At 38.0% G+C, this 72,089-nt stretch overlaps 1 protein-coding gene and 1 long non-coding RNA gene across 2 annotated transcripts; one reads left to right on the top strand and one right to left on the bottom strand.

The window, feature by feature from the left end:
- The first annotated feature begins 14,678 nt into the window (after window positions 1-14,678).
- Window positions 14,679-36,311, top strand: LOC307002300 (uncharacterized protein). The gene is made up of 14 exons (XM_079619781.1): window positions 14,679-14,821; window positions 15,774-15,884; window positions 16,354-16,495; window positions 20,294-20,492; window positions 20,729-20,800; window positions 29,047-29,106; window positions 29,330-29,401; window positions 29,874-29,976; window positions 30,182-30,231; window positions 30,389-32,471; window positions 32,709-32,789; window positions 32,917-32,967; window positions 34,561-34,602; window positions 34,695-36,311. Exons 2-14 carry the CDS (start codon window positions 15,779-15,781, stop codon window positions 34,916-34,918), a joined length of 3,285 nt encoding a protein of 1,094 aa, XP_079475907.1. The 5' UTR covers window positions 14,679-14,821; window positions 15,774-15,778; the 3' UTR covers window positions 34,919-36,311.
- Window positions 36,312-40,735: 4,424 nt separating this feature from the next.
- Window positions 40,736-57,438, bottom strand: LOC307002306. The gene is made up of 2 exons (XR_013798461.1): window positions 57,302-57,438; window positions 40,736-40,939 (listed from the first exon to the last, which is right to left on the bottom strand). It is a non-coding gene; the product is annotated as an uncharacterized lncRNA (long non-coding RNA).
- Window positions 57,439-72,089: the final 14,651 nt, after the last annotated feature.

Raw genomic sequence — 72,089 nt, 5'->3', positions numbered from 1 at the left:
TTTGAGCTTCTGCAAGAACCAATGAGGTTCATTCTTGTGTTACGCATCACGTTTGAGCTTCTGCAAGAACCAATGAGGTTCATTCTCGTGTTACGCATCACGTTTGAGCTTCTGCAAGAACCAATGAGGTTCAGTCTCGTGTTACGCATCACGTTTGAGCTTCTGCAACAACCAATGAGGTTCATTCTCGTTGTTACGCATCACGTTTGAGCTTCTGCAAGAACCAATGAGGTTCATTCTCGTGTTACGCATCACGTTTGAGCTTCTGCAAGAACCAATGAGGTTCATTCTCGTGTTACGCATCACGTTTGAGCTTCTGCAACAACCAATGAGGTTCATTCTCGTTGTTACGCATCACGTTTGAGCTTCAGCAAGAACCAATGAGGTTCAGTCTCGTGATACGCATCACGTTTGAGCTTCTGCAAGAACCAATGAGGTTCATTCTCGTGTTACGCATCACGTTTGAGCTTCTGCAAGAACCAATGAGGTTCATTATTGTGTTACGCATCACGTTTGAGCTTCTGCAAGAACCAATGAGGTTCATTCTCGTGTTACGCATCACGTTTGAGCTTCTGCAAGAACCAATGAGGTTCAGTCTCGTGTTACGCATCACGTTTGAGCTTCTGCAACAACCAATGAGGTTCATTCTCGTTGTTACGCATCACGTTTGAGCTTCTGCAAGAACCAATGAGGTTCATTCTCGTGTTACGCATCACGTTTGAGCTTCTGCAAGAACCAATGAGGTTCAGTCTCGTGTTACGCATCACGTTTGAGCTTCTGCAACAACCAATGAGGTTCATTCTCGTTGTTACGCATCACGTTTGAGCTTCTGCAAGAACCAATGAGGTTCATTCTCGTGTTACGCATCACGTTTGAGCTTCTGCAAGAACCAATGAGGTTCAGTCTCGTGTTACGCATCACGTATGAGCTTCTGCAAGAACCAATGAGGTTCATTCTCGTGTTACGCATCACGTTTGAGCTTCTGCAAGAACCAATGAGGTTCATTCTTGTGTTACGCATCACGTTTGAGCTTCTGCAACAACCAATGAGGTTCATTCTCGTGTTACGCATCACGTTTGAGCTTCTGCAAGAACCAATGAGGTTCATTCTTGTGTTACGCATCACGTTTAAGCTTCTGCAAGAACCAATGAGGTTCATTCTCGTGTTACGCATCACGTTTGAGCTTCTGCAAGAACCAATGAGGTTCAGTCTCGTGTTACGCATCACTTTTGAGCTTCTGCAAGAACCAATGAGGTTCATTCTCGTGTTACGCATCACGTTTGAGCTTCTGCAAGAACCAATGAGGTTCATTCTCGTGTTACGCATCACGTTTGAGCTTCTGCAAGAACCAATGAGGTTCATTCTCGTGTTACGCATCACATTTGAGCTTCTGCAAGAACCAATGAGGTTCAGTCTCGTGTTATGCATCACGTTTAAGTTTCTGCAAGAACCAATGAGGTTCATTCTCGTTACGCATCACGTTCGAGCTTCAGCAAGAACCAATGAGGTTCATTCTCGTGTTACGCATCACGTTTGAGCTTCTGCAAGAACCAATGAGGTTCAGTCTCGTGTTACGCATCACGTTTGAGCTTCTGCAAGAACCAATGAGGTTCATTCTTGTGTTACGCATCACGTTTGAGATTCTGCAAGAACCAATGAGGTTCATTCTTGTGTTACGCATCACGTTTGAGATTCTGCAAGAACCAATGAGGTTCATTCTTGTGTTACGCATCACGTTTGAGATTCTGCAAGAACCAATGAGGTTCATTCTTGTGTTACGCATCACGTTTGAGATTCTGCAAGAACCAATGAGGTTCATTCTTGTGTTACGCATCACGTTTGAGCTTCTGCAAGAACCAATGAGGTTCATTCTCGTGTTACGCATCATATTTGAGCTTCAGCAAGAACCAATGAGGTTCATTCTCGTGTTACGCATCACGTTTGAGCTTCTGCAAGAACCAATGAGGTTCATTCTCGTGTTACGCATCACGTTTGAGCTTCAGCAAGAACCAATGAGGTTCATTCTCGTGTTACGCATCACGTTTGAGCTTCAGCAAGAACCAATGAGGTTCATTCTCGTGTTACGCAGCACGTTTGAGCTTCAGCAAGAACCAATGAGGTTCATTCTCGTGTTACGCAGCACGTTTGAGCTTTAGCAAGAGGTTTGTTCTCGCGTGTCAAGCAAGTTCGGGTGAGCTTCCGTTCATGTGTACTGATCAATGTTTATATGTGAATAAAAGCCTAAATTCAATCTGTTCATCTTACAAAGTGATCGAGTCTCTTCAGAAAATTTGGACTAAGCTGCAATCATATGGATTCGTTTTACAATCTCTTTATGACCTTTTTAAAGTGTCAAAGTGGCTGTAGCTGTCAACATTAAATATCTTCATTTGTGTTCTGAAGATCTTACGGTTGATTGATGACTTGTATTAAATTTTTCAAAGTAGAATCAACTTGGTTGTACAAGATATTTCAACTTAAATTATACTAAACTGACTTAAATCAAGTTGAATTTTGTATATTAATTTTTTTAAATTTTAGCTTATAAAAAAAGTTGAAATTGCTTAAATTATTTGATAAAAGAAAGTAAAATGTTGCTATTGACTTACTGATCATAATTATTTTATAGTGTAGGATATGAGAATACGGAGTCATTTTAGTCCATTACTCTGATCTCATATGCATCTTAAATTGAATTAACATGCAACTTATTTGAATCATTCAAAATTAATTTTGGTTTGCAAACACAAAAATATTATAAAATATGTTATATGAATAATGTAAGACAGCACACTTATGGAGTTCTGCATGCCGCTTAGTAGCATAGAATATCATCATCAGTTTCACAGTAATTAAACTTGGGAAGATAATTATTATTAATCAATCTGATTTGCTACTGTAGATCTATGTTATAAGCAAAAGAAGCTGTTTAGATTCTGCATTAGGTTAAAAGAGTGTAAAATAGAAAAGTTAACCTTTTGAACAACAACGAACTGCATGGCTGAATGATTCTTGCAAATAATAAATCATGTTTTTTATGTTTTATTTGTGCATATATGCCAGAAAGGGGAAACTGGTGTCTGTCCTGTGCAGTGTGGAGGTGTGTGGAGGTATATAGGAGTATAACGTCTCACACAAGAGAGAGCGAGTGGAATGGACGTGTTTTATTGAGCTCATCGGTTACGAGTGCAGGCAGAGAGTCTCTCAGCTGTGATGTGGAGGCACTCGCAAGCTTCATTAGTTTTTACCTCATTAATCTGTTCTCTCATAACCTGTAACACACAATTCACCTCAGTTCATTACACTACACGGCCCGCGCGAGAGCGCTTCATTCATATAAATATATAGTGTTTGATAAGGACTGTTGGAAAACAAACAAGTAAATGTTAAATTCATTTCATTTTTTAATACAGTTATTCAATTGTTACGAGTGTTTAATGAGATTTTGTAAACATAATAATTTAAAGCAATTAATCTATTAATGATATGAAGGCAACATTCTTACTTTTACTTCTTTCAAGTAAAACACACAAGCACAGTCTACTTTTATAAAAAATAAAATTATTTTCATATAGCCTACTTATACTTACTTGCAGTCATAGTTATCCTTGCCATTGGATGAGCCTCTGACAAAACAATGTGTGTATTTGATTAATTAATTACATTTATTTGCCAAACTAATTAATCCAAGCTAGTCACTTAAAGTTTTTAAAGAGTTGAGATTCAAGAGTCAAGATTATTTAAAAAAAGCCTTTTTAATAATCTTGTTGTATCAGTATAAGACATAAGAATAATACAGATATAATTTACAAATAAATATTTTTCCCTCCCAAATTCCACCATTTCATAAACTTTGTTCATTTTCTTTAGAAATATTTTTTATTCATTCATAGTGTTTTTACCAGTCCATTAAGATGATCTCATCATATACTGGTTTTCTCATTATATACTATGGTTTTATTTCCAACGACTCTCCATTTTCTGTTTTTTTTTTTTTTTTTTTTTAAAGTAATAGTTATTTTTCCTTTAATTTTTTCTTTGCTTTTTATTGGGTTGTTGTACAGTAACATATCTTGTACATGAGAATTAGAGATTCTGACAAGAATCGAGATTATTAGTACGAAAGTCTAAACATTTATTTTGCTTTCATTGAAAAACCAAGATCAAAAATCCATATCATAATTAATTTTCTGTTCATAAGGATTCCTGTACTTGTATCAGACAGAGCACTCTTGCGGCGGGATCTTGACACAGACATCAGGTTCTCCTCCGGTTTCATGGATCATTCGTTTAATACCAAACTAACTCCACAATATCAATGTGCCATTAAAAGTGTGTCTGTGTCCTCATGTGTGCCATGCGGTGACACTCAGAACAATGTTGTGCTGTATCTCTTTAGTTTCCCACAGCCGCTGTAACACAGATCTCCTGCATCACATCCATTGTCATGAAGTCGAACGATTCTGAATAATGTATAAAAGGTATTCTGTTCAATATGAATCACAATATTAATTGGTAAATATATTGTAAGTTGTCTTTTGAAGGTGTAATGCATACTAAAGATGTGTTTTTTCTTCTGTCCTTATCCTGCAAATGTAGCCTAATGAATCAAGACCATTAAATTTGACCTAACACTGATGCGGAGACAGTAACACAATTCATATTAAATCAAATGAAGGAATGAATGTTCTGCAATTAATCTAATGATTTCATTGTCCTTCAATATTCCCTGTTTGATTGAGTCTGAACTATTGAAGTGAAGCCGATGTGCTCATTATATCAGCTCAGAGTGTGGACACACATTCAGGCTTTCCTCATTCTAGACATTTGACTGAAATTGACAGAAGAGAAACTACTTGATTTGAGAAAATATTTAATCTACATTTCTGCGGTAACTATTATATTTCATATCTATATTTATATTTCATAACCATCTTATATTACATATCTATCTAGTACTCAAATGTTTTAAAGGGTTATTTAAAGGGTTTTGGGTTATTTCACCCAAAAGTAAAAATTATGTAATTTAACCACCTTCATGTTGTTCCTAACCCATAAGACTTTCGCTCATCTTCGAAATTTAAATGAAGAAATTTCAATGAAATCTGAGGGATTCCTGTCCCTCCGTTGACAGCTAGACACAATCACTTTATATGATGAACAGATTGAATTTAGGCTTTTATTCACATATAAACATTGATTAGAAACAGAAACTCAACCGAACCTGCTTGAAGCACGAGAATGAACCTCATTGGTTCTTGCAGAAGCTCAAACGTGATGCATAACACAAGAATGACCCTCATTGGTTCTTGCAGAAGCTCAAACGTGATGCGTAACACAAGAATGAACCTCATTGGTTCTTGCAGAAGCTCAAACGTGATGCGTAACACAAGAATGACCCTCATTGGTTCTTGCAGAAGCTCAAACGTGATGCGTAACACAAGAATGACCCTCGTCCTCATTGGTTCTTGCAGAAGCTCAAACGTGATGCGTAACACAAGAATGAACCTCATTGGTTCTTGCAGAAGCTCAAACGTGATGCGTAACACAAGAATGAACCTCATTGGTTCTTGCAGAAGCTCAAACGTGATGCGTAACACAAGAATGACCCTCATTGGTTCTTGCAGAAGCTCAAACGTGATGCGTAACACAAGAATGACCCTCATTGGTTCTTGCAGAAGCTCAAACGTGATGCGTAACACAAGAATGACCCTCGTCCTCATTGGTTCTTGCAGAAGCTCAAACGTGATGCGTAACACAAGAATGAACCTCATTGGTTCTTGCAGAAGCTCAAACGTGATGCGTAACACAAGAATGAACATCATTGGTTCTTGCTGAAGCTCAAACGTGATGCGTAACACAAGAATGACCCTCATTGGTTCTTGCAGAAGCTCAAACGTGATGCGTAACACGAGAATGAACCTCATTGGTTCTTGCAGAAGCTCAAACGTGATGCGTAACACGAGAATGAACCTCATTGGTTCTTGCAGAAGCTCAAACGTGATGCGTAACACAAGAATGAACCTCATTGGTTCTTGCAGAAGCTCAAACGTGATGCGTAACACGAGAATGACCCTCATTGGTTCTTGCAGAAGCTCAAACTCGCTGCGTAACACGAGAATGAACCTCATTGGTTCTTGCAGAAGCTCAAACGTGATGCGTAACACGAGAATGAACCTCATTGGTTCTTGCAGAAGCTCAAACTTGCTGCGTAACACAAGAATGAACCTCATTGGTTCTTGCAGAAGCTCAAACGTGATGCGTAACACAAGAATGAACATCATTGGTTCTTGCAAAAGCTCAAACGTGATGCGTAACACAAGAATGAACCTCATTGGTTCTTGCAGAAGCTCAAACGTGATGCGTAACACAAGAATGAACATCATTGGTTCTTGCAAAAGCTCAAACGTGATGCGTAACACGAGAATGAACCTCATTGGTTCTTGCTGAAGCTCTTCTGTTTAACACAACTGATGTGTGAGTTGATGAATGTTTATATGTGAATAACAGCCTAAATTAAATCTGTTCATCATATAAAGCGATCGAGTCTCTTCAGAAAATTTGGACTAAACCACTTGATTCATATGGATTAGGTTTACGATCTCTTTATTAACTTTTTGAAGCATCAAAGTGGTGGTAAGTATCAATGGAGGAGGGGCAGAAATCTCTCTGAAGATAATTTAAAAGATCTTCATTTGAGTTACAAAAACGAACAAAAGTCTTATAGGTTTGAAGGTGCGACATAACGCCATGAAGGCGATTAATTGATGACAGAATATACATCTTTGGTGGAACTATCCCTTCGATTGTTTTCAAAGTTTGATGAAATAAGTATGATTACAATAAAAACACATACAGTGCTATGCATAAGTTTAGACACCCATGCTAAAGTTGACTAAAAAGAGGAATAAAAAATCATCTTTTGGAAATTGAACTTAATGCCTTAATTTAAAAAAATAGGAAAAATCTAACCTTTAAGGACACCAATTTTCTTTGTGAATGAATAATGTATCGTAAATAAATAAATGTTCTTCCTTAAAATACAGGGTGCATAAGTTTGGACACCCCTATGTTAAATCCCCATAGAGGCAGGCAGATTTTTATTTTTAAAGGCCAGTTACTATATGGATCCAGGATACTCTGCATCCTGATAAAGTTCCCTTGGCCTTTGGAATTAAAATAGCCGCACATCATCACATAGCCTTCACCATACCTGGAGATTGGCATGGTTTTATTTCAGTTAGCCTAATAGCTGGTTTGATTTGCATTGAGAGATGATCTTATGGAAAGTGCACCATGCCAATCTCTAGGTACGGTGAAGGGTGTGCGATGATGTGGGGATATTTTCATTCCAAAGGCCAAGGGAACTTTATCAGGATGCAGAGTATCCTGGATCCATATAGTAACTGGCCTTTAAAAATAAAAATCTGCCTGCCTCTATGGGAATTTAACATAGGGGTGTCCAAACTTATGCACCCTGTATTTTAAGGAAGAACATTTATTTATTTACGATACATTATTCATTCACAAAGAAAATTGGTGTCCTTAAAGGTTAGATTTTTCCTATTTTTTTTAAATTAAGGCATTAAGTTCAATCTCCAAAAGATGATTTTTTATTCCTCTTTTTAGTCAACTTTAGCATGGGTGTCTAAACTTATGCATAGCACTGTATGTGGATTATAATTCAGCGTAACCAATGCTTCTGCTTTCAGAAAACAGAAAGTTAATTTCTACAAAACAGGGTGAATGTCTGAACTGCATTCTCCCGAAATCCCAGAAGTAATGCATTGTTTAAAAAATCCTAATATATCCCAGAGCTAAAATAATTTAAATAATACATTAAAAATTGTCACAGGAAAAAAATGTAATTGCAAAATATCAAATTACACCCTGGAGCTTGATTCTTTAACCAAACATGCTCTGGCTGGTTAGGTTCTGTCACAGAGGACCAGGCTGCCACGCACACATTAATTTCTCCTCTCTCAGAGGCAAGAAAACAATTAGGTGTCTGGAAACACATTTCACCATCAGCCACTTGACACAGTTTTGGACTTATCACAGGGGCAACTGTCTGCGGAAGGGCGAAAGACAAAGTCATTACAGTCAGACTTCTAGGAAAAGCTCTCGATTTAAAAACATTTCAATTAGGAGTGAAATGAGGATGCGAAATAATAGCCTAATTCAGTGATTTTTAACCGCCGGATTGTGACCCAGGTCTGTTTTGACAGCAGGGGGAAACATTGCGAATAACTAAATGCAATAAACCACACAATATTCCTAAAAATAAGTGAACTTGATTTTCGAAGGGAGGAGAAAATGCTTCCCATATATTTTACATTTGACATTTAAGGCCATGTGTCCAATCCAATCAATCTACATTTTGGCACAAATTCATGTGTCAATTGTTAGACGTTAGACAAATTAAAGAGGTGCCCTCATCTTTGAAAACCATTTAAAAAAAAACTATAAATAAAAATGTCAATAAAATATATAGTTAGTAATTAAATATGACCCAGACTAGATAAAAAATGGGTTTAGTCACAATGCCTGATATAAAGTCACACTGTGAGATCTAATGTTGCAATTATAAGGGGAAAAAACGTAATTGCAGGATATGAAATCACATTACATAATCAATATTTATTGTTACAATTACGAGAAAATTGAGAGGCTGATCACTGCAGAGCAGTTTGATGTCTAGCTCCTCCTCTCTGGATGTAATGGGTGGATCTTGACGTCCATCTCCTCTCTGGATGTAATGGATGGAGCTTGACAGCCAGCTCATCCTCTCTGGATGTAATTTGGTGGAGCTTGACATCCAGCTCCTCCTCTCTGGATGTAATTGGGTGGAGCTTGACAGCCAGCTCATCCTCTCTGGATGTAATTTGGTGGAGCTTGACATCCAGCTCCTCCTCTCTGGATGTAATTGGGTGGAGCTTGACAGCCAGCTCCTCCTCTCTGGATGTAATGGGTGGAGCTTGATGTCCAGCTCCTCCTATCTGGATGTAATTGGTGGGGCTTGATGTCCAGCTCCTCCTCTCTGGATGTAATGGGTGGAGCTTGGCGTCCAGCTCCTCCTCTCTGGATGTAATTAGTGGGGCTTGATGTCCAGCTCCTCCTCTCTGGATGTAATTTGGTGGCGCTTGGCGTCCAGCTCCTCCTCTCTGGATGTAATTGGTGGGGCTTGATGTCCAGCTCCTCCTCTCTGGATGTAATTTGGTGGAGCTTGGCGTCCAGCTCCTCATCTCTGGATGTAATTGGTGGGGCTTGATGTCCAGCTCCTCCTCTCTGGATGTAATTGGTGGAGCTTGACATCCAGCTCCTCCTCTCGCAAATTGCGAACAAGTTTCAAATGCGAGATATAAAGTCACATTGCAAGATGTGCAATTTTGAGATTTATTTATTATTTATGATTTTTTAAAAACTTTTTATTGGGAATATTTTCAATATTTTATGTTTTTACGACATTTTTAGTTACTTTATCATAAGAAGTTTTGGTGCTGTGTTGGGTCGTCACATGATGTCTGTGTACTGAAACAAAACCAGTTAAGAACCACTGGTCTAAGGGGGCGTTTACACAACGTTCATTTCCACGAGAACAGCGTTTTGGGGCCCTGAAAAAAACAAACTTTTGTAATTAGGTTTCAAAGTGCAACTTTTTGAAACCACCACCATAATTGTCTCTGTGTAAAAAAAAAAATTTTTGTGAAAACGGTGAGGTCATACGCAGGTGTATTACGTGTTCAGTCTATAGACGCATAGTGTTTCTTAACAAAGTGACATTGCCATCTACTGGCCTGCCATGAATAATACAGCGTTTTTAATCATTTCGCTGATATGCGTGAACGTGAATTATTTTGACAACGTTGTCGTCTGTGCGTGAAAAAAGCTAAGGAAAAACGTTTCCGTTTTTAGTACATGTTCCAATGTCAAGTGTGTGTGTGTGTGTGTGTGTCGGGGTCTGGAGTTCCCTCCTCCACCTGTGTCCTCATTCAGCTCTCGGCTCCTTTCAAAACAAGGTAAGGTTAGTAATGTTGCTGCGTTTCGATGATCAAACAGAGCGCTATCACGTGTGTGTGGTGACAAGGGCAGTGCGTACAGATATTCTTTAATTGTGGCAGGCCTTACTGCCCCTGCCTGTCAATCACAGCGCTTTGAATTGCACGAAATTTGCTCCATTCCTTCAGTTAAATGATGTATCCAATTAAAAGCGTTAGAATTCATGATCTTCACTCAAGGTTAAATGAAGGCACTCGCTGCTGTCACTGAGGGTGATTAAACGCTGCCTACATTAGCCACGGTCGCACAAAAAAAATTCAAATTTGGCTCTAAAGCTTGAATCTTTATTCATTATCAAACACACTCGCTGTATAAATGCGTCATACTTTTCCTCCTAATCACCAAGTTCATTCTGAAACTGCCCACTGCTTCCACACTGAAAAGGATGTGATCTTTGAATTGTGCTACTCTAGACACACACACACACACACACACTAGCGTTGATGTTCAAAGGCCTCTCGTGGGGAAGATAAGGCTGGTTTGTCACACCATCGCACTTTTAGTGCGTCTCAGATCAAACTCAGGCACATTTGAAAGGAAACTTTGAATTAGTCAAACAGGAAGAATGTGGAATGATCGTGAAGTATTGTGGTAAACATGACCCTGTGTAAGGCCTCGTTCTTCATTTTGGCAATTAAAATAAAACAATGTGATTGTTGCGAAAATAATAGTAAAAGATGGTGCTACAGCAATGCCAAGGTCGTGTGTTCAATTTCAAAGAATTTATGGACTGATAAACAATGTATACTTTGAATGCAAGGTAAGTCGCTTTGTAAAAAAAAGATTGGCAAATGGCTAAATGTAAATGTAAGTTAAAAAAATCAAGGCTGTTTTCACAAATAACAGATCCACTGTAGTTTCAGAGTAACTGTTGTATATGAAAATTGACCATATTTACTTATTTCAAGCACTCGATTGGAATTTATTTTAAATAGTTTTTTGACTTAGTTAATATTAGCCAGTTAGCTATTTGGCATTGTTTTAGCCTATACTGTTATAAGTAATGCAGCCTTGCTAAAAAGTTAACGCACTGATATAATGACAGCGGGCGTTAAAGTGATAAAGTGATAGTGAAAATAAAACCTGTATGAATTTCTTTCTTCTGCTGAATACAAAAGATATTTTGAAGAATGTCAATAACCAAACCGTTGATTGGACCCCATTGACTTTCATAGTATCCCCCCCCCCCCCCCCCCAATGGAAATCAATGGGGTCTGTAGATTTGAAAATCATGCTTTTCCCCATTATTGTTGAATCACGGAAGCTACACAAGATATTTTGCCAAGAGATCTCTATTTATTATTTTATACATGTATCAGACAGAGAGAAACCGGCATATACGAATAAGGCTACATGAGAGGAGGTCTTCATTCCAGATTTCTCTGTTCCCCATTTCTCCATCCCTCACCCCATCATGCCTCTATGTTTCTCTGAGTCAGTACAGTAAGGATTGAGCTTATATACACCACTGAGCGACTTTACAACTTCCTTGTAAGGTGGAAAAACATGTAGCTTATGTTTAAAAATGTAACATATACATCATGCGTACACATGGCCACTTTCCACATTGAGAAACTTCCCCTCGGTCTGTACACTTGCATCAGTTAAAAAACATTCCTTTCCTTGTAAAGAGCATGCCAACTGTACACAGTTGAAGTATCATCACCATTGGGACATCTCTGCTCAGAAAAATAATACTAAAACATAACATTAAACAGTACATTTTTAGTCTTCAGGGTCCATCAACAGTTTGGTTTCCAATATTCTTCACAATATCTTCTTTTGTGTTCAGCAGAAGAAAGAAAAACTACAGGTTTGGAACAACTTGAGTGCGAGTAAATCATTTTCGTGTGAACTCTCCCTTTAATTTAATAAAGTTAGTACAGCAATACAAGCAAATATGATATGAAACATAAATAGCATTTCCATTAGGATACGATGAGATGATGATTGGGACACAACAGCAAACACACAGAGACCAACATGTCTTATGTTATGCATTTGATACACTGTAAAAAAAAAATAATTGCTGCGATTATTTATCACAACTTAAAATCCAACATTGTTTCAACTTTAAAAAGCATGTGTTCATGCTTGACTTAAAATATTAAGTTTAGTTAACTTTAGTTTAGTTTAGTTAAGTTGGATATTTAAGTTATCTCAACAAATTGTAAGTTGTTATAACTAATCGCAGCCACATTTTTTACAGTGAAGATAAAATGATAGATAAAATCAAGACCTGCTTTACATTGAAATGATTCACTCATAAATGAAAAAGGGTCAACGCAGAATTATGTCTGTGATTAGGGATCTTTGTTGATGTTTAGTATGCACTGAAAGCCATGAAGAGCAGATGAGAACGACCCTGTCTTCACTCACTTTCTCCAGGAATAAAGGCATGATTAGCTTCATTTCAACAACCCACACAAACCCCGAGAGTCTGGCCCTCTAACGTGTGAATTACCTGTCAAAGACTCCAGGAGTTTCACAGAAGTACAAAACATTCAGCGGACTAGAAAACGACAAAAATGAGGCATAACGTGCTGCGACGTGCGTTAATATGCGGCGGTGAGATCGATTGTTGCGGGGGTGTTCGTATGCATGCGTATGTGTTGAGGAGTGATGAATGTGTCCGACTCCAGGAATACAGCAGTGAATTATGACCTCATGATAAAACACAAATCAGCCATGCGTTACACACCACTTTCCTGCTAACTTTACATGTTAGTACTTTTAATTAGCCCTTGAGGACTATATTTCTCTCACCTACAATAACCCATTCAACAGATACATCAGTGATCACAGCCGCGTTTCCATTACCGTTCAAATTGCGCAAATTGAAATTGCTAATTGAAAATATGCTCAATGGAAACACGTCAATTTCACAAAAACTCCCATTTATCGCAAAACAGTTTTTACACTCGCTTGAGGAGGGTTTCAGGTGATTCAAAAAATAAATATTTTGCAAAACTGCAATGGAAACAGTTTTTGCGCATTTACAGTCTCCTGGCGTAGATAACGCGGTGTGTTCGGACAGAATACGAGACAGAGTTGTTTATTAAATTCATAAAAGACAAAAGAATTACAGGAATACTGGATTATAAACCTCAAAGAAACGCCACAATCAAGACCTCGGAGCAGAAATGAGTGAGAAACTCCTCATATGTGCCGCTCACAGTATAACGGTCTTTCCTTGCCATTAATGCTTGATAACACACACACGTCTCCTTCCGTTAATAATAATAATGTCTAGTGCGGTGGCTATGATGTATAAACCTACCAACGTCCGTTGCCATGATTTTTTAAATGACTTATCGCGAGAGGAAAGCATTACGTTTTAGTCGCATAACATCGGTTATTGTATCGATACTTGGAAAGAAATCGCTAAAGTTTTGCGCAAATCTGTAATAGAAAACAAGACTAATAATAATTTACATTCCCTTGTGAAAAAGAAGTGTGCGTAATTGAGGAATATTGAATTAATTTAATATAGAAATTGAAGAGGATGTAAAACTTACTTTAAACTATATTTTAAATCATGTTTTGACAATCTTTTGTTGTGCTTTAAAGATTTTTATGTTGACTAACAACTTTAAAGCACATCTAAAGCACATCTTATTTGATATCACATTTAAAGTTAATTTTTTATTAAATTGCAACTTCATTATTGTGAATGTGTAATTACAACACTATTTAAATACATGAAATGCAAGTTCACTGTAAAAATTATATGATCAGCAAGTCACGGCAACTTATGATTTTACATAAAAAATACATTCAAATAATTTAAGCAATTTAAACTTTTTTTATAAGTTATACGAAATTCAACACGATTTTTAATATAATTTACTGTAAGTCGACATGACTTGTACCAAGTTAATTCTACTTAAACATTTAAGGAAGCAACTGAAGTTTTTAAGTTGAAAAAGTGGACATTTTTAACAGTGTAGGCAGCTTCTTAATTTCATTTTTTATTTTTTATTATAACTATTCACACACTCACATGTACTCTGTCTTGGTCTGGTAGATGCTAGTGGTGTCAGCAATAATCAGTCACACTAAATTGCTCACAACAGTAGAGATGACTCTAATTAGCAGGCTGTGTGTGTGTGTGTGTGTGTGTGTGTGTGTGTGTGTGTGCGTTGGTGCGACCGGATTACGAGGACAAAAACCATGGATACATACCGACTCTATGAGGACATACCGTAACTACGAGGACAGCACTAATGTCCTCATAAGTCGAGCAGTGTAGAAAGGCTTATCAGGCTGCGCCTAACCACCTCCCGCTTTTTCTCAATATGTCCTTATAAATCCGTTGTACCCGTTTTTCAGTGTGTGCCAGTGTATGCTCAGAGTGTATAATCTCCCTCTATGTGAAAGTCGACGCTACTGCAGTATCATACACATTTCATACACCCAGACCACGCCCAAGCGCGATTCATTGGTGGAACGCTGGAATCCTCGTCAGTGATTGTCTATGTGAAATTCGACGCTAATACACCCAGACCACGCCCAAGCGCGATTCATTGGTGGAACGCTGGAATCCTCGTCAGTGATTGGCTGCTGGAATCCTCGTCAGTGATTGGCTGCATTTCACATCCGTCAAAGTCAGCGCGCCTGCGCCTCTGCAGACGTGTGGTGTGACGGTGTGATTAATCAGAAGATTAATCATCTTCAGGAAAGATTAATTAGCAGAATTCGAGCGAAGTTGACGAGCTATAACGTTAGTGGCGTGGGAGATTTTCACTTTATCACGAGGAAGGTAAGTGCGTTTATTTATATATTCTACCTTTATGGAGTTAACGTTAAGTGTCATGAGTCAGACCGTTTTGAATAACGTTAGTTAACGTTACATTACTTTAAACGTGGCCATTAATCGGGCTAATATAAGTCCATAAGCAGTTAAAATGGCGTCTCCAAACAACTTGAACATGCTATTCACGTTTTTTGTTTTGTTTGGTACTTAAACGAAATTCTCTTGTTGTTCATAGACACATACAAGTATTAGTATTAGTTGATGAAAGATACTTCTCCATGGATGCTTGAGAGAATTAATTTACATTTTGAAATAAATCAAATCTATGTTGTTATGTCATCATGATGACTGGTAAAGTTGAGTGGATGAATTTACAGTTTAATACAGTAAGATACAGAAATCTATTAAATAAAGAGAAACGAAACTAATGTAAAAGTATACTTGCATTAATGTAATGTTACTGTCATTAGAATGACTTGAAAAAATATTTAGTTATTTTTAGGGCTGGATATTAGCAGACATTTTATGATTCCATTCAATTTTAATTCACATGCTTTCGATTCTATTTCCAATTCGATTTTACATTTATTATTTTAATGTAAATCAGGTGTAACATGTAACATTTTCTAAAACTTTCTCTCTATAGTTAATTTTTCTAAGTAACGAGTTTAGCTTCGTTTGATCTGAGGCGCCACATTAAAGAGTGATAAAATGGTATTAAAATGGACTGAATTTGAAATCGGAGATTTTGTGAGAAAAGTAACAAGTCTCAAAACCTCACTTATCAACTATTTATGTGTAAAATGTTGTATTTATTGATATAGACTACAGTCTGACAATAATGTACTGTATATAAAGCATATATATATATATATATATATATATATATATATATATATATATATATATATTTATATTTATAAATACATACTATTTATGTTGTCTGGAATGTTTTCAGTCAACATGTTAAGAAAGAAGAGAATAAAACCTGAGCAGGATGCAAAAGAACACATATTGTCGGGCAAAGACAAAGCCTTCCTTGAGGGACGACAAATCAACACATTCAAAGGTAAATTGTGCACCACAAGGCAATCTGACTATGTTCAGACTGCAGGCAAATCAAATCATAAAGTAGGCATGCACTTGTAAGAATGAAAAGTAGGCCTATTGCTGGCAGTCTGGACATGATCTTTCACATTCACACATTTTACCCTTGGGTAAGCCGCTCATTTTCATAAAGGTTAAGAGATGGAAAAAAAACTTTAAACTAATTTTTTTTATTTTTTTTTATAAATACTTAAAACTATGTATACAGAGAATAGTGTAACCAAATTCAACTAGTAGGCTATATCACAGTGAAAACCAATGCTTTATTTTTTTATTTATTTTTTTATTTCCTGCACCTCATATTACATTACACAGGATTTTTTTTACAGGATTTAACTCTTTAAAAGGATAGGTTGGTTAGCTGTGTAACATATAGGTGCACTTGGATTCATGTTTTATTTGTATTATTATATATTATTTTGCTCTTTTAGGGAGAGGTGTGTTTGCACTTGAGCACATTGAACCATCCACCTTTGTTGTTGAATACCGTGGGATTCTCTCTCAAAGTAAACATGTTAAAGATGTTCAAGGCAACTACTTGTTTGACTTCACATGGAATGGAACACGTTATTGGTAAGCTGGCTGTTTCTTTTTTGGTTTATTTATTTATTTTTGGTTCATATTCAGAGCAAACTAGTTGCATGTCATTCTAATAAAAACAGTTATGATTATGATGATTATTATTATTACAATATAGGGCTGCACGATTTGGGGAAAATGTCATATTGCGATTGAGGTCAATATTGCAATTGGAATATGCGATTGAGATATAATAAACAAATGGTTTCATGAGTCAACTTGCTTGGATCTAAAGCAAAATGCACACACAGATTAGTGATAATTCTGAAATGTGTATTTCTCAACTCAAACTAGCAACAACTAAATGATTGATAACATCTAAGTAGGGATGCAAATTATCGATTAATTCATTAATCATTAATTGATTGACCTTATCGATTGATTAACGATTAACTGATAAGCGGCTATTTTCCTGAGAATGTACATTTCTCACGGTATCAACAGTGTCTTTAACATAAAAAGCTAAATATTGGTTATATACTGAACAAAAATGCATGTAATATTGCTCAAATTATGTTTTTTTGTAACAGTTGTATAGAATGGCATTTATGTAGTTTAACAAAATAAATGATGCACAGAAAATTTAAATACATAAAAAATAATTGTGCACTGGCTCACCTGTTGCAAACATTAAGCAACATAAAATAGCCCAAATGTTAAATAAAAATCTATATGGGTAGGCTTAGCCTAAAATATTAGCCCAAGTCTACATATAATAATCTATCTGGTAAACTACTTGAAAAACTTGAAACATAGGAGCAGCACTTATTGATGCTTGGTCTGAGAAAGTTAACAGTAAGATTACTAGACCTGGAAACTTCAAATATAGAACTGAAGGGATGTCAATTTTCACAAATTCCCATGATCGATCGTAATTTAAATTAACGATCAATTATGCGTCTGCTGCAGTGCATATGGCCAACAGCATGACAGGGTTTGTTAAAAACGCTATGTTACTCACCAACTGAATGAGAATGGCTTTTAATCCAAATAAAGGGCTAGTAGGATTGTTAAATGTTTCGATGTGAATGATAATTAAATTAAATTAATTATTTAATAATCAAATATAACGACTAATAATTAGGGCTGAACGATACATCGAATTTTCATCGTCATCGCGATATGAACTCCCGCGATGAACACATCGCAACAGACAGCCTGACACGATGAATAATGCCTGGTTCAGATTAGCACTAATTTACACGTTTTTGACTCCTAAAATCTTGTCGTGGACAAGAAACATGTCAGACAACACGTTGCTTTCCGACCAGTCATCGCGTGCCGTCACACACACACATTCACTCGCAAACATTCACTCACTCGCACGCACAGACACACAAACACACACACTCACTGTCCCTCGCTCACTCACTCGCTCACTCACTCACGCACGCATGCACACACGCACATACACACACACACATACGCTCACACGCTCACTGGCGCGCGCACACACACACTCACTGTTGCACTCACTCACGTCTCGCCTCGCTCACAAATTCAACCCGTCGTGGAGGACCGTTAAAGAATTAAACATGCTAGTCTTTCTGTCGTGAAGCATCGCAGACGCGACATAGGTTGTCGCCCACTATGAAACGATCAAATCTTGCATCCTGACGCCCGTTGTCGTTATTACGATTCTCCACGACACCCATACGTCAAACGGATCGTGCCAAAATCGCGCTAAAATCGTGTATTCTGAACCAGGCAGGTAATAAACGTTTGACCTATCACGCAAAGAACCTATTAAAGCACTAAGACATGGGAACAGTATAGTTAACAATCACATTTATCGCAAGTCATATCGTCATCGCAATATTAAACAATGTTATCGCACATCGCAGCTTTTCCTCATATCGTGCAGCCCTACTAATAATACAACGTGTCACCAACGCCGCCTCAGATGCGTGCTTGCAGTGTGTTACGTTAGACGTGCACTGAAACGCACTGAAAACGGCAACTAAACCCAATGAATTCACAACGATTTAATAAAATAGTGTTCTGATGTTATGTAATATGACAGTCCCAAATTAATCATCGTTATTATTAGTCGTGTATTAATGCTGCTTGAGCGGCGCGCGCTGAATGAATAACCGTTGAGCACTTTGCTAGCGCGTTATTTAACTCAAAGAAGCGCAACCTATAGATTAGTCAGATATATACAAAATAAACATATTACAAATTATATCTGCACAAAATGACGTGAATGCACAAGTGAACTTGAGTTACGTGCCATTCAGAGTGACTCATGTTGTGGACGCGCTCTTCCTGGAACAACGCGACACGGTAACTAAACCCAAATACTTCACAATGTTTTATTACACTATTGTTCTCTTTATAATGTTATGTAATATGACAGTCCCAATAGACATTATTAGGCGTGCAGTGCCGTTTGAGCTGCGCGCGCTAAAGATCACGCTTCAACAATTCTTAACCAAATGCATCCAATATGAGATAAATCAGATATAGATAGGCGTACACATAATAAACTATTACAACTTACATTTGCACAAAACAAAAGGCTGCGAATGCACACGAATACTTATAGTCATGATGGTGTAAAATAGTCCCAAACATAACTCCGGCGCGATCGCTTGTGTTTCGCGGTTGAGCAGCGCACGCGCATGCGCATGAACCTGCTTAATCGATGATCGATAAGTTTGATCGATTAATGTATTATCGACAATTAATCGATCGTCGATTAATCGTTTGCATCCCTACATCTAAGCCATTGATGTCTGGATATAAATGAATCCACCCCCATTTAAAACATTAATTATAGCCATCCAACATTACAGTGATTCTATCATTACAATTGAAAGCTATAATAAAATAAAAAAACATTAATTAGACTTCAAAAAATATAACAGCTTTTAATTTAAGTGAACTTCAAATAATCCTCACATAAACCCATAATAAATGTCATATTTACCTGTGCCCTTCCTGTCTAACAGGTATACAGACATTTAATAAAGTTATCAAACATAATAAATAGACTAATCCTTATTAAAGCTACATAAGTTCTTTAGTCAAGAGCAGTGAGTCATTTTCTCTGTCCCCTTTGTTCTTTGATTAACTTTACTGACAGAAAGCTTTGGCTGCTGGCCCTTTAAGAGCAGCCGCTGCTGACAGAGACGCGGATCTCACATGCGCCTCATCCTCTTACAACTCTATACGTCCATCATAAGACTGCTCTTATGTTATGAAGATATTCGACAAACGACATTTTGGCATAATTGTGTGTGTTATTGTTCGTTCAAGCGCGAAAGAGAACTATTCTGGCGCGTGTCTTTCTGTGAGTCCCAGTCGGACATTCAGCGCGCTCTCTTTTGACTTGTCTCGCATGAATGGTTTTAAGCAATCGCATGAGAGCATTATCATGTAACACTAGCCAAAGGATGACAAAAAATAACAGATGCTGCGTTAATTGCGTACCAGCCCATTGTTTATTTTACATAAAATCGCAGCATTTTGCGTCATATAATCGCACAGGCTTGACATCGCGATTACGATTGCGATAAGATTAATCGTGCAGCACTATTACAATAGCAGATTTGCTAGGGTTCTCATAACATAAGGAACTTATTAGTTAGTGATAATCAATAACATGGTTATTTTTCAACTGGGGTATTATTTTTTTACCTTAAGTGGATCATCTGACCTATTAAATTCTTAGGAAGTCAAATAGGAAGTTAAATAGGCCAAGGTTAGCCTAACCCAAATGTTCAGTTAGAACCGTATGTTTCAGTGTGTGTCTGTTTTAAGTTTCTTACTGCACTATTTTTATCACAGCATCGATGCAACAAAAGAGGACGGTGGACATTCACTTGGACGACTGGTGAATGATGATGACAAAAATCCAAATTGCAAAGTCAAGACAATCATTGTTGACGGAAGGCCACACCTGTGTCTGTTTAGTATAAGAAATATCTTTCCAGATGAGGAGGTCACATACAACTATGGGGATTCCTCTTGGCCTTGGCGTTTAAGGGTGAGTCTCTTAAAGACTTTATCACTGAAAGTCAACCATGTTCTGTATTTCATGAATGTTAGTTTTTTATATGATGCAGATTATTTAAAAAAATTCTGCATGTCTGCTTTGTGCACGACGGAGCCATGAAAGGGACACTAGATATTTAGACTTTGGTTGATACTAGAATTAGTTGCGGTGACCAATTGGCAAACATCCTTGCCTCAGTGTTGTACCTGTCTTTCTCATAATTACAGGAATTGTGTGACGAGACATCAGTGGCTGTGACTGAATGCATTGTGAATCCTTCCTCATCAGTGAAACAGAAAGTAAGTGAGCGTATGTTCCTTCATTGTTTTCTTCTCTTTGACACAGGCAATGTTAAGTGTAGGATGGTTGGGCATCATACTAGACTGGTTGACGTGGACTGTCGTCTTAAAGACGCTGTTGTGACGTCTCAAATTCGAGTAAAATGTACCTTGCTCGGTTCATTCATTTTCATAACTCGTGCGTTGGGGGATGGGCATGACACTGACCTGAAATGTAAGGACAGTTCTCCACTACGAGGACAGTCATGTCAGGGATAGGGTTTGAGGAAAAGATGTTGCTTTGGGTATGTGTCGGCTGCTTCTTTTTTGTGGATAAGCTGTAGACTACGGGTGGGCGATATGGCAAAAATATCATATCACGATTTTTTTCAGGAAAATCACGATTCACGATTTTATCACGATTCCTTTTCATGTTGGTTTTACTATTTTGCAAGTGACTGAGCATCACAGCCAAACTAATGTCCCTATTTTAAAAACAAAGCCTTAGGTAACAAAATATAAAATAAAAAAGAATGGCAGACATTTAGGCCAAAGTGGCGAAGATAAAAAATCTTTGTCATTTTCTTTGTTATTAAAAATTAAGAACAAAGATGCACCCAACTTAATATACAAATTAAATAAACAGTGCTTTATTGTTTCAGCTGCAGGTGTATTTAACAGCATTGAAGAAAGTAATTAAATGAACAAATATGAAAATAAAACACAACATCGACTTCACTATATAAATTGTACATTGATTCTTATTAAAGCTACTATTAAAGTTCTCAGTCAAGAGTGAGTGAGATGTTCTTTGTATTTTGTTGTTTTATTAACAGGGATAGTTCTCCCAAAAATGTAAATTCTCTCAAGCCGTTTTAAACCCGACTAAGTCTCCCTCTTCTGTTGAAAATAAAAGTTATTTGGAGGAATGTGGGTAACCAAACAGTTGATGTACCCCAGAGACTTCCATAATAGTTTTTTCTTACTATGGTAGTCAATGGGGACCAGCAACCGCCCGGTTAGCCACACTCCTCAAAATATCTTCTTTTGTGTTCAGCACAAGAAAGAAATTAATACAGGTTTGGAACAACATTAGAGTGAGTGAGTAAATAATGACATCATTTTTATTTTTGGGTAACTGTCTCTTTAAGGACAAGCGGCAGCATGTTTACTATTAGTCTACTGTCACTTTAAGATCTGCGCGAAACGAGTCTACACGCATTTGACGAGCAGATTTTTTCTTAATTTTTTTCTATTGTTCTTTCACTTTAGACATAACCAACTTTGTTTATGTAAACATTGTGTGTATTTGACAGTATAGCGCAATAAGACTCGAAAGATAACTTAGCCCAGTAATCAGACGCTGTTAGACAGGCTTTTAGTGCATGTGCTTGCGCTCAGAAAAGCGCCCGTTAGAACAGCGCATCAGCAGCGAATGACATGTTTAACCGGCAAGGCTTTAAAGCTCATGCAAATAATTAATTTTTATGAACTACAGTGTCCCGTTCCTCTGCATTTCACATGGATATACGTCGCGCTGTACAGTATGTTGAGACGGAGGCGCCAGAAATGCAAACTGATAAAATGCACGATACTACGATATTTCTTCAAAAGCAGATCGTGGAGACATTTTAATCGTCCACGATCAAAAATCGTAATATCGCACACCCCTACTGTAGACCTAATATGCACACTTTTCAATCTGGATATGCTTTGTGACTTTCAGTCACAGAGACGTAAACAGTTAAGGCCCATTCACACTAACCATAACTGTGATAGGGTCCAACCAGCAGACGGTAACGTTCTGTTTATTATGATCGCATCTTTGACTGCCGCTTATATACTGAAGCATGTTATAGCAGAATTGATTCCGATTGGCTGTCAATTAAGCAATGTATCGCAATACAAAAATGCAACAATATATAGAGCCATATTTTAACGATCTGAAATGCAAGTGTCAAAGCGCAAAGCGCAAGTAACTTTGTGGACGGATCCCGGCGCTGTTGCTATTTTCCCGGCGGGATAAACGACTCTTGCGCCCGACGCAAATCTAAAAGGGGTTGGTCTGAAGTAGCTTCATTATTCATAGGTGTGGTTTGGGCGTAACGTGAAATAAACCAATCAGAGCGTCCTCTCACATTCCCTTTAAGAGCCGGCGCGCTTGTTCCATGGCGGATTGCTATTATAATGGCGGATTTGCCGGCGCACGCCAGGAGCATTTCACAGCCAGGAGACCGACGTTCTCGTCAGGGCCGTAAAACACAGAGAAGTGACATTGGGGATGATGGGAGAAACGCACCCAAATTAGCTTCGGTTAAACAGGCATATAATTTGGGTAAATGTGTAGCCTAATCTAGATTTTTTTATTTTATTTTATTTTTTAATTTTTTTTAAATCTAGATAGATCTTTTTCACATCTTCACGGATACAACAATGATTTCCCTCGTGTGTTAATATTTTTCCTTGTAATAATGTATGATTTGCAAAAATGAAAACTGCTGCGTCTGTTTATAATTATTAGAGAATCAAAGTGGACGTGCGTTAACACGCTACATTATGGCCAAGCATGCGCCCTTAAAATACCATATCACTAACGCGCAACGCGCCACTGTCTTTAGACTGTTTTTTTCCTGGTCAGTGGCGCAATTGCTTTCTAAAACTGGAAAATAACACCAGGGAACTTTTGCGCCGGAACACGCCTCCTCTTTTCGTTGAACCCCCCCCGCGAGCGCAAGTTCATTCCCTAATTTACCGACGTGCGTCTGTGGAGGGAAAAGTCCGCTGTGCGCGGGTGCAAAATAGGAATGATACATGCGTCAGTGTTCAAAGTCAATTGCGCTGGGTGCAAGATAGGGCCCATATTGTGTATAGTACACCCAAAATAAAAAATTACTGTGTGAGGGGGAACAATCAAGTTTACAGAGTTTTAGTGTCAATACCACATTAAACTACTATATATATAAAATGCAGTGGGGGAATATTTGTGGGTCCTGATAATGCCAAATGTATTTTTGTTACCAGTGAAAAGTGGCCTACATTAATTTAAATATATCTAGTTGGTGACAGAGTGCAAGCATATTTGTCTAAAACAAATCTTTAAGCCCAGGGAACTACACTAACCTTTTCCACTGGTGGCACTTGCGCTACTAACTTTTTCAGTTACTGGCGCAAAACATGATTTGGTCGCACAAATTATTTATAGTAATCCGCTCTGGATAATAATGAACAATAATGAAACTGTATTGCATAAAGATGTGCTTTTTATTTTACTTGCCATATTTTAAACCACATGCCTTCTTGTTTTCTTTAACATTGGTTGGGATAGATTTACTGCAATAGAAAATACAGTACACAATGTGCAAAATGAATTTCTTTTGGATTTCAACGTGCTATGATTGGCACAGATGGACAGACTCCTGAACTCCTGGGTTAGTTAGAATTTTTTGAAGCATCGAAAATACTTTTTGGTCCAAAAATAACACAAAATAAGACTTTATTCAGCATTGTATTCTCTCCCGGGTCTGTTGTGAATCTGCGTTCAGGACTCCGCAGTGACGCTGCTGACGTAAGACGCTGATGACGTGTTATCTGGTGCGCCCGAGCTTCGTTTACAGTCTGAGGGAGACGCACGCTATATTCAAGCTATTCTACATTGTTTGCGTGGATATCATTTTTTTAATGGTGCGTAAATGTGCATGTCGCGGATGAGACACTTTTACAGCGTGCGTTTCCCTCAGTCTATAAATGAAGCTCGGGCGCACCAGATAACACGTCATCAGCGTCTTACGCCAGCAGCGTCACTGTGAAGGATTGACAACAGACCCGGGAGAGAATACAATGCTGAATAAAGTCTTATTTTGTGTTATTTTTGGACCAAAAAGTATTTTCGATGCTTCAAAAACTTCTAACTAACCCACTGATGTCACATGGACTACTTTGATGATGTTTTTATTACCTTTCTGGACATGGACAGTATACCGTATATACAGCTTCAATGGAGGGACACAATGCTCTCGGACTAAATCTACAATATCTTAAACTGTGTTCCGAAGATGAACGGAGGTCTTACGGGCTTAGAACGACATGAGGGGGAGTCATTAATGACATTATTTTCATTTTTGGGTGAACTAACCCTTTAAGGAAAAATAAAATAAATATAATCCATAAAATAATATAATAGATTTTCAGCAGCACAGGTCTTTTGTTTGAGAGTGTCTGAGATTACTCCAATAAATTCAGCACATGATTTGTGGTTAGCGTATGTTGGATTAACGGCCACCCCGCTCTTCTTCAAAAGAATAATTTGCGATTTAAATTTGGTGAAAGGCATTTCCTCTTTGGCTATATTATAAGCTACATTGAACTTAACTATCAATTCAGATTCCTCACTTGCTCGGTTTGCTAAATCTTGACGCCGAAATGCAGTGGGGAGTGCTGCTGCGTCACGGGTTATGTATCTCTACACTTCGCGTGCTTCATACTGTCATTGTGAAGCTTCAATGATTCGTGTTTGAATTGTTTTGACGCAGTTACAAATTTGGACAGTCCTGCAATTGAAGGCCCACAGAATTTACAGTATACACAGTGCATTGCTCCGTCTTGGTACCTTAACCACTGGTATTCTTCGAGCCACTGATGTCCAAATTCATATGTCCGTATTGTTTTTCCCGCGTGTGCTTTTCCTGACGAATCCTTCGCAGCATCATCATTCTCACTCGCTCGACTTACTCGCTCCGTTTCGACATCAAGTGATGGTTCTGTTACACTTGAACTTCCCTTCTTAAAAAAGGAGTCAATTGTACGCTTCATTTCAACACGTGAAGATTGTAGGATATGTTGAGATATGCTATTGCTGTATGTGTCTTAACGAGAGGTGTTTGTTTTTAAATCAACGTTAGCCTACGCCTGCGCCTACACCATTCCGGGGGGGGGGGGGGGGGGGTGGCGAGGCTGAATCCAACTTGATGTGTTGAATGCTCAGAGCACGTTATAAAACGTATTCTTAAAATACACATTTAAGTTTTAATAAATGCCCGTAGTAAATCATAGCATATTGCCTCAAACATAAGGTAGGTAGAAAAATGTTCTAACGGATTGAGAAACATGGATCTAAATCAAGTGCTGGCCTTTTTTGAAGCCATATGGAGGATGATGGATTTTCTGGAGAAGAGAGCTTTTTGACTGATGAGGAACTAGATTACCAGGATGGTCTAGACCCTGCTGAAGAGTAAGTTCCATTTATTTATTTATTTATTTATTTATTTACTGTAAAAGTATAAAAATAAAAAAACTAATATGATAAAATATAAATTTTCTAAATATGTAAAAATAAGTTCTGTAAAAGTAGTATTTCATTTTTCTATGTTTGTTACAGAGTAGTAAGAGTTGTGGATTACACTTTGTCTCTCAGCCATTTTTGTCTGAGTTTACCTAGAGATACAAACAAAGGATAGTGGGGGGTTGGTCACACCTTTTAGCTGTGGAGAGAATGTCTCAAGGATGTTGTAGTGGGGGGTTGGTCACACCTTTTGGCTGGGGAGAGAGTGCTCATATTATAGCTGTGGTGGATTGGGGGTACAGTAGCAATCTCAGCCATTGTTATCTTATGTGAGAAATCAAATACAAAAACACTAATTTATCTGATATGTATGATCTAATATTTTGCTTTATTTGTTTTACAGTCATGATAATGAAGACACCAGCCCACCGACCCGAGCCAGACAGGAAAGCTCCCATTCTTCCGCTGAGGAGGGCCCTTCCACTTCTGCTGCAGCATCCCAGCAGCTGCCAGGAATAGGTCATGGACGGGAGGGAGAGCGCGGTCAAGATCCAGATCCAGATCCAGATCCAGATCCGGCAGCTTGAGGGGTCGACAGAGTCCTGAATCCACAAGGTCGAGATCTAGATCCCCACAGCCAGCAGCCCCAACTCAATCATGGAACAGTGAGAGTCAGCCAGACATCCCTCCAGTGCCCAAAAGGTTCGTCCCAACAAGAAAGCCAGGACATCAGCTCAGCCCCACATCCATATACACACCATTGGACCTTTTCAAACTTTTTGTCAGTGACAGTGCAGCAACCACTTTGTGTAATAAAACAAAAACAAACGCTGCAAAAAACATTGCCAATGGCAAAAAATATTCCTGGAAAAACTTCACTGTTGAAGAATTTTTCAAATATTTAGGACTGACTTTCTTTTTTGCACTGGTGAGACTGACAAATATCCGGGACTATTGGAGGACAAACACCATTTTCAGCCAACAGTTTCCCCACTCAGTGATGGCACGGCAGAACCTTTCAGTGGACGAGAGGATGGTGCCAACAAAGGCTCACACTGGCATGACCCAGTATATGAAGGCGAAGCCAACTAAGTGGGGCTTTAAACTGTTTGTGCTGGCAGACAGCAGCATTGGGTGCACTTTAGACTTTGCTGTGTACAAGGGGAAGTCTGTGTTTGCTTCTGGTGTAGGACTGGCATACGACTCGGTTATGTCCCTCATGAACAAATCATTCCTAGGGAGTGGCTACAATGTGTATGTAGACAACTTCTACACAAGTCCAAAGCTATTCATGGATCTCTACAGCATGAACTTTGGAGCATGTGGCACCTACAGGGACAACAGACGAGGATGCCCCCGCACAACCACAAATGCCATGAACAAAAAGGATCCTAGGGGCACCATCAGGTGGATCCGTGACGTCCCTCTGGTTTTTGTAAAGTGAATGGACACTCGGGAAGTCTCTGTCTGCTCCACAATTCACCTGGCCTTCTCTGGCAACACAGTTCAGGCAACAAAGTAACCATGTACCTGTGCCAACATCAGATCAAACTGAAGCAAGCAAGAAGGCCTCCTATGGTAGAAGGCAATGTGTGAACTGCAAGCAGACAAAGCAGGTCAAACAGGCCACCCCCTGGAAATGCAAAGCCTGTGATGTGGCCCTCTGTGTGATTCCTGATAGGAACTGTTTTGAGGCTTGGCATCAGTGAATTTCAGTTCTTTTGGAAAAATGTAAATAGTTTTGGTTCTGTTCAAGTTATAATGTTTATTCCTGTGCTCCAGGACTCCAAAGACATGAACAAACTGTTTTCCAGAGGAAATTTGCTTGGCTTTTATTTATTTGTGTGTGATTTCAATAAATGTTTGAGTGATTCAATTTCCGTTTTATTTTTTCATTTGTCTTTGTGGTCCCATAACTTAGAGAGCTGGCAACCCGGATGCCGCAACACTACTGACTCCGTGATTGGTAGATAGGTGGAGGGTATTTGTCCCGCCATAGTCTGATCTGTGAGTAGCCGAATGTAAACGAACTGCTGCGCGTGTGACAGGGTGCATGTTTAACTGAAGAATGAGCAGAGAGAGAGAGAGAGAGAGAGAGAGAGAGCGCGCGCCCCGGTCTCTCTCTCTCTCTCTCTCTGTCTCTGTGTGTCTGTCTGCGGAGCCAGGCGAAAAACAAGGCTTTACCGTCTCCTAAGCGCTGTCTTGCTCTTTCCCTGGCACATATTAATCAAAATAAATCGACACGATGGTAAAAGGTCGGAAGACCATAGTTTCTTGTGGAGCATTCAGATATTTTTTTTACCGCTCGGTGTGAATTGTGCTAAAACACCTTCTATGAAAAGCGTTCCGCACATTCAGCTGACATAAACCACACTTTAAATAGGCGAAAAAAACTATCCAGTGATTAAATGTTTTCTGTTTTGAGACAAATCTTGGGGGATGTCCTAGCTGCCAGGATAATCAGATTGTTCAGAGCTACAAAAATAACATGACGTGGTCAACTTCTGAACAGAGCGCCCAATCTATGAAAACTTACTCCGTGTATTTTCCTTGTGCTGGCTGAACATGCCGGTACTATGCAAGCAAGTGCACAACATTTCGAAACAAAAACGAGGAGTAATTCAATAATTAGTTCGCAAAGTAACTTCACTAGAAATTGTGTGAAATGATTTCCAGGCGGTAGCGTAAAGTGCAGCTCAACTCTAGTGTACATTGATGGGCGGAGTAGTGGGAGTGGCCTGCTGAGCATTGCAATGCCCTATGGGGATTGTTGTCTACAATCCAAAAGCACTAAAACTAAAAAGTCATTTTCTGCCTTTTATCGGCCAAGAAGGACCCAAATTAGAAATGTATGCTACTATTCTACTACATATATGACCCACTTTCAATACACATTCATGTTTCAACCGGTGGAGTGTCCCTTTAAATGTTATGCATCAGAATGAAACCATTTTATGACGACAGCATACAATGCTCTGTCTGATTTCAGATGACCACATCAAAGATGGTTGCAAAGAGAGGAGATTCAGCTTTGACTGGAAAGGAAATGGTATGTTTATTATGTAATGTGTATTTGATTTATTTGACCTTATAGACAAGATCCACATGTATCAGCTTCCTCCTTACATGTTTTATATGTCTGCTTTGTGCACGACGGAGCCATGAAAGGGACACTAGATATTTAGACTTTGGTTGATACTAGAATTAGTTGCGGTGACCAATTGGCAAACATCCTTGCCTCAGTGTTGTACCTGTCTTTCTCATAATTACAGGAATTGTGTGACGAGACATCAGTGGCTGTGACTGAATGCATTGTGAATCCTTCCTCATCAGTGAAACAGAAAGTAAGTGAGCGTATGTTCCTTCATTGTTTTCTTCTCTTTGACACAGGCAATGTTAAGTGTAGGATGGTTGGGCATCATACTAGACTGGTTGACGTGGACTGTCGTCTTAAAGACGCTGTTGTGACGTCTCAAATTCGAGTAAAATGTACCTTGCTCGGTTCATTCATTTTCATAACTCGTGCGTTGGGGGATGGGCATGACACTGACCTGAAATGTAAGGACAGTTCTCCACTACGAGGACAGTCATGTCAGGGATAGGGTTTGAGGAAAAGATGTTGCTTTGGGTATGTGTCGGCTGCTTCTTTTTTGTGGATAAGCTGTAGACCTAATATGCACACTTTTCAATCTGGATATGCTTTGTGACTTTCAGTCACAGAGACGTAAACAGTTAAGGCCCATTCACACCACACTCTGGAATGAAAGTTGTGCTATGTTCAATATATGTTGATTTAATAAATAATTGTTTTTATAGTGCCACCATGAAGTTCACAGTGCTGTTATCTCCAGTTTGGATTCTTGTGAAGATTGCAGTGGACCTGTGTCAAGTCGAAAATGGCTTGGCCTTACATGCAAATGTCAGTATCTGCATCACTCATATATGTTTGTATGTGTTTTCATTTTTGTATTGAAAACAAAATGGGCTTTTATTAAATGTTTTTTGTGCAGTTTTATTCAAATCATTATTATTTCAAAGGCATATCTATTGTTTTCGGCATTTTAAAATGAGCAGTAATCTGGTAAAAAACTAAAAGAAACATGCTTATTTTTATATTCTTTCAGTATGTTCAAGATCATGGCACAAAACCTGCTTCCTGAATAATATGACACTGGTATGTTAATTTCTTTTACATCACCTTCTTTTACATAAACATTTTCAAGTTTGTTACATCAAAACTGTGCTGGACTATAAGCAGGGTACACTATTTTTTTATTATTATTTTTATTATTGTTCTATATATATATATATATTTTTTTTTTTTTTTTTAGCAAGATGTTGAATTTTCCAGCTTTGAAGAATCTGGCTCTGATGAAGAGTATTCTCCTCACGCTGATAAACACACTGAAGAATCTTCCTCTGATGACTTTATCCCGGACTCTAGACAAAATAGCGATAGTGATGATAGTGTATCTATCAATATATGCAATCCACCATATAAGTCCTCACCAGCTTTTTCAGAGTCTTCTATGAGAGCAAAGAGTGTGCCACCACAACCCATTCCCTGTTCTTCCACTGAGCAAGAAATGGTCCGATCCAGTTATGCTCAAGACCTCACTTGTGATGATCATGATACTACTACACACAATACTGAGATGCTTCAGAGTTTTAAGAAAACACCAGCAGTGTCTTCTTGTGAACGGTCAGAGACTGACAATGTGCCAAACCCCAAAAACACTATTTCCACCCACAAAAACTACTGTTATGTCTGCAAGAAACCACAGTCTAAAATAGCCCGCCACTTTAAAAAGCATCAAGACAGTGAGACAGAAATTGCTGCTGCATTCTTGCTCCCTAAACACTCCCAGGACAGAAAAAGGTTACTTGAGAAATTACGAAACAGAGGCAACTATGAACATAATCAAGAAGTTATGGAAAGTAAAAGTGGACCACTGAAAGTTAGAAGGCGGCCAGGACGATCAGACATTGAACTGAGTGCCAAAACATATGTGCACTGTGTATACTGTAAAGGCATGTTTGTTCGCAAGGAGCTGTGGCGTCATACACGGAGATGCCCTTCAAAGATGTTTTCAGAGTCTGAAGCAACTGGTAAGGCCAAAGTCTTAGTTTTGGCTGATATTGCAGAGTCAACATTCTCCCAGGCAATATCTCCAGAGGTGTGGAAGATTTTGGGAAACATGAAGATTGATGACATTTCATCTGTGGTTCGAAATGACTTCCTCATATTGCAGTTGAGTCAGTGTCTTTACAACAAGCATGGAAGCGATCCAACAAAATCCGAATACATCAGACAGAAGGTTCGGGAAATGGGCAGACTCTTGCTAACCTTGAGAAAAAAATACTTCATATTTAGTTTTGAAGATGCTGTGAAGCCATACAATTTTTACAAAGTCATTGAGGCTGTGAAAGATGTTGCTGGCTACGATGAAAAGAGCCACTCATATAAGACACCAAGCCTTGCGCTGAAGTTAGGACACTCGCTCAACAAGATCGGTGACATCATTCTCTGCAGGGCTATCGCAGCAGAGGATGATGGTATGACAAAAGCAGCAGAGCGATTTAAACGACTGTGCTCAAGTGAATGGGCAGAACATGTCTCCCATGCTGCTCTTGCTACTTTGAACAAATCAAAGTTCAACAAACCATCAACTATACCATTCACACATGATGTGCAGCTTCTCCACCAGCACCTAGAGAAAAAATCAGCTGATGCTTTTGAAAGCCTAAAATATCATGAGTCTTCACAAACATATGCAGAACTCGCCAAAGTGACACTTGCGCAAGTTATAATCTTTAATAGACGTCGTGCAGGAGAGGTTTCAAAAATGACGCTTGAGTGTTTCAGGAAAAGAGACCAGACTGAGCTCCATGATGATATCGCCGTCAGTCTCTCTCCATTTGAGCAAAAAATGGCCAAGCATTTCAGCAGAGTGGAAATAATGGGCAAGAAAGGGAGAAAAGTTGCAATTTTGTTAAACCCTGAACTTGCCAGTGCAATAAAACTTCTTGTGGACAAGAGAGATGCATGTGAAGTAGACCGGGACAACCCCTTCCTATTTGGAAGACCGAAGTGCTCGCCCAACAGCTTCTTCAGAGGACAGGACTGCATCAGGCTTTTTGCAAGTCAGTGTGGTGCACAGCACCCAGAATATCTCCGGTCTACACAGCTCCGTAAGCAGGTGGCAACAATGTCCCAGGTTCTTAATCTTAAGGATAATGAGCTTGATCAACTAGCCAACTTTTTGGGCCACGACATTCGGGTCCATAGAGACTATTATCGGTTGCCAGATGCAACTATAGAAATTGCAAAAATTTCAAAGCTGCTCTTGGCAATGGAGAAAGGAACTCTTGTCAATTTCCAAGGAAAGTCTCTTGATGAAATTGAGATCGAAGGTATGTGCCTTATTTTATATGATAATAATAATAGTTACGGTACAGTAACAGGACAATTCTAAATTACATGTAGAGAAAAACTTTGAAGCTAATTAGGTTACTCAGAAAAGATGTTTTTGAGGTGAATGAGTTTTTTTTAGAGTACCTCTCATTTCTTTAGATAAAGGAAGTTTAGGAATTGTATATGTGCACTAATGCAGGTGTGTGGGGATGTTTGTCAAATATGTTTTTCTATAGATGAAATTGATCTGGATTTAGATGAGGAAGAAGTAAGCGATGACGACAATGAAGAGTCTGAGCCTGTCTCTGGAGTAAGCGGTATGTAATGAATTTAATTCCAGTGAGCATCAGTGGTGTAGTGTATTCACTACATCAGGTTTCTGATTATCAGAAACAAAGTATTTGGGTTGTCAAGTTTAAGTATGGTTTCATTTTCTAAATGTAGGAAGCAAAGAAGGGATGAAGTTGACCCAGGACGAGACAGAAAGTTCCAACGGTATGTTTTAATGTATATTTATATATTTACCAGGGCTTTAAAAATAAATGAAAATCCAACCTTACATTTCTGTTCATGCGTTCCTTGTGAAACATTATTGTTCAGAGAACGGCTTGATTAGAAACCATACTGGTTAATAACTAATACCAGAAACTCGAGTGCATCCTCAAACTGACGACAAAACCTCATACAGTTACGCGCACGCTTTGGAGACTGTCTTGTTTTCAATTCAAGGGTAGTAAGGAACTGGGGTCCGTTCTTCGTACGCCACTCAGTTAGTGGGATTTGATTGTGGATGATTTGGCATGATCTTGGATTGTGTGGTTCTTCAGTGCTCATCCTGGACTTGCTGTCATAGTGTTGCTATAGTGGTCCGTAACTTAAACCTGCTCTGAAGCTTATTTCATGTAAACCGGATTAGATTGCATCTTTTTAAGTGGGGTTGATACTTAAAATATGTCCCAACCACTGCTACTTTATTACAAGAGTTCCTTACTGAAACTGGGACAATAGTAATTTAAAATAATAATAATGATATAAAAATTAATTTGAAAATAATGTGTTGAACGCCTGTGTACGAGTCAAAAGAAGTATACTTTGCAAGGCTGTGGTAAAAAAAAAAAAGAGGTATACTTCTGGCTTTAGTCTGCATTGGCTATGACTAGACAACCAACACCAGACTGTGCATCGCACTTTAATAACACAAGATTTTGGCCAAATGTTTTAAACAAAAAACAAACTAAGCACCCAAAACACAAATCTAACATTCGCTGGTCCTAAACATCGTAAATCTATTTGAGCTTGATTGACACATGAAGTGTCTGGCCATACATCATTTTATTTATAATTTAACTAATTTCTTCAATGGCAGCAGTTAACCTGCAATTTTAGCTGGTTTCAAAACACCTGGATATTACCTGCCATGGTGACATTTCCTCAGATAAACTTCTCCAAAAACTTCCTCAGAGATCCAAAAGCTAATGCCAGCATATTGACATGGCGACTACCTTATCTTGACTTGACCGCTGAGCATTTGCATTTCACTCACTATGTGTCAGCGTCAGCATAGGCCATACTATTTAAATTCATGATTGGTTGAGGTTGACTGACAAATTAAAACATTAAACAGAAAAAAGAAGAAAAAAAAACTTGTCATTTCAAGTAATCGTTTCTGGTTTTTCCCCAGTTTTTGTTTTCATTCTTTGAACTGGTTCAGAGCCCTCATATTTACATAATAATAATAATTATATATATATATATATATATTATATACCTGTTTGCCGTGTAGAGAAGAGGAATAGTGTGTTGCTTTTTTTCCCCAAAAAATGGGCCTGGGTGAGGCTGACAGCTCCACAGGTATGTGTGCGCATATATTTTAGATATTTATTTGAGAAAAAGGATACATGTTGATTTTGGGTTCATGTTTTATTTTTTGCTTCCACAGTAATTCAGTGTAAATGTGGTCCTTTTCGTGTTACACAGGACCAGAGACTAGTTTTCCCTGTGTGCTTATCTGCTGATATTTCACATGGTCCGAAACTGTTTGGATTGTAGGGCTGGAATACATTTTAATTGTTGCTTTTTACCCCTCAGGAAAAAGCCAAATGAATCGGGATGAAACTGAGAACTCCAGAGGTATTTAAACATTTGGGTATATTAAAGTTATTCCATGTATATACATATAGGTGTATAGGTATACATGTGTATGTATATTGTTTGTTTTACAGAGACCAAATTGAGGAGAATTGTGAAAAGGCCATGGAGCCCAAATGAAGTGAATGCTGTCATGAAACATTTCAGAGTCCATATTTCAAAGGGACACCTTGCAACAAAGGCAGAGTGTGAGCAGTGCAAGACTGCAGAGGACCCTGTTCTGAGAGAAAGAACGGCCCAAAATATAAGGGATTTCGTGAGGAACCGAGGTTTGATGTTAAAAAAGAAATCTTCTTAGATTTCTTCGAGAGATCAGTGTTGCCTTCCATTAAAGGTTGTATCAGCGATTTCAGGCCCAAATATAAATGATCACATTCATCTAATTTTTCCTAACGATCCGCTAGCTGCCCGCCCCATAAGTATGCCGTCCAAAAAACGCGTCTCTGTAGGCAGCCTAGGCTCTGAGATCTGCACACAAAAGGTGGGGGTGTTGTGGTTTGAGATTTTGCGGTGATTGGTTGGAACTGTCTGTGATTGGTTTGAACACTGTTTATTTTGGTTTTGGTGGTTGGTGAAACCCATTGTTTTTGTGTGCAGATCTCAGAGCCTAGGCTGCCTACAGAGATGCGGTTTTTGGACGGCATACTTATGGGGCGGCCAGCTAGCGGATTGTTAGGAAAAATTAGATGAATGTGATCATTTATGTTTGGGCCTGAAATCGCTGATACAACCTTTAATGTCTGTGGGTTTTGTTCTCTAAAGTGTTTTTGGGCCAGAAGAGTGTTCAAGACATCCTTTTATTTACTTTTATTAAAACACTGTTTTGAAAGAAATGTACAAATACATGCATTTACTGGAAGGCAATTTAATTTGGTTTTATTTCCAGTGTGTTGCTGAGGTCATTTTGAGGCACACTCCCTCATGCACTTTAGTCCCATAATGGTTAGAGATGCACCGATTACAGTTTTCTAGGCCGATTCCGATTTTTCCGAGGTTGACCTGCCGATACCGATTTTAGCCGATTCCGATTTCATTTTTAACCACTTTACAGCACACACATTTATTATTTTATTTTTTTATAAAACACCATATACTTCTACCCAAACTGAATAATAAAAACAAGTTTAAATGGGTGAATTTTCTATAAATATTGTTGAGTGTTCTTCATTTTCTTTTCTGACATAGCCTATTCCAGTTCTTGTTAAAACACACTAGACATGCAAATTCAGTGCATTTTTGGCACTTTTTGTGTGAAATCATATTTATTTTGCCCATCAAAAAAAGTGTGGTTTCACTTTAATTGAGTGTGAGCAGCGCAGCAAAAATAGACTCTGCGCTTCACTGCTGCTCACGCGACGCTCCTGCTTGACGCTCACGCTCTGCTTCTGCTCCCGGTGTGATGCACTCATTGATTAACATGCACGCCGAAAAAAATACGCGCCTCTCACGCTTGCGGTGTGAAACTGACGTAATTCATGAGGTTTTCTACATGTGCGTTCCGTGTGCTGATTTTGCGCAATGTTTGACCGGTATAAAATCGCATATGTCAGACTGACCGGCCGATCACGTGAAAATCGGCCAATTCCGGTCCCAAGCCGATCAATCGGTGCATCTCTAATAATGGCCTTATTAGATCTGTTGTTGAGCCTTTTTTTTACCATTTGCAAAATAAAAATTGCCCTTTCAGTTTAATTTTGTTAGTTTTTATTGGCTGTCTATTTGCATTTCTTCATCTAATTGTCCTTTAACTAGTCTTCTATGAAGTGTAAAACTTGCTGATCTTTGATCACTGAATTTTCTCCAACCAGGTTCATTTTGCACCACGTGTATATGTTGGTTGATATAGCAACAGCACATTGTAGCACTATTTCCTTAGGTGTGCGTATTACTTTTACAGGTTTAGTGGCAACAAAAAGGGGCACAATCAATTGTGAATTCACTCTTTAATGTAGAATAGTTGATTCTGCTATGTGTGGAGTTAATTGTGATGTCCATTTAAACCCAGTTTGTCCTCATAATCAAGGGTTAGTCAGGTGTTTGTGTGTGTTTGAGAGTGTGTGAGTGAGGTCCAGTTAAACCCAAAATGTCCTCATAATCTAGGGTTAGTTAGGTGTTTGTGTGTTTGAGAGTGTGTGTGAGTGAGGTCCAGTTAAACCCAAAATGTCCTCATAATCAAGGGTTAGTCAGGTGTTTGTGTGTGAGTGAGGTCCAGTTAAACCCAAAATGTCCTCATAATCAAGGGTTAGTCAGGTGTTTGTGTGTTTAAGAGTGTGTGTGAGTGAGGTCCTGTTAAACCCAAAATGTCCTCATAATCAAGGGTTAGTCAGGGTTGTGTGTGTTTGAGAGTGTTTGAGTGAGAGGTCCAGTTAAACCCAGAATGTCCTCATAATCAAGGGTTAGTCAGGTGTTTGTGTGTGAGTGAGGTCCTGTTAAACCCAAAATGTCCTCATAATCAAGGGTTAGTCAGGTGTTTGTGTGTTTAAGAGTGTGTGTGAGTGAGGTCCTGTTAAACCCAAAATGTCCTCATAATCAAGGGTTAGTCAGGTGTTTGTGTGTTTAAGAGTGTGTGTGAGTGAGGTCCTGTTAAACCCAAAATGTCCTCATAATCAAGGGTTAGTCAGGTGTTTGTGTGTTTGAGAGTGTGTGTTTGAGAGTGTGTGTGAGTGAGGTCCAGTTAAACCCAAAATGTCCTCATAATCAAGGGTTAGTCAGGTGTTTGTGTGTTTAAGAGTGTGTGTGAGTGAGGTCCTGTTAAACCCAAAATGTCCTCATAATCAAGGGTTAGTCAGGGTTGTGTGTGTTTGAGAGTGTTTGAGTGAGAGGTCCAGTTAAACCCAGAATGTCCTCATAATCAAGGGTTAGTCAGGTGTTTGAGAGTGTGTGTGTGAGAGGTCCAGTTAAACCCAAAATGTCCTCATAATCAAGGGTTAGTCAGGTGTTTGTGTGTTTAAGAGTGTGTGTGAGTGAGGTCCTGTTAAACCCAAAATGTCCTCATAATCAAGGGTTAGTCAGGGTTGTGTGTGTTTGAGAGTGTTTGAGTGAGAGGTCCAGTTAAACCCAGAATGTCCTCATAATCAAGGGTTAGTCAGGTGTTTGAGAGTGTGTGTGTGAGAGGTCCAGTTAAACCCAAAATGTCCTCATAATCAAGGGTTAGTCAGGTGTTTGAGAGTGTGTGTGTGAGAGGTCCAGTTAAACCCAAAATGTCCTCATAATCAAGGGTTAGTCAGGGTTGTGTGTGTTTGAGAGTGTGTGTGTGAGAGGTCCAGTTAAACCCAAAATGTCCTCATAATCAAGGGTTAGTCAGGGTTGTGTGTGTTTGAGAGTGTGTGTGTGTGAGAGGTCCAGTTAAACCCAAAATGTCCTCATAATCAAGGGTTAGTTAGGGTTGTGTGTATGCATGATTCATATGGTTACTGATGCCCAGTTAAACCCAAATGGTCAGCAATGTTCATTAAGATACTAATACCAAGTCTTGAACAATCTTCTCTTTTCACATTAACAAAACCCAAACCCAATCAATTGGAAATATTTAGCTTTATTCAAAACTATCTTTAGACAAAACTTCTTAAAATCTAATGAATAAATTAAGACTGACATTCAAGGTTGAATTATGAAAAATACTTGTGGGTGAATGCATTTGTCAGTGATGGTTAAATAGTAAACTCTCCTTTTGGTTTTTTATTTTCTTAATTTTTAAAGCTACAATATTTCCGTATTTCACTTTCCCTCTTCTCTCTTTGCTCTTCACTCACTTCACACCTGCTAAATCTCACATTACAAACTCAGGTTAGTTTTCTGAAATCTCTCTTAAAGTTTAAGCCAGGGTGAACAATTGCTGATAATTTCTTGTTTTGTTTTTCTATATGCTGGTATTGAAACAAACTTAAGTGATGTGGCACTCTCATGGGTAAAGTTAGTCCAGGTTATACCAGGTTAGTCCTCATAATTAATGGTCAGATGTGTATGTGAGTGATGTCCAGATAAACCAGGGTAGTCCTCATAAATCATAATTGAATCAGGAAACGCCCACTCCTGCCCTGTCCTTACAGTGCTTTAGTTTGTCAGGTCTTCATATTACCAGACTGTTTCATTAGAATTAAATTCTGAGCAGTCAGATTTTTACCCCATGCCATAAGGAGCAGTTTAATATTTCTTATTAATCTCTATGACAAAGGGAAAGGTGGGTCCCCATAAACCAGGATGGATCTTTTTAGGGGAAAAAGTCCTTATAAAGCACCCGTACCAGTATGTGTGTGTGTGTGTGTGTGTGTGTGTGTGTGTGTGTGTGTGTGTGTGTGTGGGAGAGAGGAAGAAAGCTGTCATCTGTCAGGAAGAGTCCTTGTTAACGTGTGTGTAAAACTTCACCAACTTCTCTCTGGCATTGAATCACATCCTCAGCCGATAAGAATGTGAATCTGTTGCTGAACCAATTGAGAATTTTTTTCTTAAATATTCTGTCCTCATGTTTCTGTTCTGAGAGGGACATTTTTTTTATCTCACATGTGTCTGATCTAGATCTCTTTGCCAATATTACAGATTCTGCTATCAAGATTTTCAATATGAGCTCGAACATTTTTCCATGACAACATGTTTATAGGCCTCTAATTTTTGACAACATTTGTGTCTGTTTTTATTTCTCCTAAAGAGTTTTTTAAGATAAACACAGTCGAGAAAACCATTAATTATCCTGAACCTTGAAAGAGCAACTTCCAGAGAAAAATTGTGTTTTGCACTTTAGCATACTTTTAAAAAGAGTATGAATATACTATACTCAGTGTGAACTAAATGTAATTATTTTGGGCACTTAATTGCATGTCAATTACAAGGAAAATGTATTAGTTTAAATTCATAATGAATGCAATTAGCATTTCCACAAACTAAAATATACTTGCTGTTATTTCTATTGAGACTTGTAAATATATATTTGTAAATACACATTTGTAATCCTAAAGTTGCAATATAGTACAATTAAAATGTTTTTGACATTATTACAAAAGTGAGCATTTTAAAAGTGCACTTGCATATAGTCATGTATTGTACTCTAAGCACACTTACAGTAAGTGGCATTATATTTAATATTATATTATCTGAAAGTAGTTTTCAAAAATATATTTTAATATTTAAAGAACTTTAAATATATATAAATAAATACACTTCTTCTTTTTTTTAAGAAACAAACAAGCCCAGCCCAGGAGAGAAAAAGTAACGCAAAAGTAATGTTCCTTATAAAGTAATACTTTCAAAAATATCGCAATTATTTACTTTTCAAGGGAGTGACGCAGTATTTGTAATGCATTACTTTTCACAGTAACTTTCCCCAACACTGATGCTAGCAATGCCAATGTTAAGTTTCCGGAAATGCATGAAGTTATAAAATGTATATTTCTGAAAAAACAAGCTCTGAGCAATAAAGTTTCCGTTTATCATATTATTGTTATTTTCATCATGTCTGTGTGTGCATGACGTGAAGATTCATGCAGCGCTGCAGATGATGGTGTCGTGCAGCTACCTGAAGGTAAAATGGCTGTGTGTGTGTGTGTGTGTGTGTGTGTGTGTGTGTGTGTGTGTGTGTGTGTGTGTGTGTGTGTCAGGGGCCCAGCGGTGCCCGCAGTGTTGCGGGGACGTGTGTGTGGGAGGGAACCGCCTGTCAAGAGAGCTCATGGAAAGATAACAATAAATGTCTAATAATGACAGTTAATGAGCTTGATTAAGTTGATTTGTTATGGAAAAAAATGTGAGGGCAGAGGAGAGGCATGTAGGCACTGTAATAAGAGATTCATTTTAATAGATACAAATTCAGTGGGGTTTTGAAACACAATGGGGCTGCATGGAAAATTAGCTGGAAGTACAAAGGGACACTAGATTAATTCTGTCACAGACATATTTCTCATAATTGCACCAGCCATCGCGTGTCTGAGTTCACCTGCCGCTTATGACTGCAAGATTTATATTATTTTATTCGCTTTTTCGAGAGAGTGACATCAGGGGGCCAGAAACGTAGTCGTGAAGTTTATACGTTTGTCGTTTATCTTTCATGCCATCCTCCAGCGAAGTTGTATTTCCGTGACATTTGAAGCGATGTCACATCCAGCTGTGTAATTATGTTTTTTTCCTCTCTCTCATGCACAGGGACTATTGTATACCTGTTCTTTTGCCTTCCAACCAGATGAATGAAACCTCCACAATGTCTCCGTAAACAACTTTCTTTCATTCCTCTCCCTGCCATTCCCCGAAAGTTTCATTGAATGTGTTTGAATTTGATATTTCCCCGTCTGCGTATGTAGCGCATCTCCTTTTGGGAGGGTTAATTAGGAGAAACCTGTTGAGAGAAATTTCCAATGAGGGTTTAAGATGGAGTGTATTCAGAGCATTCAGATCCTCATCATATCGCCTACAGCGGTGTGTGTGTGTGTGTGTTCCTTGTCTCCAGAGGGACTGGATTAATTGAATACATTAAAGGGCGAGAGAGCTGCAGGCCTTATTTATTTGCTTGCTGTCTCAGACTTGTTTAAATGAGACCCACTGCTGCTTGGGCTCCTCTGGGCGTTGATCTCGGGGTAAACACTCGCTGTTTAGCTGCCATCAGTGTCGTGTTCCTGTTATCCAAAATGTTATTTATAAATGTTGCACCCTTGAGTGGGAAACTGCTCTCTGTCAGCCAGTGAAATGATCAGAGCCGCCCTAAACGACTGGAGACGTGTGCCGCTTACTGTACTGGTGCCACAATGAGGGATTGTAATAGTGAGTTCACCCCAAAAAATATGTTAGAAATATTCAAATAATTTACTGACTGTACTGTCTTTATAAACCTGACTCGATGTATCTCGATGTCTCGCATGCATGAGCGCAAATGATATTAAAGGGGTGGTTGAATATGATTTAACTTTTCTATCTTTAGTTAGTGTGTAATGTTGCTGTTTGATCATAAACAACATCTGCAAAGTTACAACGCTCAAAGTTCAGAGCAAAGGAAGATATTTGCTTTTAAAGAAATTGCTTTTTAAGGATTACAACAAACGGCTGGAAGGAACTACAGGAGCTTCCTCCCGGGTTAGTGACATCACCAACCCTAAAATTTACATAAACCCCGCCCCCTGAACACGATTTATAGATTATCATGACAGAATATGCTAATCAATGACTAGAAAATAACTACACATAAGCTACATAAATTCATCAAACGGTTCAGAAATGTCCTGTTGCTTCTACGTGTTGTCACTTCTTCTTGAGTCTCTCCATCTTTCTTTGTCTGACTTCGGTTTGAACATAAAAGGCTAAAAGTTTTTGAAAAGTTCAGTGCATGTGTGTGTGTGGTAAAAGGACACAAGCTCTTGTAGCTCCGCCCCCTGTGCCGGGAGCAGCAGCTCATTTGCATTTAAAGGGACAGACACACAAACAGAGCGTTTTTGCTCACCCTCAAAAAGTGACTTTAACATGCAATATAAAAATATCTGTGGGGTATTTTGAGCTAAAACTACACACACGCACGCACGCACACACACACACACACACACTCTCTGGGGACATCAATGACTTATTGTACATGTTGTGAAAAGCGCATTATACCACCCGTTTAAAGAGATACAGAGGAAGATTTTCAGCAAATAAGGACTCTTAATAAATGTTGGTCTTTTCCTCACACAAAGTTATCATGTGATTTCAGATGGCATATACATTTGAGTAAATGCTGAAAAAGAAGTAGACTTTAGCATACTTTTAAAATTACAGAAATAAAATACTTATATAAAACATAAATATTAAAGAAAATACTTACATGCAAAGAGAAAGTACAGTGTAAAAAGTATATGATCAATAAGTAAAACATGTTTGTACTTTGCTTTAACTCATCAAAATAATTTAAGCAATTTTCAAAAAAAGTTTCAACTCTTTTTTAAAAAAAAGTCAGTTTAATGTAATTTAAGTTGATATTCCTTGAACATCCAAGTACTGAAAAAATGTAAGGCCGCAACTTTTTTTAGAGTGTAAAGATCCAAATGTGACGTTCCATATATGGACATAAAAGGTTAGGGTTCGGTAAAATTTGTAAATGTTTTTTAAAGACATCTCTTATGCATATCAAGGCTGCATTTATTTGATCAAAACATGCAGTAAAAACAACACGTTTATTATTTCTGCACATTATTACATCACTTATTGGACGTTTTGTGGCTCTTTCAAAGTATAATGTCGAGTGGCCCTAAAAGGATGTTCAGTTTTCAAAACAGAAGAACGTGAATGTAGCAACTTTTTATTACGTTGGTTGTTGTACGTATTGCTGCAGTTCGGAAATTAAATGTCAGGCGTTAAGCGAATGAACACCAGTGGGCGGGGCCTATGGTACAGGTGGGCGGGGCTTATAGTGTGATGCATAACTATTTGTCAGTGTGTTGCTCTGGAGGCGGGCATATGCAAATATATTTGCCAGTGTGACGTCACAGATCCCGCAATATCAAAACGAGCCGTTTTTGGAGCTTGATTACATAAATGCCTTGTTCACAATGAGGAAGATGTACATGTGGTAGATGTGGTACAAAGACCTCTTATATGTAAAAAGATCAAGGCAAATTTGATTTCTCATGTCATGAACCCTTTAATAACAAATGCAAACCTGAAATAAAGACACATTTGCTGAAGTAACCATGACATTTTGGCTTGTTTCTACTCAACAGTGCTGTACCAGCTCAGTTACCAAGCAAGTTTACTGCAGTAGAAAAGCGATACATATGGAGCTGATTATGTCAAAATGTATTATTTTACAAATGATGCACTATGGTCAAATCGTTTTAAGGTCACAACATAGTATTGTAAAAGGGACAGTATGAAATAAGTCTTAATTGATCGATAATCTGTCCCTGTAATCAAAATTTATGTGAAAAGGAATAAAAGTGGTTGGTGTTTTACTGGTTTTTTACTGGTTTTGCACACAAAAAAAATGTAGATGGAGGCACATTTTTCAAACATGACGATGATGCAGCAAAATAAAAGTTTGAAGCCATTCTTTCTGCTATAGAAAAGCAAATTACCAAATGATAACCATATATGATAGAGACTGGGACACAGCAGTTCCCTTAAACTTGAAATGAACACGTTAATTGCCTCGCATTAAGCAGTTTCTTGAAAGGTGTGCATAATTGCATTACAGTCTGGAAGGTAGAGATATGCAGAAGATAGTCTTTGCAGGTTTGAAAGAAAAAAAAACCTATGGAGGTTGAGAAATATGCAAATGAGAAAGATATTTGTTCCTCGTTAATGAGCCACACAAGCAAAACTAGAACGACAGAGTTTCGAACTTAAACGCACAACAACAACAACAGAAATGTTTAACCCCTGCTAATCGTACATGTCCGAGACACACAGAAATCCACCATTAGTCTGTCCGCGCATCATTACATTTACACGTTTAGTCACGCAGGAAGTTTGCGTTTCTTTGAACCGTTTGTTACTTTGCACTGATTTCAAATGCCAAAGCAAATGCTAAGGAAAAATCGCACGTGACTCCAACATTCAAATGCTTCAGACAAATATCAAGTAATTCCAGACACATTTTAAGGAAACACTTAAATAAAAGGGTTCGGTGATAAAGAAAACTTAATATTACAGGTTTGGAAGCAACCGTCTCAGAGTTTGATATTTATGTTCCTAAATATAATCCAGCATGTTCCCCAAGTCTCTCCAACACAGAAGCAAACTTTCCAGTAAACACGTTTGTCTGATTATATCCCAGCAGTTCTCTCGCCTACAATCAGGAGAAAAATATACCGGCAGGGAAAGTGACACAGAAATTGTAGGATTTTAGTCAGAAAGTCTATTTACAAATCAGTTCAATAGAGAGTGTGTACGAGAACACCAGCCATTTCCTTCCCAGCAAGACTCGCTACATTACACGGGCTCATTTTCATCTCTCCATTTCAGACTTTAATCAGACTTTAACTGCCGCAATATGAAAGTGTCTTAAACAAAGGGCTCTGCTCTCTACAATAACACTTAAAAAGGCCCTTTGTGTGGCTTTTTCCCCCTGCGAACAATAGCAAATTATATCGGGGTAAGAAATCTTTTATAATGAATCACACATTTGCTGATTGCAAATAATTGCGTTAGGCGTGTGATATTGGCGGGGTCGTAGAGGTGACTGTGCTTCGGGTAATGTGAGGATTTGATCTCTGGCCCTCGCTGATGAGGTCTATTCACAGCACCGCTGACCTGCCACTTCACTATGATGAGGAGAGTGTTGGTTAAAGTTTGGAGCGAGGTGCGATTAAGAAGAGAAGCCGCTCTCAACCCGTCCACCCCCACGAGCCCTGTGCTAAACCTGAGGTTTCTCTGACCCGCGTCTGCTGGAGAGAACACACAAAGGAGAAACCCACACTCAATTACCTGATCAAACAAACGTGGCACGGGTTAACCGATGACGAGAAAGTGATAGACGATACAAGAACTGCTAAACGTTCTTGTGACATCAGTTAAATAGCTTTTAATACACGGCTTGTGTGGTCGAGGCCGTGGCCTATAGCCGCCGACGCACAAGTCAGACAGAGAAAAGTATCGCAGAATGATTTACTACAGGGTATAGAGACTGAGCGCATTTAGGCCACGCCCACATCGGGGGGGGGGGGGGGGGGCAATCCAACCGTCTCCATTGACTTTGTATTGCGTGAAGCTGCCTCCTTGTCATTTCTGACTTATAACAAAATACAAAACAATGTCTTAAAGCTGCTATCTGACAGTGTGTTCAGCAAACAAGCTAAAAAACATATGTTTTCATAACCTGTTGACCCCAAAAAACAAGCGTTTAAAGGGATACTTCACCCAAAAATGAAAATTAGCCCATGATTTACTCACCCTTAAGTCAGCCTAGGTGTTTCTGTTTTGAAGTCCATAAAAGTGCATCTATCCGTCATAAAAGTGCATCTATCCATGAAAAAAGTCCATCTATTCATCATAAAAGTGCATCTATCCATCATAAAAGTGCACTATCCATAATAAAAGTGCATCTATCCATCATAAAAGTGCATCTATACATCATAAAAGTGCATCTATCCATCATAAAAGTGCACTATCCATCATAAAAGTGCATCTATCCATCATAAAAGTGCACCTATCCATGATAAAAGTGCATCTATCCATGATAAAAGTGCATCTATCCATCATAAAAGTGCACCTATCCATCATAAAAGTGCATCTATCCATCATAAAAGTGCATCTATCCATCATAAAAGTGCACCTATCCATGATAAAAGTGCATCTATCCATGAAAAAAGTCCATCTATTCATCATAAAAGTGCATCTATCCATCATAAAAGTGCACTATCCATAATAAAAGTGCATCTATCCATCATAAAAGTGCATCTATACATCATAAAAGTGCATCTATCCATCATAAAAGTGCACTATCCATCATAAAAGTGCATCTATCCATCATAAAAGTGCACCTATCCATGATAAAAGTGCTTCTATCCATGATAAAAGTGCATCTATCCATCATAAAAGTGCACCTATCCATCATAAAAGTGCATCTATCCATCATAAAAGTGCATCTATCCATCATAAAAGTGCATCTATCCATGATAAAAGTGCATCTATCCATCATAAAAGTGCATCTATCCATCATAAAAGTGCATCTATCCATCATACAAGTGCATCTATCCATCATAAAAGTGCATCTATCCATCATAAAAGTGCATCTATCCATGATAAAAGTGCATCTATCCATGATAAAACTGCATCTATCCATCATAAAAGTGCATCTATCCATCATAAAAGTGCATCTATCCATCATAAAAGTGCATCTATCCATCATAAAAGTGCATCTATCCATGATAAAAGTGCATCTATCCATGATAAAAGTGCATCTATCCATCATAAAAGTGCATCTATCCATCATAAAAGTGCATCTATCCATCATAAAAGTGCATCTATTCATCATAAAAGTGCATCTATCCATCATAAAAGTGCATCTATCCATGATAAAAGTGCATCTATCCATGATAAAAGTGCATCTATCCATCATAAAAGTGCATCTATCCATCATAAAAGTGCATCTATCCATGATAAAAGTGCATCTATCCATCATACAAGTGCATCTATCCATCATAAAAGTGCATCTATCCATCATAAAAGTGCATCTATCCATCATAAAAGTGCATCTATTCATCATAAAAGTGCATCTATCCATCATAAAAGTGCATCTATCCATGATAAAAGTGCATCTATCCATGATAAAAGTGCATCTATCCATCATAAAAGTGCATCTATCCATCATAAAAGTGCATCTATCCATGATAAAAGTGCATCTATCCATCATAAAAGTGCATCTATCCATCATAAAAGTGCATCTATCCATCATAAAAGTGCATCTATCCATCATACAAGTGCATCTATCCATCATAAAAGTGCATCTATCCATCATAAAAGTGCATCTATCCATCATAAAAGTGCATCTATCCATCATAAAAGTGCATCTATCCATGATAAAAGTGCATCTATCCATCATAAAAGTGCATCTATCCATGATAAAAGTGCATCTATCCATCATAAAAGTGCATCTATCCATCATAAAAGTGCATCTATCCATCATAAAAGTGCATCTATGTCAGAAAATCCTGACCTTGGGCGTTGGTCTTCTGTGCATCACTGAGCATTCATGAGACTCTATTAGCAATATCTGTTGTGTTCGTCAAAACTAGAAGTTATCGTGTTCACATCTGTCAACTTTCATTCTCTGAGGCCCAGCTGGTATTAATGTGTTTTGGTTGATCGGATCACAAGTGGATGATGCTAAATACAGGAGTAAACGGGTGTAAAACGTCTCAAGTTTGTCCAATTTCAACCACGTGGTAGAAAACACATTCGACCGGATTGCTTTCGTAGTGTAAACACTCATGTGATCGGATGTGTTCAAACAGACACAAAAGACACCTACTCTCCGTCTACTGATCTAATGAGTGACATTATGAGAAGAGCGCTAGGTTTAAACTTTGTCTTGCAGAAGTGTTTGAAAGTGGACAAAAGAGACGGATTAAAACACCAGGTGTGAACGGGAATGTGTCTCCCTCGTCTACTTGTGATCCGATCGACTAAAAACACATCTTAACACCAGCTGTAAACAGGGCCTTCGAAAACTGGAGTTCTGGTCTGGAGGTATTCAACTCAAGTGTAGAAAGTACACGGATACTTTTTTGGGGATTTCTAGTGTTGTAGGCCTGTTTCATGTCACATTTGTATTTATCTTGTTTGTGTGCTTTTCCTGGGTGAGTGGGAATGAATGTTGCACAGAAGACCAACGGCCAAGGTTGGTCAAGGAAAGTTCAGCGCGTGATCCACTGACGACACGAAAATGAAGCGCAGACGCTGCCGGATCATTTTCAGGATGACCAACGCAATCTACCAAGAGCAGCGCAAATTAGCGTCTGGCTTAAGACATGATTATTATTTAAATTTCTTCACTACCAGACATTTTGTTTCTGAAAGGTAAACTCTAACAAAAGCAAATGCAATAAGGTGAGCCGCAAAAATAACCCTCACTGTAAAAAAATATTTTCATGATTTGTTATCACAACTTTGAATCTTTTGTCCAATCAACTTCGATAACTAATGTGTGAAGATAACACTATTTTGAGTTTCTGTTTATTAAACCATTCTTCCTCATTGTATTAACTAAAATTTGTAATTACAACAAACTAAACATTTTAAGGCAAGGTAACTTGCTTTCAGCGCAAATTTTTCACTGCGTGTCTTTGGTAAATCCTGATGGAAGTTTTTTTAATGGCAAAAGAAGGTTTGCACTCTATGGGTTTTGCTCAGATAATCTTAAAAATGTTGATGTCATTTTTATAATGAAATCTATCAAGGTCCCAGTACCCAAGGGAAAAAGAAGTACACTTTAACATAATTTTAAAATATATATATATTAAATGCAAGTAGGACTGCATTGCACATTAATGACAGTCATCAACTTGTCAATGTTATCAGGCTGTTCTAATCTGTGTTTTTGCAGGAGAACAAGTTCATGTTTGGCATGAACTTCAAAGGGTGGGGCAAATTTCCTATCTGATCTGATCTGATTAAAAAAAAAAAAAAAAAACGGTTATTTACTGCAAATTGTTTTGCAGAGGCTTACAAATTTCATTGTAAAAGAGACCAGCGTGCTGAAATCAGTCAAAGACACATAGAGCCTATGGCATTCAACATCATCGACCACAAATCTGCAGTTTGGTTTGGCAAATGTCAAGATTATGAATGAGAGAATTTGAGATATGAGCGACAGATATGAGATAACTAAAATTTCACTGTGTTCCTCATACAAAGCTATGTTACACTTTATTTTAAAGTGACAGATACATTTAAAAAATATTATATTAATATTAAGTAATAATATTATTTAAAACATTTACTTACAGTTAGGGTTAGGGTTTGGTTTAGGGTTAGTTACATGTAATTATGATCATTTTTTACTGCTATAGTAAGTACATGTAGTAACGTGCAACTACGTCAGCTTAAAATTAAGTTAATAATTACCTAGTCCAGTTAATAATACCTAGAATATCAAAATCGACTGCTGGCGGTGGATCCTTTTCCTATTTAGCACCAAAACTTTGGAACAGTCTTCCTAACATTGTCCGGGAAGCAGACACACTCTGTCAGTTCAAAGCTAGATTAAAGACACATCTCTTCGGCCTAGCATTCACATAACACATTATAGATTTCTATAACTCAATGTTAGGCTGCATAGATTAGGTCAGCCGGAACTGGGAACACTTCCCTTAAATCCTGATGTACTTGTTACATCATAAGAAGAATGGCATCTACGCTAATTTTTGTGTCTTTGTTTATCCCGAGGTTTTCCCGCAGCCTGCCGGATCCAGGCCGTATCCAGATCTGACGAAGGACCTTCGCCTTGACCCGATGACAACGCAGTGCTGAAGTGCCAACTAGCCTCTCCCTATGGAGGATCCCTTTACCACTCTACAGATAAAGCATTGTGGGATAATTTCGGCTCGCGAATCTACCCCGAAGTGATAAAATTCTGTATCAAATTTCTAAGGCCAGATAAGTAGTTTGTTAAGGCTTGGTTTGTAGGGAATTACAAACCTGCGCACATATATTCAAACACAAATAACTATAGAATTAATTCTTGATGCGCACGTGAGCGCCATCAGTATTTCTCACAGGTTGAGTTTAAAGTCTGTGTAGAGAGAACGGTGTCGTCTTAGCGGCCTCTAATTTAATAACTAATGATCGTTTCGACGGAAGTGAATCAATCAAAACTAACTTTAGCTGGAAAATATCTTTATTCAAGAACCGCTATGAAGCCAAAACAATCTGTTACCTTAAATTATATGTTTATCTCTGTAAAGCCGCTTTGAAACAATCTGTTATTTTAACATACAATTTATGCTCAAGCCAATATGCTCATAAGGAAGTTTTATATGTGTTCTGACTCTGTGAAGTGCTCTAGAACCTACATCACACCGCTATATACTGCTCAATTGTGGACTAACTATAGGAAAAAGAGTATGCAGCGGCTAAAGGTAGCATACAATGATGCAATGAGGCTTCTGCTTCGGGTCCCTGGGTGGCATAGTGCCAGTCATTTGTTTGTGTCTAATAGAGTGCCAACCTGTGAGGCACTCTTAAGGCAACTGATGTTTGGTTTTATATGTCGACTGGATTCAGTGAACCATATAATTGAAGCCCTAGTCAGTCCTCTGAAAAGCTGCTATAGATACACTTCAAGGCTTAGACGTCACTGGTGTAATAGCCTGTATATTCTATAGGCTATTATGAATTATTTATTTTTTTAATGTATTTTTGTATCTCCATTTTTATGATGTATGTTGTGCTATATGGACCTGTGTCTGCAATAAAGCTTTATATATAATCTACATTGTTAAAAGCGCTATATAAATAAAGATGACTTGACTTAAAATAAAGTGTTACCCCAAAGCTATTTTGTGGCCCCAGAATACGAGTGGAATGGACAATCTTTATGATACTTTTATGGTGCTTTTGTCATTTTTTTTTGAAGCATGACAGTAAATATCAGTGTCCACGTTCACTGCATGGAAAAGAGTAGCTCCTTTATGCAAAAAAATCAAATGGGTTTGAAATTACACGAGAGTCAATGACAAAGGTTTAGTCTTTGGAAAGTAATAGAATCCATCGACACTACAATGAGTGTTGGAGGAAAAGTCAAAGTGTGTCAAGCTGGGAGTCTTTAGCTTAGTGTGATTTTTCTTTCCTTTCTTTCTTCTTTCCAGAAGCATTTACTGGTTCAGTCACTGCATAACCAGGTCAGTTAAATATTAACCAGATTTGTACAAAAGCCGCAGCATAAAACACATTCTGCTACGTACCGCCTCACCTCCCAAAAAGAAACACAATAGATCAATAAAATAAATGATTACATTGTGACATGCTCCTTTTGGATTTGGATTGTTTTGTAAAACAAAACCCCATTCAGATGCATTGCACTGCATGATTGCCACTTGCACACACACGGTAAACCTGAAGCTCTCCTCTGATAACAAATGTGTGTGAATGAGCTCGGAAAAACTCAGAATTAACTATCCCCTCGTTTTCACTCGCCATTGTTTCCTCGTGTGCAAATGCCACCGAATGTAGCGCGGTGTGAAAAGCACTGTGGTGTGTGTCAGCGGCGGTCTGACCCTGTCGTTTGGCAGCACTCAGATATGAAGTTTTAGGCTGGCAACAGATGAACATGGCTTATTTACAGCGCTGCAAACATAATAAATACAAACAAACATAATCGAGTCATTGAGCACATTGTTCTCCGTCTGAAAGGAACTATCCTGGGAAATCCTCAAAGGGACAAAACATAAATTTGAAATGAATTCCCCTTTAATTACTTCAGGGTATCCTGAAATTCTCTCATGGAATTTGCCATAAATGTTGTGGTTCAGCCACGGGATATTTTTTTTAAAGAAGGGAAAAGGAAACAACAGGGAGGACCAACACTGTAGGGAACCCATCACACACACACACACACACACACATGCACGCACGCACGCACACACACACACACACACACACACACACACACACACACACACACACACACACACACACACACACACACACACACACACACACACACACACACACACACACACACACACACACACACACACACACACACACACACACACACACACACACACACAGGTTGGACTCGATATAGTGTTTGCTTACAACTTATCAAAGATCCAGTGATCCATGGATATTGACATGCAGCCAGAAATCGTGTTTCCTGAAATTTATATGTCCCTGATTCTGACGCCGGGAAAATACATAAAGCAAAATTGAATGTGAACGCTTTATAAAAATACAATATAGGTAACATTAGGTCTAAATGTGATCACTCATTTCAATGTTATATATATAATCATATCGTACAGCCCTAAAAACTTGTATCATTTTTTTGTAAGTGTTTATTTAAAAACACCCAATTATGCAGAATATACGATGGTAAATATTAAATTGATGAGTTGTCAATACAATAAATAATAAAATAATACAAGATATAGGGCATGATTTTACCCCTAAATTCATAATATTGACAAAATCACACACACACACACGCACGCACGCACGCACGCACACACACACACACACACACACACAAACAACCCTGGATCACAAAACCAGTCACATGTTGCACGGGTATATTTGTGGCAATAGCCAACAATACATTGTATGGGTCAAAATTATAGATTTTTCTTTTATGCCAAAAATCATTAGGATATTAAGATCATGTTCCATGAAGATATTTAGTAAATTTCCTACCGTAAATATATAAAACATTTATTGATATTTCCTCAATATTTCGATTTTTTTGCACCCTCAGATTCCAGATTTTTAATAGTTGTATCTCGGCCAAATATTGTCCTATCATAACAAATCATACGTACATCAATGGAAAGCTTTTCAGATTATGTATAAATCTCCCATGATTTATGTGATTTAAAAATTGACCCATGTGACTGGTTTTGTGGTCCAGGGTCACATATATATAATAACTTAGAAATAAGGCCAAAGACAGGACTATGTTTGCATGTGTTGTATAATTTCTGTGGTTCTGTCATTTGTGTAGGCAGGGCAGTTCACAGAAAATTTAGTTTATGAAATATTAATAATTAGTCATAATATATTGAGCATTGCAGTCTTTGAATCATATTGCTGATTCTGCCGTGATAAACTGTGCATTAGTTATTTTTACGACAGCTAAGACTGCTTTAAACAACATGTCACACTTAACTGTGATAAATAAGTAAATAAGAAGATCCATCAACAATGCCCCACGCATTTCCAGTGAACGCCATCGTGCTCCATAATGTGGATCCATGATGAGGAAACTATCCGGTTCTTCGTGACCTATGACCTCGCTGTCACCGAAACTGGCCCAATGAAGAAAAATCCAAAAGTCATTTTCAAATAAGTGTACAGCATAAAACGACATATTGGTTATTGATTTTAATAATGTGTTGGGAAATTCATCAGGCAAATCAATTACCTCGGAGCACAAAAGAACAGGAATATTTATTAATATAAACCTGGAGAAAGACAGAGATGGAGTCTCAGTTCTACTTTTGCTTTTTTATTTTATTATATATTTGATTTCAAATTATCTTAGTGTGTATAGTTGCGTATACATGCGATATTACTAATGTTTTAGCGCTGTAAGGCTTCCTTTTACTATGCCAATAAAGCCGCTAGAGACAAAGAGAGAAAGAAATATGACCCAATACTTATGCCAAACCATAAAAGTATTGAATCTTTTTGTGAAGAAAAACTACATATTTTTTAGTGTGTAGCAGAAGAGTAGGCAAGCTTTGGGACATACATACCAGTGTTGGGGAAGCTACTCTGAAACTGTAGTTTGACAAGCTACTCGTAAGTTAAAGTAGTCAAACTACAGTCAAGCTACCCTTTTGAAAAAGTAGCTAGCTACACTACAAGTTACTATCAAAAAGTAGCTAGCTACACTACAAGTTACTATCAAAAAGTAGCTAGCTACATTGAAACTACCGGTACTTTTGATTTTTTTGAACAATGTATATTATAAATAACTGAATAAGTGTCTGAGGAATGTTTTAAGTAAAATATTTAGTGTTTAAAACAATGCAATACAATTATGATTGCAAAGCGTATTGTTTTATTACACAAAACACTCAAATATCTCAGACTGTTTGTCAAAAGTGCAAAATTGCAACAAATACAACATTGCAAGAACAAAATATACATCCAACGTAAATTGCATGTAGAACATTTTGTGAACTTGGGACAAATAAGGCCATGGGTAATTAACGTTAGTTGTTTCTCCATCCTCCAAATCTACCGCCACGTCTTGCTCCATCATGGGTAATATGGGTGTGTCGACCCACCTCTGTACGTCAGTGAACCGTTAGCCGCAAGATGCGTAAACAACAGGTGGCGGTAATGGCAAAAAAATCAGTTTGTAATCTAACAAGAAGAAGAATATCCTTGCATCGCGCTGATTCGCGCAGTCTCGACAAAACGCAATGTTGCATAATGATACATTTAAATGGTCAAATGGATATTTATTAAAGTTCACATTGTTGTTGCAAATGAAAAATAACACGGATAACATTAAATAAATAAAAACATTAGGTTAAATGTCGATTATTAGTCTCTCAAAACCCTTTATCTAAACCTCTCTACTCAAGAGTTGGACTCACACATCTGCCATGTTTGTAGTTTTTAGCACTTTTTATAGCCTTTATCGTGAGCATGCATCCACACTTCTTAAATCTACCGGAAATAGTAGACTTTTGACACACTCTTTTAAACGTATGGTATTCTTCGGGACGCACTTATTCTATCTCACATCTAGGATGGACAGTATGAACATTGGGACGCATGGGTCAAGGTCTTTTCAGAGTCAAAGCTAAATATTCCTCACAACTTTTCATCTGCTCCATCAAAAAACATGGGTCCACAGTGTTTTTTTTTTTCACTTCTCTTATAATAATTTCCATGTTTGCTGTGAGCGGCCAGAGTATAGCAGGCGCAACGCCTCCATCATCCCGAACAATCCCGTCTGAAGGGATCCCGCTCTTAAGTGACAGCAGAGAGGGCTAAAGCTCAGAGTGCACACACACTATTACCGACACGCGGAAACACAAAAGCAACAAGCGTAATCTGCACACCGACTCCTTCTTCCAAGCGTTTATCAGCTTGAAATGCAATTTTATGCATTATAACTCCCTTCTCCTCAAATGGTTTTCAAAGCAAAAAAGGTTCCTGACATGCGATTACCAGTCAACGAAACAATCCTCTCTCCTTCTCTTCAGCCGTATTTCCCCGTCCGGGTCCCTAAAGCCCGTCCCCCCCCCCCCCTCTCGGGCTTGTCACCGTAGATGTGGCGGGAGCTAAATCCGGGCCGGCGGGTGATGCTCTTTGATTTTTAACCATTACAGAGTTTTCATAGAGCTGCAGTCAATTTATTTTATTTATTCTAATGAGCAGCATTAGTGGTAACGTGGTTAGCGGCACTCGGGCTCATCGGGTCGTTAATCACACTCTGCAGACACTCGCAAATCAACTTCTAACAGCAAGCACTGAATCAAGCTCAATGGAGCATGCACTCCTTCACAATTTATGATCTTTCAAATTGCATCTTTTCAACCATTAAATTGCAAGATACCATAAATTTTTATCTCCTCTACTTTAGTCCCGGCATTCATTCTGTCCTGTGAACAGCAGAAAAGTAGTAAATTCAGGGGTAGTTAGAAAGAATTTAAGCTCTGTCTCCTGAAAGGAAACCCAAGCGTAGGGCGAAGGCTGTTAATTTGCCATTGAGGACAAATACCAGGAGTGATAAAGTTTAAGAGCTCAACAGGGAGCTGAATTTGGCCCTGGCTGGCAGCGGTTCTCTACAACCTTGGGTCCACTTCGTGTGTGTGTGTGATATTTCAGGTCTTGTTAGATGTCACCTGTCAGATTTGAGCTTCATTTGAGGAAAGACTCATTTAAAGAGTGGGCCGAAAAATACTCAATGTGAGGGACTTTTCAGGATAAGAAAACAGAGGATGATGTAGATGAGTGGCGGACACGGACAACAGAGAGAAACAATAGTAACATGCAACATTAGATGCTGGCAGAGTTTTTAGTAGCCAATCAGGAGAGTTGCAAATGTCATGTGCTCGATCACTAGAGACTCAGGAAAATGTATTGACAACACTGATTGGCTGATCAACCACCCTGAGCTGTGATATCACAGGTAGACATATACCCATAGTACCCTACAAAGCCCCCCTACAAGGCAAAATACAGTAAATACTTCAAAACTGGATTTGAGATAAATCACTTCAATGTTTTGTTTAATTGAAACCAATTGTTTGATTTTTGGCAAATTCCTCTGACATGGGACAGATCATGGTCTAATACCATTTACCATTTACCATAAATGACTGCATGGTAGTATAATATAACACTGAAATATTCACTGTATATCAAGTGTGAAAAATGTGTCGTCTTCTTTTTACTTTATTGCCGGTTGGCAGACCAGCAGACAGTGCATTACTGCTAACGCTATAAACTAAAGAACTAATGAAAGCCTATTTAACTTTAAAAAAGAAGACACCCCTGTCTTTTGTTTTCGACATTCAACCGGTGGTTTTAATGAAGTTTTATTTTTGTTCCTAGTTTTTGTGCTGCCACCACTTGATCACGTCTGATTTAACATCTGGGTCTAAACCAGTTACGAAACACTGATGTGGGAGAAAACAGAAATAAGCTGAGGAGAACATCGGAATAATTAAAAGGGGTGGTATACAGCCCTTTTCACAAGATGTAAAATAATTATTTGATGTCCCTAGACTGTGTATGTGAAGTTTTAGCTCAAAATACCCTACAGATATTTATATAGCATGTTAAAGTTGTCACTTTTTGAGGGTGAGCAAAAACGCACAGTTTTTTTGTGTCTATCCCTTTAAATGCAAATGAGCTGCTGCTCCCGGCACAGGGGGCGGAGCTTCAACAGCTTGTGTCCTTTTACCTCACACACACATGCACTGAACATGTCACAAACTTTTAGCCTTTTATGTTCAAACCAAAGTCAGAAAGATGGAGAGACTCAAGAAGAAGTGACAACATGTAAAAGACATGGACATTTCTGAATGTTTAGTTGATGAATTTATGTAGCCGATGTGTAGTTATCTTCTAGTCATTGATTAGCATATTCTGTCATGATCAAATCGTGTTCCGGGGGCGGGGTTTATGTACATTTTAGGGTTGGTGATGTCACTATCCCGTGAGGAATGTTGTGTAGTCTCTACCAGCCGTTTGTTGTAGTCCTTAAAAGCAATTTCTTTAAAAGCAAATATCTCCCTTTGCTCTGAACTTTGAGCGTTGTAACTTTGCAGATGTTGTTTATGATCAAACAGCAACATTACACACTAACTAAAGTTAGAAAAGTGAAATCATAATCAACCACCCCTTTAAGGTTCCTAAAAAAAGATTTGCTATTAAAACAAAATCTGAAGCAATGGCGATTCACGGTTTAGCTCAGGCAAGAAGTTGCTTCTCAGCTCGTGTAAACTTCGGCTAACAACCCTCTAACTCTTGAGACTCCCATTCTAGACGATGGCGTTCGAGAGGCCATTGAATGTAACCTGACGAAGGTGGAAAACAAGCTACTTACCCGCACCATACTGTTCTGAGGAATTGTCATAATTGTTTCAGATTACATCTCCTGTGGCAGAGAGCAGTAAGGAACACACTTGTCAAACAATATGGTCAGATTAGCTGTTTCTGATTGGGTGCGTGTTGAAGCGATCTCTCTCATTACACACCTAAGAAAAGAAACAAAAGATCGCTTTAAAGTGACTTAATTATCCACATAAAGAACAGAGTGACAAAGCCAGTAGCGGGGCTTGAAGTGAAGGGTTAACCCTTTCAGTCTGTGCAGAAACTCTTTAGCCCACTTCACACGGCACAGGAATCAAGCCAAGCGACTGCAGGGCGCCGAGCGCGAGCAAATCTGCACACGGCTGATTGGTTCAAGAGTGGCTAACATGCGAGAGCGGAAACTGAGCAGTTACAGAGCATTTAGAGAGACTTCTCTGTAAGTTAACATGTGAGGTGGCCGTCGTGGAGAACAGCGGTCACAGGCATATTGAGTGGATTGATGAGTCGCTCACAGAAAGTGGACAGGTAAATTTAAATCAGCTAATCCTTGGGAAAAAGTACACATTAACATACAGGTGAAAAAATATGAATATCGTGCAAAAGTTCATTTATTTCAGTAATTCAACTTAAAAGGTGAAACTAATATATTATATAGACTCATTACACGCACAGGGAGATATTTCAAGCCTTTATTTGTTATAATTTGAGCTATATACAGCTTATGAAAACCTTTTCACAATGGTTTTCATAAACTGTAAGCCATAATCATCAAAATTATAACAAATAAAGGCTTGAAATATCTCACTTTGCATGTAATGAGTCTATATATTAGTTTCATCTTAAATTGGATTACTGAAATAAATGAACTTTTGCACGATATTCAAATTTTTCAAATTTCATCTGTATTTTTAAATGTGTTATAATTTAGTTAAATATTAAATTACAAGTAGATTAATTCACATTTTTCAATGCAGCTTTACATAAATATATATTATAAATATAAATATATTTATAACAAGTCCACATTACAATTTAGAGTGATCTGTTATCAGAGGTAACTGTCTAAAGTTATGTATTTCAGAAATGTAAATATACAAAGCACAGTTAGCTAATAATGTACTAATTTAAACAATTTATTAATTTAAGGAAGAAACAATGAGCTCATTGAAGTCATGAATACTTGTTTGTTTGTAACAAATGATTATGACATATAGAAAATTGCATTGGTGCATGTTGAATCAGAGTTTGCGTTCAGAGATTAGAGTGATTTTTGACCCAAAAATGGTCAACTAAAATATACTTTAATATCATATTATTGAAACCTGTATTTCATGTATTTAAATGGTAACACTTTACAATAATGTTAATTTGTTAACACAAGTTAATGTATTACCTAACATGAACTAACAATAGGCCTACATTTGTTACAGTATTTAATAATCTTTGTTAATTTTAGTTAATAAAAATCCAGCTGTTCATTATTTGTTCATGTTAGTTCACAGTCCATTAACTAATGTTAACAAATATAACCTTTGATTTTAACAATGTATTATTAAATGCTGGAATTAACATGAACTAAGATTAATAAATGTTGTATTGTTAATTCTTCTTAGTTCACGTTAACTAAAGAAGTTAACTAATGTAAAAATGAAACCTTATTGTAATTAAATATATCTGTAATTACACACTTGTGATGATGACGTTGCAATATAGTTCATTTAAAATATATTAACTTTAAATGTATATTGAATAGGACACTACAGTTAACATTATAATCAAGTACTTTACATGTGCTTTAGTATGTTAGTCGACACATCAAAATAAATCCACTTTTTTTAAAGCATGACAAAAGATTATTAAAATGATGTAAAATGTACTTTAAAGTAAAACTTAAATTTATACTATTTTATAGTGTACTAAAGTGTGCTTAAGTGTGTTTAAAAAATGTTTTATATATATAATGTTATTTAAATAAAAGCCCACTTAACTGTACTGAAATATTTGTAAATGATCTATCTATCTATCTATCTATCTATCTATCTATCCACACTATTAGTGAGGATGAGAATGGGTTGTGCCAACACACACACACACACACACACACACACACACACACACACACACACACACACACACACACACACACACACACACACACACACACACACACACACACACACACACACACACACGAGATCAGTGGGCACCAAACCCAAACCTCCATGTTAATGTAGTCCATTGAGAACAGATTATTCTGCATGTGGGTTAATTGATCGAGGCACAGGGTAACGTTAGCTGGCTGCGTCTCAAATCACATACTCTCTCGAGTAGGTACTTATTTTGAATAAGTAATTACTTCACGGCCGCTAAAAACGCATGTTCTGTATAGTATGAGTGTGTGTAGTATGTGTAATCCAGATTTACTACATCCTCCATGTTGTCATTATCATGCGACCAGCTTCACTGTCATTCATAAATCCTCTCATGTGGCCTCATGGGACAGTAATTTTTTATTTTTTTATTTTTTTTGGGACAGTAAAGTGTCCATAATAATATGCACACTTCAGAATCTCGTCACCGGAAGTCAGTCATAGCTCATCCGGGGACTTTTTGCCTCTTTTATGAGTACTGTGTGTGAATTCAGACATACTTCTTTTGTCACACACTGTTTTTCGCCTACTATATAGTAGTCTATAGGGAAGTGTGTGATTTCGGATGCAGCCAGTGTCTTCACTGAAGTGCTTTTAGAGCAACTAATAAAGATCAAGCACACTCTCATTGTAAAGGTCCATCAAATGTCATGCATGTTATGCTAGAGAAATTGCATTTCAGTCTGTTCAGAGACAGACGACGACTATTTTAACATAAAATGCAAAGCAATCATATGATAGCGGCACTGTAAATGAATACCTGTGTGTGGAGTTCATATTAACTTGTCATCTGCTCCACGAAGTCCGACAGAAGAGCACGAGAACCGCAGGAGGCGATGTTATTACTGCCGGAAACACACAGACGCAAGTGTCTCAAGAACTGGCGACTTAAACATGACTGAAAGTGGAAGAAAGAGTGCCAAGACTGGGTAATTGTGCATCAAAGACTTTAAAAGAAAAGTATTTTTCCTGCATATGATCACCTTTCTCATCATCACGTTTCCAAATCCGATTATTTGTGTTAAAGGATTAGTTCACTTCAGAGTAAAAATGTCCTGATGATTTACTCACCCCGACGTCATCCAAGATATTCATGTCTTTTTTTTCTTCAGTCGAAAAGAAATGAAGGTTTTTGAGGAAAACCTTCCCGAGGTTTTCTCCATAGTGACTTCAATGGGGTCCAACGCGGTAGGTCCAAATTTTCAGTGTAGTTTCAAAGTCTCTAACGTTACACACGATCCCAGCCGAGGAGAGTCTTATCTAGCTAATAACCATCGGTTATTTTCTATAAAAAAATAATAATAATAATAATAACATTTACATACTTTTTAACCAAAAATGCTCGTCTTGCACTAGCTGTGTGATGGCTTAGTAATCACGTTGAAAGGTCACGCGTGACATGTGGAAATACCGACCTAGTGTTTACGAATCCGGCGAAACTCCCGTAAGCGGGTGCCATTTAATAATAAAATAAAATAGCTAGAGAGAAGCTTTTGCTGAGCACTATATTACATATTTTTTATATTTTTTTACTTATGTCATTAAATAATTGGTATTATAACAAAAAACTGCATTAGGCTATATTTAATTTAATTTGTTATTTTAAACCTTTAATAATAGGCTACCAGCAGATTGGGCCCTCTATGTTTACAGCATTAGGTGAGATTATTTTTTTAAATAAAATTTAAAATAAACATGTATCCAAATTAGTCAATATTGAATTGTAACATTAAACATTGTAACATGTGTTCACCAAACTTCATAAAATTATATTTAGTTACCAAATGTTTTGACAATCCCCCCCCCCCCCCCCCCCCCAAGCAAACAGTCAAGCAAATCAAACATTAACAACCAATCTGTGTAAACCGTATCGCACCAGACAGGGGCAGTCGACCTGGGGTATTTTATGTAGCTCACAATGTTTTCTCTTCCAAATTGAAATTTTACTGCCGCCATTGAAACAATTTATAACGGAACATGTTTTCCCACTCGACATTATAAAAGTTGTAACGTTAGTGACAGTCGCGGGCTGTTTATTCCAGTGGACGCAAGTTGCAACTTTAACAATAGGAGGCAATGGCGCAACGCAACAGCTCAGTTATGGCACCCGCTTACTTACGGTAGTTTCGCCGGATTCGTCTATAGCGAACGTGCAAAGAATAAGTCAAACGCCATTGACAAAAAATAAATAAATAACTAAAAGTAAAACGACGATGTCGGACGATTTAGAAGTCGGAGGAGAAACCGAGACGAAGTTTTTCCCCTAGTGCAAGACGAGCATTTATGGTTAAAAAGTAGCCTATACTGTATATTTTTGTTTTTGGGAAAAATACAGATTTTTGGGGAAATTACAGATCGTTTGGCTAGATAAGACCCTTATTCCTCGGCTGGGATCGTGTAGAGACTTTGAAGCTGCACTGAAACTGACATTTGGACCTTCAAACCGTTGGACCCCATTGAAGTCCATTATATGGAGAAACATCCTGGAATGTTTTCCTCAAAAACCTTCATTTCTTTTCGACTGAAGAAAGAAAGACATGAACATCTTGGATGACGTGGAGGATAGTCAATCATCAGGAAATTTTAATTCTGAAGCGAACTACTCCTTTAATTGTTTGAACTACGTTTGAATATTGTTGGCAACACTTGAGGATCGTGAGCCGTACATTGGCATAATTCAGCCGCACACCACACACACTTATGCTGGGCAGAAACACTGAGCTGCGTGTGTCGTCGTGTGTGTTTGTGGACATATGGACACTATGCAGTGTTTTCCCAGTGAGGGACGGTGGAATTTGCATGGTAAATTGTAAGTGGCAAAACAAATAATAACGAAAGGCATAAAATCTCACAAACACTGAATTGATCAGACAATTACAAACCATCTGGCTTGTTAAACTCAATCTGCCGGCCAAGTCCTCACACCAGCTCAATCTGCAGTTACTGACGCAAGACATCTCTGCATCTGGGGAACAATACACACAGGTGAGTGAGGATGAGAATGGGTTGTGCCAACACACACACACACACACACACACACACACACACACACACACACACACACACACACGGGTAAAAAAAAAGCTAGACACTCCACTATAAGGAGACAAATACTGAGGATCTTTGTGCACTGCGTTGTGAACGTGTGGGCAAGTGGTCACTTCAGTTATTTGTTATGAAATACAGTAGATTTAGACTCATTAATGATGTTTAAGTCTATGCAAATAATAACATGTAATGCACCAGACCACAACATACTGTGATGACTCAAATCTGAAGTACACACTGATTGTCCAGTTCTGAGGCAATCAGGCTAATCATGAAAACATTATTTATACATGTTTACTACATGTGAAGTGAATATACAAAAGCTATAGGGGAAAGTAATACCCTGAAGGTTCAGTAAAACTGCCCTCTGTTCCAAGAGACAAATGCAAATACAATTCTTTATATATATATATACACATCAGCTACATAAATTCACCAACTAACCATTCAGAAATGTCCTGTTGCTTCTACATGTTCTCACTTCTTCTTGAGTCTCTCCATCATTGACTGACTCCGGTTTTAACATAAAAAGCTAAAAGTTTTGACATTTCCAGCGCAGGTAAAAAGGATACAAGCTCTTGAAGCTCCGCCCCCTGTGCCGGGAGCAGCAGCTCATTTGCATTTAAAGGGACACACACAAAACGAGGCATTTTTGCTCACCCTCAAAAAGTGAACATTTTAACATGCTATATAAAAATATCTGTGGGGTATTTTATGCTAAAACTTCACACACACACTCTGGGGACATCAGAGACTTATTTTACATCTTGTGAAAAGGGCATTTTACCACCCTTTAAATTATGTTTTAATAATATTTTGTTGTCGACACTTATTTTGATTTGTTGACTAACATACTGAAGCACATGTAAAGTACTTGATAATAATTTGAATTGTAGTGTTATTTAATAGTACATTTACAGTAAATATACTATTAAATGGCAACTTCGACATTACATTAAGTTTCAATGGAAAAGACAATTGGTCTATTTTAGCTTGTCTGTACATTTTGGCATTACACTTTAACCATATTTCAATGACAATAAAAGTTATTAAATTACATTTGCAAATGAACTTAAGTCCTACTTAAGTGGGTCAAAAACACTAAGATCAGTTAATTGCATTTAATATAAATTTAACCTTTAATACTATTTAAATAATATTTTTAACAATTAACATCAACTGTCTATAAACTGTCCAAGAACATTACCCTTAAGAATATTATTTATAAAAGTATATTATTTCTGTATTAAGTACTCGTTTTAAATTAATGCTAAAATAAACTTTTTCTCAAGGGCAAACTGCACATACACATCCTCAGTGTACGTACCGTTTCAATAAATGATAAATAGTAGATTGAATACCATTCCACACAGACCCAGTGTCTTGAACTCTTCTCCAATTTTGTCAAGGGCAAAATGATGAAAACGACAAAGACAAAAATTAGACACGTAATGATTGACACCTTCAGACAGATGATGGAAAAATGACACCTGGAAAGCATATGAATATCGTTCAGATATGTTTTTATTCATAAAAGGACAGAGGGAGAAACACAGAAGGTTATGAGAGCAAAATTGCAGCAGCCACATTTAAGTGTTAAACGAACAGTGATCTGAATAGCAAGTGTGTGTGTGTGTGTGTGTGTGTGTGTGAGGTGCAGCTGTGGTGTTGTAATAGGTGGTGTAATTGTATGATGACAGTGTGTCTGTGTGTTCTGTGCTCTCCTGGGTATTGTGATCATCTTTGACAGGTGATGCTTCTCCTCCGGGAAACAGCTTCATCTTAGAGATGCGCTAAACACACACACACACACACACACACACACACACACACACACACACACACACACACACACACACACACACACACACACACACACACACACACACACACACACACACGCCGGCTCTGTCACCAACTGAGCAATGCATTCGCACACAATGCAGATTTCAAGCAGAGTGTGATCTTCTCACATCAGCATTACTGCAGAAGAGGACTAATGCAAACATGCTGTCACGGGGGAACGCCACAGGCACAAAATGCATCTTTTCAAAAAGTCTTCATCTCAATGTACATCATTTTTCCAAAGTACTATTCATGTCTCTCTGTGAAAAACCTTTAACGAGGAGGAAATTACCGAGTACACCTACACAAGACTGTAATTAGCCATTTTTCTGCTGACCTTCAACTTCGTGAATTCAACCCAAAACATTTAACATAACATAACAGGGTTGAATGGCAGTTGCCAAGAGAGAGAGAGAGAGAGGGAGAGAGAGAGAGAGAGAGAGAGAGAGAGAGAGAGAGAGAGAGAGAGAGAGAGAGAGAGAGAGAGAGAGAGAGAGAGAGAGAGAGAAGAGAGAGAGATAAAGAGAGAGAGAGATAAAGAGAGAGAGAGAGAGAAAGGGAGAGAGAGAGAGATAGAGAGAGAGAGAGATGAAGAGAGAGAGAGAGATAAAGAGAGAGAGAGAGAGATAAAGAGAGAGAGAGAGAGAGAGAGAGAGAGAGAGAGATAGAGAAAGGGAGAGAGAGAGAGAGAGAGAGAGAGATAAAGAGAGAGAGAGATAAAGAGAGAGAGAGAGAGAGAGAGAGATAGAGAAAGGGAGAGAGAGAGAGAGAGAGAGAGAGAGATGAAGAGAGAGAGAGAGATAAAGAGAGAGAGAGAGAGATAAAGAGAGAGAGAGAGAGAGATAGAGAAAGGGAGAGAGAGAGATTTGTTTGTTTTGAGAGAGAAATGTCATTATTTTTTCAATAATATTTATTACTTGGCACAGTGAAACGGAGAGATACCGATTAAATGGCATGATGCACATTTGTTGTCCGCATATTAATTTATTACAAAAATAAAAACATTAAACAAAACAAAAACAATGACTTGAATACTAGCTATATGATCATGTTTTATTTAGTTCATTTTTGAACAAAAGTTATCAGACAGATACAACTGAACGTCCTGATATCATAATAAAGAATAAACGCCTCATTAAATGTAATAAAAAGTAATTTTGTGAGAAAAAAATGCTTCACTTTTGTCAGTCATGTGGAGGAAACAGCACAAAACATCTGATCATTTGACTCTTTCATGACAAGGTTAGTTCAAGATAAAATCCCACGTGCAGTGACTCTCCAAAAACATGATTTTTATTTATTTATTAATTATTGTATTTTATGAAAGAAATCAATACATTTATTCAGCAACATTAAATTGATAATGTGAAAAGTGACAGTAAAGTCGTAAAGTTACAAAATATTTCTGTTTGAAATAAATGATGTTTTCTTAACTCTCTATTTCTCAAAGAATCCTGAACAAACTGTATCATAAAAATATTACGGTTTTCAACATTGATAATAATCAGAAGTCAGTTTCTTGAGCAGCAAATCATCATATTATTCAATTTTTCTAAAAATGTCATGTGGTGTAACCATCAAGTAAACATCCATACACAAATACATGTGTCTTAATCATTAAAATAAATAAATAAATTACAGTACATAAAATAAAATCATTATGTTTTTGGGTCGTTGCTCTACAAGACATTTTGTTATATAATGTTTCTATTATAATAAATGTTTTTTGATTATCAAATCATCATATTACACTGATTTCTGAAGGATCTCGTGACGCTGAAGACTGGAGTAATGATGCTGATAATACAGCTTTGATCACTGGAATACATTACACTATAACCGTATATTCACATAGAAAACAGCTATTTCAAATTGAAATAATATTTCACAATATTATTGTTTTACTGTATTTTTTTAATCAAATAAATGTAGCATTAGTGAGCATAAGAGGCTTCTTTCAGAAACAGAAAAACTTGGTTTTCATCACATATTAAGGGTGTATAGGGAAAATATATTATATTTAGACTGAAAAATAGGACTGTACACGATGAATCGCTTCCAAAATAAAAGTTTGTGTTTACATAATAACTGTGCGTGTACTGTGTGTATAATTATTTTGTATATATAAATACACACACGTGCATGTATATATTTAAGAATTTTTTTTTTATATATATATAATTTTTATATATATATCAATTATATATAATTATATATACATGCAAATATTTCTTAAATATATACACGCATGTGTGTGTATTTATACATAATAATTATACACAGTACATACACATATATTATGCAAACACAAACTTTTATTTTGGATGTGATTAATCGCGATTAATCTTTTGACAGCACTACTTTATTGTCAATAAAGTGAAACTTTTTCTGAAATACGTTTTTCGAAACCAAATGAAGCCAATATAAATAACCACGTGAAACCTGACATTACAAACACTGTAACATCCACATACAGAGCCAAAGCAAATCCTACTTAATAAAATGTGTCAAAAAGCGAACAGCGGCCGAATAATACCCAGACTACGGCTCGTTCTGCTTCAGGATGAAGTGCATTGTGCAGTTTCTCTCAGCGCTCCGCAGACTATATGTCATAAAACATCCACGACATCCACTCCCATATCTGTGTATTACCACAGAAAGACTTTAAATGCTTTCTGCGCTCACGCGACGCGACACAATGCTACAAAACGAGCGAGAGGCCCAAATCTGATCGGATCTATTGAGAGAGGTTATTGAGAAGTGTGTGAGGAGGTGCTCATGCATATGTATGCGGACGGGAGGATTTGCAAGTGAATGCGAAGGTGTGTGGATTAGCGGAGGAGGCCTGTACGCCAGTGTCCTGCTGTGGGTGTGCACTTTATCTGATCTCTCTCTGGGAGAGACACACACACTACAGCCTTATCTGTACCCACACTCTCAGAGTTTACAATTTCTCGCTTCACTGGAGCTTGAGCAGGGCTTGTTAGAGCAACAAAGAGAGAGAGAGAGAGAAAGAGGTGTATGGCGAGCACAAAGCGGCACTCATCTCTCTCTGGACAGAGCGTTTCCGTTCCTGATAACGGCGAGGAATACGCCGCAATACTGACGGATCTCACAGAACTACACCGACCCGCGGGCTAATGATAGCGCCCGAGCAGCTACGTGATATCTGTTAGCATTCCTCGTCGTTTCAATGGAAGTTGCTTGGATTGCGCAGGAAGTGTGTGATTTAAAATATACCATCTTTGCTCGTGGACGCTCAGTCGTCGGAAACGACTCTTTTGAACCAATCGCCTGAGCTGTAAGCGTCATGTGACTAATCACTCTTGAGCTGCAGGAAAATGGCCGATTGGCTGATGAGTCTCAAACCCTTTGGATCCATGTTACTCCAGCTTTTTAGAAATGCCTAAGTTTGTCCCACTCACTTTTTGGCCATTAATCCCAACAACAAAGTTTTATTACAATTACATCATTATATTAGTTTTGCTTGGCTGCAGTCCAATTTTTTAAATACATAAATAAAATAAATTGGTCCATGTAAAGGTCTTTTTTATTTAAAGGAATATATATATATAATGTGTGTGCAAATATTGTATTTAAAAATAATTATAATAATGCTCATACTTCTCCAATAATTTTTCTAGTCTCGTCACAAATGATACGGGCTATTTTCAATTAAAAATGGTACAATTTTACAAAGAATATAGTTTGCATCACTTCCAGACAGCAACATGGTGTGGCCCACATCTGGTACTCATGGACTCCACAAGTGGGCCAGATGTGACCCGGATCTGGGACGACACTATGTTGCTGTCATTAACATTTTTAATGTTGTAAAACTGTTGTAAAATATGAAATGCTAGCTTTTTACATGTAACCTTGCACTCTTTCACAGTTAAAACTAAAGCATGGGATTCAGTCTCAGCTTCTGTGAACAGTGAAGCCCATCTTCTTTGATTTGATTGGCCAACTCAAGGGGTTGCAGTGATTATGTATTTTAGAAGTTCGTATCATATTTGCAGAAAACAATCTATGTTGATTCTTACACGTTTTTTTTCATCAAAATATTCTGAACATCATTTTTTTTTTAAGGCGTAAATACAATTGCCAGAAGTAAAAATCTAAACATAGGCTATAAACGAACTACACCAATATCACATGACTTCAACATCACCACCATTAAGCTTCCGACAACTCTTTTAGCCTTAATTGAAAACCATTTTCCCTGGAAGTTTTTGTGAGAATAGTTTGCAAGAGTGCAATTATAAACACAATGAGGTCGCAAAAGTGGACTAGATTAGTTATTCACTGTTTACATGGAGGAATTTGCAGGCGAAAAAAAGGGCGCTTCTCTAGAGAGGAAACGGATCTGCTCGTGCGCGAGGTTAAAGCGCAGACCACCTACAGACTACAGGACAAAGTGTACACGCATTGTGGACCCGCCTATAGGCTCTTATTACTAACGCTCTTTAAATAACAAAAAAAAAAATACTGCACCATTGACTTTAGACCAGGTTTCATTTGGTCAATGTCAGTCAATCTCAGTTCCTCAAAATAGCAACGCACCAACAATGCGCCTGAACACACCTGGTTTTCAGACCAGCAGCCCATGGCGAACAAATGGGCAAATGCATTTGCTATTTAAACAACGTGGCTTGTGCAGGATGTGAAAATGATAACTGTGTCGGGCTGAAACTAACAAAACACTTGTCGCGCCTAGTGCTGCATTGCGCCGGGTGTATGATAGGGCCCTTTATATGTTGATTGCAAACAAAAAACAGAACAGCTTCTGAATGACCATCAATAGATCAATCTACTTTTTGCCATAATAATGTTTAGCTGGGGCTAAATGGACTACGCTAACATGGAGACATGAGATTTCAGACAGACATGAAAACACTTTTCCGGTGCTCTGAGATCAGGGCGGTCAGAAAGGTGACCCTCTCGCCAGATCTAAAAGCCTGAGGTCTAAAAGATCAGGTCAAAGGTCATATTGCCACTGAATCAGTAGAAGATTGACCGAAAGGAGCCGCGAAAACAGCGATATCATCTGGGCACCGATTGAAAAATCATGACGTCAAGTGGATGAGCAATTCCCAATAATTCCCTGACCATCTGACGCCGAGAAGCATCCGTTGGTGTAAACGCAGCAGCAGAAGGTTTTCAAGTTTTGAGCTCGTGAGGTAGGCAGAAATGTAGGAGGCTGTCTAAGATTGAGACATTCTCCCACTGTGAGTAAATAGTGACTGGGCCAATTTCATCAGACACAGAAATGCTCCCGGTGACAGCGCCTGCATTGTTTTCCTCCCAACTGCATGCTGCGAAATTCTATTTTCAGTTTTTCTTGCCGCAGTAATTATCTGCATTGTTGGCGAGCATAAAGAGAATAAAGGGCATGAATGTGTCCCGGTCAATCGGATTCTGTCAGTTCAGGCTGAATTGGGTACACACATGCGCGGCGCTTGCCAGATCGTAATAACGAAGCTGTTTGCATGGAGCGATTTCCCCTACGCAGCTCATCAGCGACAGAGAGAGTCTGTCAGCGCGTTCTCAGACTGACACGGCTTCCGCATCTGTGTCTGTTATTAGCCCGTCTCTTAAGACAAGCTCAATTATCTGACACTGCCCGTAATTTTCACCCCCTCTTCGGCACAATGTAAAGTTCCTCTGCTTTATTTCTCAAGCTGTTCATTTGGAGGAGAAAAACAAGGAGAGAGACGAGAGTGGGCGGAGGAGAAGACTTGACGAGATAAACTGAGGGAGGGGGGGAAAAACAAGATGAGTCAAAAACTAATTTGATGCTTACTTTACAAGAATAAAGAGTTTCGGAAGACGCTTTATCAAATATATGTGGAGGATATCTGAATGATAACATGATTGATGTGTATCAGATAAAACAATGACTTTGCCGCTCTGATTTCTTTGGGCCAATGTGGTTTTAAAATGTGCCGTTAAAATGTATTTTAGTTTTTTTGTTTTGTGTTGATTGTAGGTGCGTCATTCTTCTTTTTACTTGATGCAATTTTTTGAAGTACCTCAAAATAATTATTTAGTACAATGGTATATTTCAAAGTACTATTAGAAAGGATCCACTGTGTAATTATTTGTATATTTATTATTTTTTCGATTTTTGGACATGGTACTACAGAATATTTTAAAAAATCTATTTGTCATTCTGTAGGACCATTTAAATAAACTAGTGAAGGCAAAAATGTACTAAATATGGTGGGATAACTTAAAAGAAATGCTGACAAGTTACAGGACCTAATCTATACAATTTAAAGGATAATTTCGGTATTTAACACTTTGAGTGTATTTTGTAGTTTGTTTTGGATGAACAAGAGTGGTGGTCAAAGAAATTTTGACAATGGTTCCTGTCTCAACTTTTTGACTATTTTAGAATTGCCCATGACCGCTTTATAATGGGAGTCTATGGCCATGCACAAACATGTCCTTAAAACAACCCTTAACGTTCGTTTTCAAAACTGTGCAACTCACCGAGTGGTTAGTGGTGTTCGTTGATGATTAAATACAAATATATCGGCGCAATGTATGATTTCAATCCATTTATTTTTCTATAGCGGAACTATTTTTTCAGATACCTCACAACCGCGTATAAACTTCTGCTCGATATTTGAGTCTGAAGAGTTGGCACACTCCCGACCACTTGATGGCGATAACCACTTTGCCGTACGCGGGTCCTCCAGAATCCACCTTTCATAATCCATTTTAGATGTACCGGTAATGATTTTTTTTGTTTGTTTATTTCGCTAACTTACTCCGGGAACACAGTTGCTCTGCTCACGCTAGCCTTCTGAGAGACAGAGAACTGAGCGAAAAGACCATAAAAGACTACAACCAAATGTAAACAGCCCCCTTTCCGTTTCCGGTAGCGCAGTAATATTAACGAGCAATGAGGATCAAATGGGATTTTAAAAAATGCCAAATAAAACACGACAGAAACTGTATTTCGCTACGCTACTTGTTTTGGAACAAGTTTTGAAAACGAACGTTAAGGGTTGTTTTAAGGACATGTTTGTGCATGGCCATAGACTCCCATTATAAAGCGGTCATGGGCAATTCTAAAATAGTCAAAAAGTCGAGACAGGAACCATTGTCAAAATTTCTTTGTCCACCACTCTTGTTCATTCAAAACAAACTACAAAATAGACTCAAAGTGTTAAATACCGGAATTATCCTTTAACTTAAGGTTTAAGGTAGGGTAGGCAATTTCGGAGAGGCTAGCAATAGCGAGCTAGCATTGAAAGCATGAGATCCCACCCTTGAGTCTGCAAAGCTTCACGAGACGAGAGACGGTGTTAAACTCCCTCATGTCTCAAAGCAGTTAACATTACAATAATAATGAACATAAACCACTTAAAGAGCTCTGACCTGTACCACCTGACTGCTGCAGATTCATTTCACCGTTGATAGTGTTGATATAGAAACGCATAAATAGTCTGAGGACGTGAATGGGTTTCCATCTCGTAATTACGGTTATGAAATGGCGTGAACTTTTTTTTTTTTGGTTCAGGAGGAACTATAAAGGTGGATTTTGTTTGTTTGTGGCTCTCAGTGACTGAGATTTGTCTAACTCTGCATAGCATGAAACGCGCTGATAACGTGTGGTGCCAAATGTGAAGCACGGGGTATGGAAATACATATGTTGGCAGGCAGGTAGGACATCGTATCATTGCATTCAATGCTTGGATTAACTTTGTTTTTTGGCCCAGAGACTTCCACAGAAGATATATGTAC

This window comes from Phoxinus phoxinus (genome assembly GCF_949152265.1).
Source record: "Phoxinus phoxinus genome assembly, chromosome: 7".
NCBI lineage: Eukaryota > Metazoa > Chordata > Actinopteri > Cypriniformes > Leuciscidae > Phoxinus > Phoxinus phoxinus.
The sequence above is the reverse complement of the archived record's forward strand: the minus strand, read 5'-3'. Positions and strand labels throughout refer to the sequence as shown.

Bases quoted from the DNA above. Each gene is read 5' to 3' on its own strand.
- LOC307002300 (XM_079619781.1), top strand. From the start codon at position 15,779: ATGTTAAGAAAGAAGAGAATAAAACCTGAGCAGGATGCAAAAGAACAC. The intron at 32,968-34,560 runs GTATGTTTTAAT...TTTACCCCTCAG, and splicing joins CGAGACAGAAAGTTCCAACG to GAAAAAGCCAAATGAATCGG. The intron at 34,603-34,694 runs GTATTTAAACAT...TTTGTTTTACAG, and splicing joins TGAAACTGAGAACTCCAGAG to AGACCAAATTGAGGAGAATT.